The sequence below is a fragment of the Corylus avellana genome, chromosome 2 (genome assembly GCF_965113065.1).
Source record: "Corylus avellana chromosome 2, dhCorAvel1.hap1.2, whole genome shotgun sequence".
NCBI lineage: Eukaryota > Viridiplantae > Streptophyta > Magnoliopsida > Fagales > Betulaceae > Corylus > Corylus avellana.
Window position 1 is genome coordinate 33,479,641 of NC_142491.1, and position 60,948 is coordinate 33,540,588.

The 60,948-nt window shown below is 36.7% G+C and overlaps 3 protein-coding genes and 1 pseudogene across 3 annotated transcripts; 2 read left to right on the plus strand and 2 right to left on the minus strand.

Moving 5' to 3' along the window:
* Positions 1 to 35,990: 35,990 nt before the first annotated feature.
* On the plus strand, positions 35,991 to 37,920 carry LOC148587668 (endochitinase EP3-like). The gene is made up of 2 exons (XM_088513430.1): positions 35,991 to 36,405; positions 37,302 to 37,920. The coding sequence occupies exons 1-2, from the start codon at positions 35,991 to 35,993 to the stop codon at positions 37,709 to 37,711; spliced, it is 825 nt and encodes a 274-aa protein (XP_088369556.1). The 3' UTR covers positions 37,712 to 37,920.
* A 1,709-nt stretch (positions 37,921 to 39,629) lies between these two features.
* On the minus strand, positions 39,630 to 41,457 carry LOC132184059 (endochitinase EP3). The gene is made up of 2 exons (XM_059597543.2): positions 40,994 to 41,457; positions 39,630 to 40,176 (listed from the first exon to the last, which is right to left on the minus strand). The coding sequence occupies exons 1-2, from the start codon at positions 41,400 to 41,402 to the stop codon at positions 39,770 to 39,772; spliced, it is 816 nt and encodes a 271-aa protein (XP_059453526.2). The 5' UTR covers positions 41,403 to 41,457; the 3' UTR covers positions 39,630 to 39,769.
* A 5,868-nt stretch (positions 41,458 to 47,325) lies between these two features.
* LOC148587669 (uncharacterized) lies at positions 47,326 to 48,020 on the minus strand. Its single transcript, XM_088513427.1, has 2 exons — positions 47,700 to 48,020; positions 47,326 to 47,620 (listed from the first exon to the last, which is right to left on the minus strand). Exons 1-2 carry the CDS (start codon positions 48,018 to 48,020, stop codon positions 47,597 to 47,599), a joined length of 345 nt encoding a protein of 114 aa, XP_088369553.1. The 3' UTR covers positions 47,326 to 47,596.
* A 4,228-nt stretch (positions 48,021 to 52,248) lies between these two features.
* Positions 52,249 to 53,189, plus strand: LOC132177358 (endochitinase EP3-like; annotated as a pseudogene).
* The last annotated feature ends 7,759 nt before the right edge of the window (positions 53,190 to 60,948 follow it).

Genomic DNA, 60,948 nt, shown 5'->3' on the forward strand with positions numbered 1-60,948 from the left:
ATTAAAAATAAAATAAAAAACAAAAAAAAAGAAAATTAACTAAACTTAAGGAAAAAAAAAATTCTAAACAAAATTTAATGCAATCCCCGGCAACAGCGCCAAAAACTTATTGTGCCAATTACCCACCTAAATTAATAGGTGAATAATTGGTACGTTTTACTCGCTAGTGCACAAGATCAAAATGATAGTATATTTGGCAAATATGAGTTCATTCCCACAAGAATTGGTAAATTATGCTTAAAAGTAATTTCCTAATTAATTAAATGAATGTCACAAAATGAAAGATTTGAATTGGCATGATAAAAATGAAAGGTTAGGGTTTTGACATCCACCACTAATCATACTCAATTAAGATAAACAATATGCCAATGCTACAATCATACCAGTATACTTAATGCTTGCCAACCTAAGGGCATGGTTTCTACTCCTTAAGTTATTGATCTCCCTAAGTAATGAATTAGGCATGGTATCTACTCTAATTCTTTTCTTTCTCAATGGATTTAGCATGGTGTCTACTAAGTTGTTCTTCAAGAAAACATAAATCTATGGAAATCAACAAACACATGAAACCTAGGGCATGGTATCTACTCCTGGTTTTCCATGTTGATTAATCCAAAAACCCGTGATGAGGTTCTTTTGTCGCTTTATTGAGCCCAAAACTCAGTCATCCAGATTGACTTAATTAACAAATCCAAACACATGCATATGTTGATAAGGCACATTCATATTAGGAATTCAAACAAATCGAAAATAATCAAGTTAAGTATCCCAAAATATAATTCCAGCAAAGGTGTCAATATTGAAATCTTAAAGAGACATGATTAGTGCTTCAATCTAGCCCCTAACAAAGTTTTAGTTACACATAATGAAAATGTAAAGAAAAGAAGAAACTAAAAACGCTTCTTGACTTGAGCCTCCAATTTCTCTCCCAAAAGCTGTAGATCTTTTTTTCAATGCTCAAAGGTCTATTTATAGGATTAGGAGAACCCTGGAAGCCCTAGAAAATTTAAAAAACTTGGAGGTTAGCCTCCTAGTCCAATTAGGATATTGAAAACCTAATCCTAGGTGAAACAGGAGTCATTCTACATGCTAGGCACTTGAGTGTGCTCGATCCTAGAATTGGTGCGCTAGAGCACAGGACTACGCTTGATCCCGCCTCTGTTGCTCTCGAGAGCTAATGCGCTCGAGCCTTCTACTTGTGCACTCGAGTGCTCATGCGCTCAAGACTAAGTGCTTGTGCTCGATCCCACTGCTTCCAACTTTCTCCCAAATTGTCTCTACAGCTTGGAAATTTTTAGAAACACTTCCTTTTCTTCAAAAACCTAAAAACTAAAAGAAAACACAAAAACAACACAAAACATCACATAATAACAAAACTAAGACATTAACACATGTGAATCAAGGGGCTAGAATGTGTAATATTCAGCACTTATCAGCATACAAGACTGAAAAATCTCTAAAGGTAGAAAATAATTCCTTGACTACCAAATTGTTTGAGGCTAACAAAATTTGTGCAAGTTTGCGGGATGAAAATCAATTCTTGATGAACAGAATGGATGGAATCAAGGGATCAGAAGATGCTAAGAAAGAGGACTCCTTCAATGAATCTCCTTCATCTAAATTGAATACCATTCTGAGCATGTAAAAGTCGTTCGGTGATAAATTGAATTCGATATGATCAAAATGCCTCTACTTCAAGAAGTGTGGTAGCTCCGAATAAATTGATAAGCTTTGTACCTGTTTCACATGATTCACATGTTGTGTTTACTAGACTTGAGAAAAATGACAAGGATAAGGGTAGAATTTCTACCATGCCTCTAAGTTTTCCAGGAATGAGAGGGTCTATTGGACAAATCTCTCATGCTCTTATGAGGAAAATTCATTTCCAAAGGAAAGTCCCCACTGGTTATTTTTGTGGCAAAATAGGTCAATTAGACCTCACTACAACCGTCTTTCTCATAGATCTCCAATTAGGGAGAACTCTAATGTTTATGATATTGAAACACGCAATGACCCCTTTAACCAAATCATGTCCGTTATGAAAGACTTTACCTTTAGGTTGGATAAACTTGAAGCTAATCAGGGTCCTATCTACTTTGGGTTGGGCTTACATGGCTAGTTCTCCTTGCTTATTGTAATATTATGTGTTCTAGCTCATGTATTGTGTATTTCAGTGACTTCATTTTTGTGTTTATCCAGTTGTTTCTTGTTGGGGAAGATGTGTTCCATAAGTCAAGATAGCATTAATCCTCCTTTGTTTATTCATTTGTTGGTTTTTCCAAAAATTGATGGAGTGAGATGTTCCTCTTGTCTAATTGACTCAATGCGAACACTGTTTGGACCATTTTCCTTCATTTGAGATGATTTCTAGAGTGAATCTTTTGCTTGTCAATTTGTCAAAGGCATTTCACTCATATCACATGTTTCAAGAAATGAGGATATTCTTTCTATCAAGTGTCTCCTGTCTCCTCAATTTGAAACTCTGTTTTTGATCTTTTACAAATTGACCCCACATGTCTAATTTCTCAAATGTTCATGGCATCACCTCCTACAATGATAAGCAAATTGATCAAAGATCGTGTGTTCCTTCTAATTTGTGAATTTCAAATGACGTCCTGATTAAAAGTCGATGTCTATGCATTGTGGTAAAAGGTGAAACACCTAAGGGATTGATTCCTCATCTAATAAATGTCTTGGACAATTGGGGAGAAATGGGTGTATGACTTTTTGCTCAAGAATTAGAAAAGAGGAGTTTTACTTTTGTATCTAGTGATAAACAATTTCTTGTGTGACATCTTGACTTCTGAGGTTTGAATTGTGTATTCTTCATTTTTTAAATGATCACTCAGGTCACTCATTATGCCTTACTTGGATTACCTTCTCAAATGTCTTCTTGTGTGAATCTAATTTGTGAATGTGTCTATTCCAATTTGTGTGACCATAGGATTAATTGACTTTTGAATCTCTTGTTTATCTTTTAAGGAATTTTTTTTCTTGTTGTTGTTCTCCAAAACACATTTTTGTAAACAGAACAGCTGAGCAATTTCTGTTGATGCCATCTTAACGGAGGAAATTAAATAACGTCCTAATGGGATTCTTCCTCATCATGACGAGAAATGTTGTTCCTTTCGTCATAATGGGAGAAGTATTGCGTTGGAACGGGAACTTGAACGTTGGTCAGTTTTTGTTTTCTTGTCTTAACGGGAAGTATCCCCGTTTGGGCAGGAATTGGATCTAAAACTCCCACGCATGTCTCTTCATTCTTTTTGCTGCTCTCTCTTTTTTTTCTCCTCTCTTCTCTTTGAGTTTTTCTCTCCACCTATTGCAATGTCTTAGGGTATGAATCGTATTTCTCATCTTTGTTCTTGAAATTGTGTAGTGGTTTATTGTTGCCTTCATCTTGAGTTGAGAGTGGTTCTCACATATGTGTTTAGAGTTTCATGATTGATTTTTGTTATGATATCATGTCTTAAATTTACTCTTCATAATCTTGTTGACAATTGATCTCTTATTGTGGGATACATTTTTTTTGTGTTCTCCTGTTCTTTGCAAGAACTCTTATTGTGTTGGGACTTAGGCATGGTTCACTATGAGTATGAATTGTTTAGGCTTGTTTGATTATGTGTTTTGTGGAGTTGAGATTTGAGTGTTCTTTCTGTCTGTCTCTGTGTAAATATGTATCCAAACACTACTCTCGCAAAAGGAAATCGTACGAAGACAAAAGCTAGCAGAACAGATGAAATAGGGTCTAGCTCTGCTCGAAGAGTTCGAACTACCACTGGATGTGCCCCACCTCTAAATCCCTCCTTGCTTTCTACTGGTGAAGCCGGATTTGAAAAGTAGTTTCAAAATTCTGCTAACCAAAACTACTTTTTCAACATGTGCTTCAACCAACGGAAGGTAATAGTTGAACGTCCTATAGCTCTTCTTGATTTCACCTATGGGGATTTTGCTTTCATTCCCCAAATTTTTGAATCCAGAGGTTGTCTGTATTTATCTCAACCTGAGCCTGTCATGTATTTGGATTTAGTTTGCAAATTTTACTCCAATATTCGCGGCTACTATGCACTCACCTCTTCTCTCACAACCCTTGTTCGAGGGAAAGGCATTTCATTAACTCCTGAGTCTTTTTCTTTTCAAATTTTGGATATTCCTCATATGCCTGGCAGCCAATTTCCCTACCCCCCTAACACTGCTTCCACTAGAGAAGAATTAGGTGAACTTTTTGGCAAAACTCCCTGGCCTTTTGCTTTGGCTTCCTTTCCTGCGAAATCCATTAAGTTGCCTGAACGTATGCTTGCTCTTTTGATTATGAGCAATCTTTTGTCTGTGCTTAGAAAGACTAATTTTACACTTGATAGGGCTCAATTTCTATATGCACTGCTAAAATATAATCGCATTAATTTAGATGCATGCATAATTGACCTCTTGGCCATTATCAAGACTTCAAGGTCTAAAAAGTTGTCTCTTCCCTATGGTGGTACCATCAGTAAAGTCTTGACCCATTTTTCTGTTGTTCCTTGGTCATCTGATCACATAGCCCCATAGTCTCATCCTTGTGATCAAACTACTGTTCTTAAATCATATTCTACAAAAAGAAAAAGGCCAAGTGATCTTGTTTCTGCTCCTTCCTCTTCCAGTTCTATCCCTGCTCTTCCCTCTTCTCTTTCTTCTGAGGACACTAGTCGCCTTGAAAATATGTTTTTAAGGAAAAGAGAGATGGTTCAAAAAATGATAACAGGCCTATACAAGGAAATAACTGCTCTCAAAGGTTCGCTCACGAAGGAAGTAGCTACACTCAAAGGATCATTCACGAAGGTAGAGGTAGCTTTGTCATCTATTCTTACGACAACACATGGGTCAAGCTAGCCAAGAGATGAGCCTGAGGCATAGATTGGTGAGCCGGTCTTGGAGGAAGAGGTTGATGATGCAGAAGGTGAGGATACAAAACCAGTTGAGAAACCTGGCTCTCTTGGGAATTTTGACACAAAATTCATGGATCTAGTGAATGATCAGTTTTTCATTGACCTTTCAAAGATGGTCAAAACCCTCTTCTGGCTTCTACTAATGCCACAACTCAAGCTCCTTCTACTGCTCCTATTGCTCTTTCTACTGCTTCGGGTGTTGTAGTTAACCCTATGCAGCTTGTTGATGAAGAATCTGAGGAATCTTAGTAATCCTTTCTTGTTATGATCTTTCCCTTTGTCCATGTGCGATAATAAGGGGGAGAATGGTTTAAACTTTTCAAATGATATTTCTTTTAGTTTGGGTTAGTTTGGTTTTTTATGTATTATGTGATATTATTTGTGACAATGTGGTTGTTTAAATTTGTTTTAAGACTTGTTATATTCTAAATGACTACTTTTTCATTAGTATTGAATATGGTGCAATAATGCATTTTGTGTGAGATGTTTCAGAATCAGGACAATGTGTGGTCTTGATTGTTTTTGATTAATTCAACGATGGTCTTTTGGTGAAGTGTCCCATGACCTAGCACTTTGGTTTGGAAGGGCTGCACATGGTGTGTTGTTTGTGTTTAGTTGGTTTTGTTGTTTATGTTAAGTTTTAAACCTTGTTTAGGGTTTTGTCATTGAATGGCCAAATGGGGAGATTATTAGGTTTTAGTTTGGCCTTATTCAATGATATTTCTTGTATTCCTTTTTGTTTAAAACTTTGGGGAATAGCACTTAGGCTTTCAAGGGTTGTTTGAAGAACTTTCTGTTTTCCTATCATGAACCCTGTCAAAACGGGACATGTAACAGGACTATATGAAGAGCTTACTGTTTCCTCGTCAGAAGTGCCATCAGGACGAGACACGTAACGAGTTACTGTTTCCTCGTCAGGAGTCGCGTCAAGACAAGGATGTAACGGAATTGAAGCTGAAGCTATTGTTTCCTTATCAGGAACCTCATTAGGCGGGACATGTAACAGGACCAATGTTGGGCTTTCTGTTTTCTCGTCAGATGGTGCATTAAGCCGGGATGTGACGAAGATGAAACATTTGTTCTTCCCATCATAACGGAAGTACTTTCTCATTAGGACGTGGAGTTCTCATATCTATGAATTTGTTCATCCCATCATATCGAGAAAGGTATCCCATTAGGACGTGAAGAGTAAAATGCTTCTCCTATAAAAGGATTTTCTTGTCACTATTCATTGTAAACTTTTGGAAAATATTTTCTTTGTGCACTATTCATTGAAGTCTCAATAGTTCTCTATGAGCACTGTGCCTCGAGAGTTGTTTGTTCAAGAGAGGATGTGATAAAGTTTCGAGCTGTCCTTTGTTCTTGTTTGGTGTGTTGCCTATTCATTCACCTACACAAAGATTTTTGGCTTGGGTACTTGAAGAAAGAAGTCTATCGAAGGGTCGGTGAAGAAATGCACTTGGTGAAGATAGTCAAGATGGAGACAAGTTAGGAAGCTTGTTGTTCTTACCAAGTCTAGTGGTCCTCAAGGTTGTGAGTAGCATCTACTCTATAAGTCTGAATCTTCATATAGTGATTTTTCAGGTTTGGCTGCCCCCGTGTGGTTTTTATCTTTGATGTGTTCAAAGGGTTTTTCAGTTCATAAACAAACTTTGTGTTGTGTCTATGATGTTGCTTTAATTTTGCTGTATATTTTTTATGTTTGTTGTATGGCTTAGTTCCATTTTTTATTTATTTATTTGGCAACTATAGATAGAACTCGATCCTTGTAATTTTACATAACTGATTTGATAAAATGCATCGTATGACGTGGTACACCGGTACGTGCGGTATAATGGCCATAAGCTTACTATATATACTTGATTCTATGGTCAAAAGTGTAGGTGTGTTATATAGGCTTTGGATCCAATGGTTATTTCGTAACTGGCGCAGCCACGATTGGCAGGTAACTATAGGACATACATTATTCGTAATGTGGGCCACCCAAGGTCAAACTTGGTCGGGCTGCTAGTATATGAATGGTAGTGTACAATGGCCAAGGCACCAGAATTCTATTATAAGTCCTTCGGGATAGCGCCAACCTTATTGAGAATGAGTAATATCTCAGGTATGTCATATATGATAGTTATGACCTATTAAAGCATTAGTTTTTTTGCATTAAAACCTATAAGCAAATGCCCCTGGAATTAGACATCTTCTTTTCAAATAAGACTATACTTTTATGGTGTATTAATAGGGACAACACATTCTTTAAATTCTTATCGAAATTGCACGTTTACTTCCGTTCATCATTAATTGGCTAATTTTATACTCATTTCTGAGGTTTACTTACTAAGTCCTTTGTCTTACGCATTTATTACAACTTGTATGGAACCCCTTCCTAAGAAAAGGATAGTGGTGAGATTGCTACTCCAGGTTATTAAGACGAGTCGGAGACCTACCTTGTGTAATCAGGTTTGATTAGATTATCTATATTTCAATTAGTAGCTACTTGTCCTTGCTTGATGATGATACTTATTTATGTGATGATTTTAGATTCCTCAAATTTATTTTACCTTCCTGTGCATTTACTTTGATTACGAGAGAGAGGGGTAGTTCTCCAATTTGCTACCAGTTAGCTGGATTTTAGGTAATTGCCAGTAATCCTACCTGACTAGTCAAGGTCAGATTTGGAGACGTTGCACCTAGCCCAAAATAACATCTCCATGCTGAATAAAACAATAAAGAAATATCGAAAAGCTATCCCTAAGCTTAAATTAAGATTAAGACCTAAAATGACAACATAGGTCCAAAACTACAACCAACTTATGAAAAGAATGCTTAACCAGAGTAATAACTAAGTAAATCACAAGCTAAATCAAGAAAGTTACCTATCTAGAGCAAGAACCTTCAAGAAAACCTTCCTTATTCTCTCATAACTCACCAAACACTCATGCAGAGTTTCTCTAGGGCTCAGAGGGTAGAATGAGGCTTAGAAGGGCATGGGAATGGATATTTATATGATTGAAAAAGCTGAGTGCACTGATGTGACAGTCTTGCAAGGCATCAAACGTTTGGTAGTCCATTACTAAATATTCGGTGTACTGCTCGTATAGTGTTTCAAAGTTGCAGGTGTATCGACGTAGCGGAAGACTAAGGTAACTAATCAAAGAGCAACGTCTTTAATTCTGCAAGGAGAAGCATCTTCGTCTTCTACCCAAAAAGATAAAAACAAGCCCGCAGGCTAAAAGAAAGATAAAACTCCGCAGAGTATTTGAGAAAAAATTCTCTGATTTTATAATAATTCAATGAGTGAATTTTACATAATAAGCTAGCATATTCATAGAAGAGAAATCCTTGTAATAAAGTAAACCAACTTCTAGTAGAGAAAGTAAATATAATCCTAGTATGGAAAGTAAACAAAAACGTAGTAAGGAAAGTAAATATACTCCTAGTGGGGAAATGATTATAAAATAAAAATAAACTAAATTAAACTATTTATTCTTGGGGTGGGACACACACGTCCTACACTAATCTCCCCTTCTTGAAAAGAACTCGTACTCAAGTTAAGTTCTGACTCCTCTAGTGAAAAATATTCAAAAATGTCTGCCATGTTGAATGTTGAGAATATCGCTATTTCTTCTGGAAGATCGATGACATATGCATTGTTATTAATCCTTTTTAGTACCTTGCATGGACCATATTTCTTATTCCTCAGATTTCTAGAAGTACTAGTCGGCAGTCGCCCCTTGCATAAATACACCATCACAAGATCTCCTTCTCGATAAATCTTCGACTGCCGATCCTTGTCTGCTGCCATCTTGTACTTGGCATAGGATTCTTCTAGATGCTGACGAACTCCTTCTTGGGTGGCTTTCACCCATTCTCCTAAATGCTCCGCTGCAACACTAGCTCCCGGTAACATAGGTAAAGCTTATTAAGGCATACAAGGCAAGAAGACAAAGTAAGGAAAGGAAACAAAGCAACAAAAGGAAAGATAAGGAGACAAAGCAAGAAAAGGAAACAAAGCCGAAAAAGGAAACAAGGCAACAGAAGGAAACATAGCAACGGCAACATTATAACGGCTAGTAAATCACTTGTATAAATAAGCCATCAGTGAAATGAAATGTATTAAGGAAAAAATGTAGTCCCTATTATTTCTATTATTTCTCGGTGTTTCTTCCTCTCTCCTTTCTTACTCTCTCAATAATCAATAAACTTCCATATGGTATTAGAGCGTACTCGCTCACACCTTCGTTTTTTTAACTGATCCTGATTTTTCAATTTTTTCTCTTCATTTGGTTTCTCATGGGCAGTGTTTTTAATCTTTGCCTCTATTTTTCAGCACTTCAATAAACAGCACTCATCAACACAAATCACTCTCTTCAGTTAGGCATTTCTTCAAACACCACTGCCACAACCATGGCTTCTCAATCTTCATGTTTATTCCGCTGCATGCCTCACGCAGCTCATAGATCCGACCTCCCACAAAAAAACAAAAAAAAATCAGTCATTCTCTGTTCCTGATCGTGTGGTCGAAAAATCAGTCATTCCCTCTATCTGCCTCGCTCTCCCACGAAGGGGACTAGGTAAAAGTACAAAAGAAAAAATGCAAAAAAAATGAGGACGAAACCCATTTTGCTGCAATTGGTCCATACCCAGAAAATTCGCTGACTCTCTCTCGCCCAGTCTCTCTTCCTCAAATCTGCCCTCTGTTTGTCTCTCGCTTGCGGTAGAAAGGAAGTGGAAAAAGAAAAGAAAAGAGGCTTGGGAAAGAAGAAAAAAAAAAAATAAAATAAATAAATAAAAGAGAGAGGGTGCTGGTGGAGTTTGTCGGCAAGTTGGAGAAAGAAAGAAGCGATGAATCGATGATGGGTGTCTTGAAAAAAAAAAAAATCAGTCGTGGAGGTGCTGGCTACTTGTTTCACTTTTACTAGTCTTGCCTTTCTTTTTATTGATTTTGATATTTGCAGTGAAAGTCCCTTGCGAGATTTACATTATGGGCAATCAGCTAAAATTGTTTGAGTTGAAATTAAATTTTTTGAAGGTCAAAATTCAAATTACGGGCTATCGGCTAAAATTGTAGTAGTCAAGTTAAATTTGAAGGCCACAATTGTAAAGCAATAGAATTTTTGAAGGCCAAAGTTTAAATATGGGCTATCACTAAAATTGCTGAAGTCAAAGTAAATTCAAAGGCCACAATTGTCAAGCCTCGAGATTCAAGCATATTGATCAAGAAGTCCAAGATCAACACTCCTATCAGACTGTTCATCTTGTGGGGGAGTATTAAGGCATACAAGGCAAGAAGACAAAGTTAGGAAATGAAACAAAGCAACGAAAGGAAAGACAATGAGACAAAGTAAGAAGAGAAAACAGAGCAACAAAATGAAACAAGGCAACAAAAGGAAACATAGCAATGACTAGTAAATTACTTGTATAAATAAGTCATCAGTGAAATGAAATGTATTAAGGGAAAAATGTAGTCCCTAATATTTCTCAGTGTTTCTTCCTCTCTCCTTTCTTACTTTCTCAATAATCAATAAACTTCCATAAAGCTGCGAGATCTACTACCTATCTAGAAGTTCTCCCATAAATGACTTCAAATGGTGCCTTCCCAGTAGAGCGATTCACCATGCTGTTGTAGGCAAACTCAGCCTCAGCTAAAGCCAGGTCTCACTCCTTTGGTTTGTTACCTGCAATACACCGAAGTAAATTGCTTAGAGTTCTATTAACAACTTCAGTTTTACCATTCGTTTGCGGATGGCTCGTGCTACTGAAGTTCAATGCTGTGTTGAATCGCCTCCATAATATTCGCCAAAAATGAGACAAGAACTTGGTGTCTCAGTCATAAGTGATGGAATTTAGGACTCCATGCAATCGAACCACCTCTTAGAAGAATAGATTAGCCACGTGAACAACATCAAATGTTATCTTTCCTTTGAATATAGGAAATATATTCTCTAACACCTATTACATGCACAACATATATAACCATAATAAGCATTTAGAGATGCTATATCTTCATGCTATATGTCATATGCTCAAATAATTTAATTAGTGAATAAAAACTTATATTCATTACTAACATTGAATGTCAAAAAACAGATTATAAAATCTTTGGGATTTAGGCATTATCCCCAACAAACTCCAACTTGCCCTCAATTCTAATTAGGCACACATTTGACTCCCATTCCTTCTAGGTGAGATTCAAAAATCCCTTTTAGCAAGGTCTTAGTGAGTGGGTCTACCAAGTTCTTAGCCAATGGAATCTTAACCACAACTATATCTCCTCGAGATACCATTTCTCTTATGAGATAATACTTGCGTTCGTTGTGATTCCCTCTCCTATGGTTCCTTAGTTTCTTGGATTGTGCAATTGCTCTATTGTTGTCACAAAACAACGTAATAGGATACTACTCTATCCTCATTACACGAAGTTCCACTCGGAACTTCTTGAGCCATAATGAATTCCTTCGTAATCTTTGAAGCCGCAATACATTCAGCTTCTGTAGTAGAGTTAGCAATACAAAACTGCTTAACACTTTTCGAACAAATGACTCCTCCACTTAGGATAAAGACATACCCTAAAGTAGAGTTTTGAGAATCACAATTTGACTAGAAGTCAGAATTTGTGTAACCAATAGAACAAGCATATAATCCCTCGTACTCTGAAGATACTTGAGTATATTAACTATTTGAATTAGAACAATCATTTTTCCTTAATATATATGTGTGCTCCAATTTGCATAATTTCCTTCTCAAATCTCAACCGAATTAGGAAATTCTCAATAATACAAGACAATGAATGCTTTGATATGTGAATTGAGTAGTAAAATTGGCATTTTGAAGAACGTGTATATATATATATATTGACATATTCATACAAGAGAGGGAATGAGGATTCAAACTAATGACCTCCACTTCATAAGGCCTGATCCCCAGCCAATTGAGCTACCACTTGGAGACGTAAATAACTGATATATAATTTAACATAAAATTCTTAATAGAGGGTTTGATTGGTCATAAATCAACTATGCAAGTGATAAATTGTTCAAATTGAAATTGCATGAATTAATTGATAGGGGAAAGTCCACATAACAATCACCTAATTAACAATATTCTCCCAAACTTTCAATTGTGATAATGTCATCCCCAAACTACCAAACAATTGTCAATGTCCCCCACCAATGACGAAACTACCCTTAGTTAAAAAAAAAAAAAAAAAAAACATACTAAAACTTCTATAAAAAAACACCTAAAACTAAAAAATAATAACAATAATAATAATTCCAAGGGGTGGCCAAATTTAAAAATAAAATAAAATTTCCTTTTTATAAAAAAAATAAAAAATAAAAAAAATCGTTTTTTTTAAAAAGAAAAAATGAAAGTTTTAGTTTTTATTTTTATTTTATAAATTTTTAAAATAAAAATTCATGTTTAAAAAAATAAATTTTTTCATTTTTTAAAACAAAATTTTTTTAAAAAAATTAAATTAAATTTTTGTTTTCAAAAACTAAAATAAAAATTTTCATTTAAAAAAAATTGTTTTTGAATAAAAAATTTTTGTTTTAAAAAAAATTATTATTATTATTATTTTGAATTTATAGTTTATTTTTGTTTTAGTGAGAAATATATAAGAGCATTTTTATCTTTTTGCTAACCCTTGGGTGACAATGAGAATATTTTGGTAATTTAAAAGGAACACTGTCACAATTGAAAGTTTACAATCGACATTATCAATTAAGTGGTAGTTTGAGAGACATATGTGAACTTTACCCTAATTAATATTTGTTATGGATAGAAATTTTCTCCAAACCAGTCTAAAGGAAATATCCTACAAACCATTTAAAATAGTGCATTTTAATGTGTCTTTTAAATATTTATAGAAGCTTTGCACTATTTTAAATGAATTTGTGTATATTTCCTTCAAACTGCTTTGGAGGAAATTTCTATCTTATATCCTATTTTTAGATGAAATATGAATATTTCCTTTCATAAATTGAATCTATATTTCATGTTGGTAGTTTTTTTTTTTTTTTTTTTTTGACATATCTGTATAAGAAGGGGAGGTGGGGGATTCTAATTAGTTACCTCAACTTTATTAGGCGTGATCCACAGTCGATTGAGTTACCCCTTAATGACAGTTCATGTTGATTATTAATTTTGTATAGAGATACCCTTTCAATGAAAAGTTAACATATATGCTACTAATACTAATAATAGCTTCCTTTGGATTTTTTTTTTTTTCTTTCTAAATTTGGGAACAAAACTACCTTTTTCTTCACTAAATAAATACAATTCACAGTAGTTTTCTTCCCAAAATAATTTTTTTAAAAAAACAAAACAAAAACACACAAATGGTTTTTTAAATATATATATATATTTCGTTTCATACTCAAAATGACAAAAAAAAAAAAAAATGGACAATTTTTTTTCCCTCCTGAAACAAAACAACTCACGATACTTCTTCTTCCTCGTGTCAAAGTGCCAAAAAAAAAAAATCTTTTGCAGCCTCTTCTAAAAAAGTTGAATACATACATTTGAAGATCATTCTGAAAAGGAAAAAGAAAAATAAATAAAAAGGTCGTGAAATACTTGTTTCCATATTTTTTTTTTCCCAATATTTCTTCTACAGAAAAGGTTGGGCGTTCTTGAGAATGCTTTCCAAACGTAAGGATGTAATGCTCTTTCCAAGAAGATAATTGCGCAATAATCTGTTCTAGGTTGTTTTTTTTTTTTTTTTCAAAATTTATTGTGGAGAATGATCACCAAACGTATATATTCAACTTTTTCCAGATGAAGTTGGAAAAGCTAAGATTTTTTTTTTTTTGGGTAATTACCTTTTCCTTCATAAACTATAACGCATTGTCACTTTACTCCCATAAATTGACAACCTTACTGCCCGACCTTATCAAACTATCATTTTGTGCCCAAAACCCCACTTCCGTCAGTCAAAGGCATTAACTCAGGCGGTCAACCGGTCACGTACCCCACATATGTCATCCCGAAATAACAATGTGTTGTAGTTGATGGGGCAAAGTGACAATGCGTTGTAGTTGATGGGGCAAAGTTACAATGCGTTGTAGTTGATTGGGGGAAAAGGTGGGATAGAAAATTTTAAGATGGCATGTGGGGCACACGTGACTGGTTGATCGTCTGAGTTAACGTCTTTGACTAACAAAAGGGGGGTTTTGGGCACAAAATGGTAGTTTGATAGAGTCGGGCAGTAGGTTTGTCAGTGCATGGGGCAAAAGTGACAATGCATTGTAGTTGATGGGGTGAAAAGTTAATTACCCACCCCCCCCCCCCCCCCCCCCCTTTTTTCACTTTGACATGAGGTAGAAGAAACATCATGAGTTGTTTTGTTTTAGGAGGGAAAACAATTGTGCCTTTTTTCGTTTTGAAAGGGAAACAAAATAAATAAATCACTTAAAAAAAATAAAAATAAAATAAAAAAAGACCATTTGTGTGTTGTTTTATTTATTTATTTATTTTTGGAAGAAAACAATTTATTTAGTCTCCTTAATAAGACCAAAAAACATGGCATTATTTTTAACCCTCCCTTACATATAATGGACGACCATATTTAACAATTTGAGAAACTTAAATTTTCTAGAATGCGAGAGGATTCGGATCCTAAATCTACAATGCAAGTGATAAATTGGTCAAATTGAAATTGCATGAATTAATTGATTTTTGTTATTTATCCTATTTTTAGATGAAATATAAATATTTCCTTTCATAAATTGATTTTTGTTATATAGTTCATGTTGGTAATTAATTCCATATAGATATTTCCTTTCAATGAAAAGTTTAAATCTTTAAATGCTACTCACAAAGTTAAGATATAACGTAACATATATGCTACTAATACCAGTTTTCTTTCGATTTTTTTTTTTTGTTTTTTTTGTTTTTGCTCTTACATTAGAGAGCATAAAGTTTCGTTAAATCATAGCCAAAGTTATGATGTTACAACATCGTAGAGACAAACATAAAAATCTTACAATCAAGTCCTATCTATGACTTCAATATTCACTAACCCATGTCCAAATTTCTGTTATAGAACAGATCTACTCCGAGTAGACTCAATCTAATACATAGGTAGCCCATATTCTCAACTTTTATTTTCTCGGCCATGGGAGTAAGGTCTAGCACCGAAACTAATCCTCTTCGACCTAAAGGCTAGGATAAAGACTTTCGCCACAAAGATCACTCATAAAAGTAGATCTAAGGAGAAGTTAAACCCTTATTCAAAAAAAAATAAAAAACAACAACAACAACAAAAACACAGTAAAAAAGCGGGGAAACAGCTACAATAGCCGAGGTGAGGGAGGTCAAGCGCACTGGCCGACACATGGTGGACAAGATGGAGCCATTTTGCGCCGATGGGCGACTAAGGAGCCGGGAAGCGCAGTGGGCCGATGCATGTCTCAGCAAAACTAGTTGAGTAGGCTAGATCTAGATTTAAAAAACGGATTCTAGGGAGCCAAAGAGTATCGTAGCACGGTGGATACTCTTTTTTTTTTTTTTTTTTTAAGGTGTGGGGAGAAAGTGAAGAGAGAAAAAGCTTTTTTTACCTGAATAAACAAATGCATTGGGTATGCACTATAGCTATCTAATGGTTTAGAAAATGCAAAAGACATGTTTTATATATATATAGAAATTATCCTTTCCCCCCATGAACTACCGCACGATGACTATTCCCCCTATCAACTACCAACTTTATATTACAACCCCATCAAACTACCATTTTGTTACCAAAACTCCACTTCCGTCAGTCAACGCCATTAAGTCGGATGGTCAACTGTATTGTTCACAACATTGTTTCGTCAATCAATGGCACTGTTCACGCACGTGATGGGTTGACCGTCCAACTTAACGGCATTGACTGACGGAGAGGGGTTTTTGGTAACTAAATGGTAGTTTGATGGGGTCATAAGGTAAAGTTCGTAGTTGATGAGAGAAAATGGTCATCGCGTGATAGTTCATAGGGGAAATGATAATTTCCCCTATATATATATAAGAAAAGAAAGGAATTATTGGGCATATGTTGCTAGCCATAACACAGTTGCTAGCTCTTTCTTTCTTCTTTTGATATTTTTTTAGCATTAGTCCACATATCCCCTCAAACTACCACCTAATTAACAATTTCTCCTCCAAACTTTCAATTCGAATAATGCACACCCCAAACTACCACGCTATTGACAATTTACCCCCAATGACAAAAATACCCTTAATAAAATAAAACAAAAAATTCAAAAAAAAAAAAAAAGAAAAGAAAACCCTTGGCCAAACCACCTCATGGCCATGGGGTGGTTCGGCCACCTACATGAATTGCGTTGATCATGAAGGTCACTAGGTTTGCTACAACTTTTTTTAGATATTTGAGAGTGATGAGCTTTATCAGAAGACCTTTGGAACCAATGAGATACTTTGGTAGTTCCTGAGATGGGGGTGCCAGTTGATGGAGAAGGGCATTCAAAAGCTTGATTTGAAGCTTGGCGATGTCTCTTCATTTATCCAAATCAATGACTTTTAAGTTTAGGAACACCATTTTTCCTAGTTTCTATTTGGTTTTCTTTTGGACTGCATTTTTTAGAGAGAATTGTGCATGTTTTGTGTATAGTACTTGATAATTTTGGATACAGATCTTCATAAACAGTTTGTTCTACTACTATGTGAAAAAAAACCCAATATAAGAAAATACTTGTATATTTACTTGATGATAATCGATTTACATGAGGATGTATTTATACAGAAAATTTGGTTTACGTAGCCGTTAAGAATTGATGTTGTGATCTTTTATACAAGGAAATCGTTCACGTAGATGGAATGTTAAAGTTGCAGATTTGAGATTTTATTTTCTCAATTAATTTATGATGGTTGCTGATATTTCCTTCCTCAACACTCCCCCTCAAGTTGGAGTGGATATTCATAACACCCAACTTGCTAAGTAGGTGATGGAATTGTTTTGAACCTACCGCCTTAGTAAATAGATCAATGGGTTGTTGAGTGGTAGGTGTGTGGAAAGTCTGAATTATGCCATCCTACAGCTTTTCCTGAATGAGGTGACAATCAATCACTATATGTTTTGTGCTTTCATGAAAGATGAGATTTGAGGCGATGCGGATGGTCGCCTTGTTGTCGCAATACAATTTTGCTGGTTGTGGATGTGGGATATGGAGGTTTGCAAACAATTGTTTCAACTAGGTAAATTCACAGCAGGTTGAGGCCATAGCTTTGTATTCTGCTTCAACTGAAGAACGGGATACTGTTATTTGCTTCTTTGTTTTCCAAGATATTGGTGAGCTTCCAAGAAGTATACAATATCCAGTGATTGAACTTCGAGTGTCTCTGCATCGTGCCCAATCTGCATCACAAAGTGCATGTAATTGAATGTTGCTTGTGGTTGATAAGAGAATGCCTTGTCCTAGAGACTGCTTGATGTAGCATAATACTCTATGTGCTGCATCTAAATGAGATGTCCGTGGCTTGTCCATAAACTGACTCAACACCTGAACTGCATATGCCAAATCTGGTCTGGTGATGGTTAAATAAATCAACTTACCAACTAGTCGACGATATGACGAAGAATTCGCAATGAGGTCTCCATAATGTTTACTGAGTGCCAGATTTTGCTCCATGGGAAAAGTGCTAGGTTTGGCACTGAGGAAGCCTGTGTCTTCAAGTACTTCAAGTGCATACTTTCTTTGTGATAGAAAGATGCCTTTCTTTGAACGAGCCACTTCGATACCCAAAAAATACTTTAGGTTGCCTAAATCTTTGAGTTTGAAATGATCACCCAAATGTTTCTTAAGCTTCTGAATCTGTTCCATGTTATTGCTTGCCAATATAATATCATCTATATATACGAGAATAGCCGTGAAGTTACCTTCATGGGATCGGATGAATAGTGAGTAGTCGGCCTTGGATTGTTTATATCTTGCATTAATGAGGGTGGAAGAGAGTTTTGCATACCATTGTCTCGAAGCTTGTTTAAGCTTATACAAGGATATATTGAGTTTGCAAAATCTAGTCTCCCCCTTTCGTCCAGAACCAGAAGGAAGGTGCATGTAGACTTCTTCGTGAAGGTCACCATGAAGGAAGGCATTGTTTACATCAAGTTGATGCAAGTGCCATCCGCATGAGGCAGCAAGTGCAAGGAGAAAGTGGACAGTTACCATCTTAGCGACAGGAGCAAAGGTCTCTGTATAATTAAGGCCTGCCTGTTGGTTGTAACCCTTAGCTAAGCGAGCTTTATAGTGTTCCACTAAACCATCTAGGTGATATTTGATTTTGTATACCTATTTGCAGCCAATGGGTTTCTTTTCGAGTGGAAGAGGAGTTAGAGTCCATGTCTGAGTTGGCTCAAGAGCATCCACTTCAGCACGCATAACATCACGCCATTTGGAATCTTGTATGGCCTACAAAAACGACTTTGGCTCTTGTGCAAGGGAAATAGCAGTGGTAAAGGCACGATGTTGGTTAGAGAGAAATGTGTAAGATAAAAAGGCATCAAGGGAGTAAGGGTTACCTGACGAACTTACCAACACTGATTTAGATGATTGAGTGGGACGAGACGGCAAAGCCTGTGCAAGATGAAAATCAAGTAAGTATGTAGGTGGCTGGGTCGACCGAGTGGATTGCCGAGTGATCGGACAAGGAGAAGGGGCAGTTTAGATGGTGGAAGGGGCAACTTGAGCATCAACAGCAGGTGACAAAGGGGTAGAGACATTATCAGGAATGTCAAAAGGGATAGGTAAGACCTGTAGAGATTGTTTAGGGGAAGTTTTGGTAAAAGGGAAATGATCTTCCTAAAAAAGGACATCACGAGATATGAAGGTTTTGTGATGATCAAGATCATATAGACGGTATCCTTTCTGACCATAAGGATAACCGGGGAAGACACATCGTATGGCAAGGGGGTCAATTTTGATGGATTTTGTGAATGAGTGAAAGCAAAGCATAAACAACCAAAAACTCGCAAGTGATTGTATTGAGGTTTGGAATTGTGTAACTTCTCATATGGAGATTTTCTAGATATGAGGGGGGTAGGAATTCTATTGATCAAATAGGTAGCGGTGAGGATAGCGTCTCCCTAGATACGTGTGGGTAAGTGGGCTTGAAAGAGTAAGGTTTGGGACATATTGTGAAGATGACAATGCTTGCGTTCAAGAACTCCATTTTGTTGGGGAGTAGAGACACGACTGGTCTGATGGATGATTCCTTTGCCATAATAAAAGGATGGAATAGTGAATTCATGGCCATTGTCACTACAAATAACTTTGATGGTAGTCTAGAATTGGTTCTCGACAAGGTTAATGAAGGATTGCAAAAGAGATCGAGCCTCAGATAAATGTTGCATCAAACATACCCATGTACATTGGGTGTAGTCATCAACAATGGTCAGTGTGTGTGCAAAAATATACCAAAATTAATAGGTAAATAATTGTACGTTTTACCTGCAAGTGCACAAGGTCAACAGAGTAGTATATGGTGCAAGTACAGGATCATTCCCACGAGGATTGCTAAATTTATATTTAAAAATAAATTCCTTAAGCAAAAGTAAACTAAGATTGAGTATTGATGAGATGATAATAAAGGGTAGGGCTTTGATATCCACTACTAATTATGCTCAATTAATATAACAATATGTCAATGCTTTGATCAAGTTATGCATATTTAATGTTTGCCAACCTAAGGGTTAAACTCTAACTCCTTAAGCTATTGACTTCCCTAAGCAACGAATTAGCCACTTGGTCCATGCTCTAATTCTTTTCTTTCCTAAAGGATTTAGCATATCTATACTAAGTTGTTCTTTAGAAAAGCATATGCTCTACGTAAATCGACAAACACACAAGGCCTAGGGCATGAACACATACTCCTAGTTCCCTATGTTGATTAACCCAAGAATCGCGGTGTGGATTTTTTTGTTATTTAAGTTAAACCCAGGACTCGGCCATCCAAATTAATCTAACTAACAAGTCCATACCACATGCACATGTTGACCAGGCATACACATATGAGGAATTCATGCAAGCAGGTATTAATCAAGTTAAATAGCACAACATGATCATCACAAGGCGCCAATATTGAAATATTAATTTAACATAACTAGGGCTTCACTCTAGCCCTACTAAATAAGTTAGCTACACATAGAGTTGATATTAAACATCTTCATAAAATAAAATAAAAGAAAGAATAAACCCGAGATTTAACTTGAGAGCTCCTATTCTTCTCCCTCCTCCAAGCCTGCCTATTCTAAAGGCTTAGGAGTCTATTTATAGGCTTTAGAAGTCCTTGGAAAAGTAGTAAACCCTAGGGTTTTCACAGGGTTTCAGTCCTATTACAATTTGGAGTTTGAAAAACCCTAATATGGAAATAGGGACATTGTAGCCGCCACTTGAAATGCCTCCTGTGCACGGGTGCGCTCGATCGCAGCCCATGTGTGCTCGATCGCACGTCTGCGACCGATGCCTCTTTTGCCTATGTTTGATTGCTCCTGGCCTGGCTCGTGCAGCATCTCCTCTGGTATTGCGCTCGATCACAGGTACCTTGCGATTGATCTCAGTACCAGGGAGCTCCAATTTTCCCAGATTCTCTTTTTGAGCCTAAATCACCCAGTTTTACTTCACTTTCTTCCAAAAGCCTGTAAAAACATCAAAAACACAAAAAAGGAAGTAAAATGACCTAATTAACCAAAACCAAAGGATTAAAACATGTAAGATAAGGGCTGAAAATATGAATATTTTGGCGCTTATCACACCCCCAAACTTACATATTGCTAGTCCCTTAGCAATACAAAACAAAAACAGGAATGAAAAAATAGAAAACAATAGATAAATCCATCTTTCGTGGGATGTGCGATTGCATTTAACGTATGCAACAAGCCTTTTAAACCACTAGGAATTCCCTAGTGGACGAGTGAAGTCTCGTGAGGGTTTTCCAGAAATGTTACCCACAAACATCATGCATAGTTCATGTCATCCCAAGAATTAAAGCATCACTTCAAGATCATGATTTTTATTCATTAGCAAGCTTAAAAAGATGAACTCCATCTTCATAATGAATTGGAATCTCAAAGTGCAATTACTTATAAAGGACATGCTAAAATATCACAAGTTTGAAAACAGTGTAAAGTGAATTAGCACAAAATTATGAGGCTTCCAAATCTTTCCAATATGTAAATGTTTCCAAATCTCAAAATTTACTGAAATTCCTATTAGAATGACACAAGGCATATTTCTTCTCTTTTTTTTTTTTTTTTTGGTCAGGTTGTGCAATGTTGGTTCTCTTAAGCTTTCTAATTGACCCTTGTAGCGAGTGTTAAGTCAATGGCTCCCAAACTAGGGGGTTTTAGTGCATTAGATGTAGAGACACCCCTAAGGACCTACTAACTCGAGTCAAAAAGGCTACAAAACCAACTAACCATGACAATGATCAAATCCAAATTTTTCACCTTTTGACCTGAACACTCAGTGCTTCGAAACAAGAGGTCCAGTTACTCAGTGAAAAGCCATCAATGATCATTTATTTCACTTTTTTTTTTCTTTTTTTTTTTTTCAATATATATGCCAAGCGTCGTCTAATAAGTCATCCAATTTCATCCAAGATGCAAAAACACACACATTAGACCTTATGTCATTCCTCACAAATTATGTGCTAATGTGCCTGTATGATTAGATCAAACATGTGATTTTTTAACTGGCCTAAGCAAATAACCAAACTAACAGATTTACTCATCAGATCATGTGTTCAAAATTTTAAGCTTACTGATGAATTCAAGCCACAATTCTTTCTAGATCAACCTAAAATTTTTGAGCAACAAGAACATGCATAAATATTTTATTTATTTATTTATTTATTTATTTTAAATTGTTTTTTTCAAACAACACACAAAACAACCAACATGAAATTGGGACAAAGTGTGTGTGAACATGTGTGCCCATACCCCCAAACTTAAATGACACATTGTCCCCAATGTGTTTAAATTAAGGAAAGAGTGTACCCGGGAGATGGTCGAAAGAGTCTTGAAAAGCATGGCTCGTAGCATACCCCCAAACTTGGATTGAAGCACACTTGCCCCTGCAAAATAATCAAACACACAAACAAGTGAAAAGCATCAACACTAAAATGAAGTTAAAATGAAAACAAAAATAACTAGGAGATGCTGCCAGGTGTGCTCGATCGCACATATTGTGAGTTCAATCGCACTATCAGAGTGCGGCAGCCTCACAGATGGAGACCTGCGCTTGATCGCATGTGTGGTGCAATTGATCGCAGTAACAAAATGGAAAAGAAATGACAAAATACCAAAAACACCTAAAATACTAAACACAAATGAAAACACAACAAAATATAACTCAAACAACAAAATAAAAGGATATGCTATGGGGTGCCTCCCATGAGCGCTAAGTTTTACGTCTTCAGCCAGACTGTGGTCCTTTCTCAATGTGGTCCAGAAGTAGATGCTCCGTTTTGGATGGAGTGGAGTGCCAAATCTTCATCTCTTGGTACTAAATTTACTTCATGATATGGTTGACTCTGTATCCATTGACCTTGAATGATCGGTCGGTTTGAGGGTCGTGAATTTTCAAGGCTCCATGAGGGAATACTTGGGTAACAATGCAGGGCCCAGACCATCTTGGTTTAAGCTTTCCAGGGAAGAGTTTCAATCTTGAATTATAGATCAAAACCTTCTGTCCTACTTGAAACTCCTTCCTGATCAATTGTTTGTCATGGTATGCTTTGGTTCTGTCCTTGTAGAGTTTGGCATTCCCATACGCATCACGCCTTAATTCCTCCAATTCATTTAGTTGGAGCTTCCTTGTTTCGCCAGCTTGCTTCATATCGAAGTTAAACTTCTTGATAGCCCAATATGCTTTGTGTTCCAATTCCACTGGTAGATGGCATGCTTTCCCAAAAACCAATCAATATGGAAACATACCAATAGGTGTCTTGTAAGCAGTCCTGTAAGCCCATAGTGCATCGTTCAAGCGTAGTGACCAATCCTTCCTATTGGGGTTGATTGTCCTTTCAAGGATGCCTTTGATTTCTCTGTTGCTGATCCCTACTTGGCCACTAATTTGAGGATGATATGGAGTGCCAACCTTATGAGTGATACCATATTTCTTCATCACAGAAGTAAAAGCATAGTTGTTAAAGTGACTTCCCCCTTCACTAATGATTGCCCTGGGTGTTCCAAATCCAGCAAAAATGTTTTCCTGCAAAAACTTCACAACCCCTTTGTGATCATTAGTCCTTGAGGGGATAGCCTCGACCCATTTAGACACATAATCCACTCCCACAAGAATATATGAATAGCCAAATGAATGAGGGAATGCTCCCATGACGTCAATACCCCACACATCAAAGAGTTCTACAACCTGAATATTTTGTAATGGCATTTGATTTCTAGAAGAGATGTTACCTGTCCGTTGACATTTATCACAAGGGCTGCAAAACAAGAAAGTGTCTTTAAACATATTGGGCCAATAAAAACCAAATTGTAATACCTTAAGCACTGTTCTTTTTGCCCCAAAGTGTCCACCACAAGCAAACTAGTGACAATGCTGCAAAATACTCAAGTGCTCATCTTCTGGGACACATCTTCTAATGATTTGATCAGGGCAGAATTTGAATAAATAGGGGTCATCCCAATGGTATTGTCGGGATGTTGATATCAATCTCTTCCTTTCTTGGCTAGACATATCTGGGGGAAAGACCTTGGTAGTGATATAATTCACTATATCTGCATACCATGGGAGTTGGATATCAACTACGAACAACTGCTCATCTGGGAAATTTTCATTTAGTGGGAGCTCATCTCCTTCCTCCTCATGGAGTAATCTGGATAAGTGATCTGCCACCACATTTTCACTACCTTTCTTATCTCTAATCTCAAGGTCAAATTCTTGTAGTAGTAATACCCACCTATCAGTCTTGGTTTGGCATCTTTCTTGGTAAACAAATATCTCAACGCAGCATGATCAGTGAATACAATAATCTTAGAACCAATTAGGTATGACCTGAACTTCTCCAAAGCAAATATGACGGCTAATAATTCTTTCTCAGTAGTAGAATAATTCAGCTGGGCATCATTTAATGTTCTAGAGGCATAATAAATGGCATGAGGTACCTTATTGATCCTTTGACCCAAAACGGCTCCTACGGTGAAGTCACTGGCGTCACACATGAGCTCAAAGGGTAAGCTCCAATCAGGTGCTCTCATAATTGGTGCAGAAGTGAGCAGCATTTTAGCGTGTTGAAGGCCATCATGCATTCTTTGGTCCAGTCAAACTTGGCTTCCTTCCCAAGCAATGTACAGAGGGGACTAGAGATCTTGGAGAAATCCTTGATAAACCTTCTATAGAATCCGGCATGTCCAAGAAAACTCCTTACCCCCTTGACTATCAAAGGTGGGGGAACTTTGGAGATGATTTCTGTCTTGGCCTTATCCACTTCTATGCCTTTGCTTGAAATAGCATGACCCAATACAATGCCTTGTTGAACCATGAAGTGGCATTTTTTCCAATTGAGCACTAGGTTGCATTCTTCACACTGCTTTAGAACGTTTTTCAAATGGTGTAGACATTCATCAAAACTAGACCCAAAAACACTAAAGTCATCCATAAAGACCTCAATGGTTTTCTCTACCATGTCTGAAAAGATACTCATTATGCATCTCTGGAATGTAGCTGGGGCATTACATAAACCAAATGGCATCCTTCTGTAGGCGAATGTGCCAAAAGGACACGTGAAGGTGGTCTTCTCCTAATCCTCTAGTGCTATTGCAATCTGATTATAACCATTATATCCATCCAAAAAACAGTAGTGGCTATGGCCAGCTAATCTCTCTAGCATTTGGTTGGTGAACGGTCATGAAAAGTGGTCTTTTCTTGTTACCTTGTTCAGTCTTCTATAATCAATGCATACCCTCCACCCAGTGGTTACTCTTGTTGGTATCAGTTCATCATCGCCATTTTTCACCACTGTGATCCCACTTTTTTATTTTTTTGGCACTACTTGAACTGGGTTGACCCATTTGCTGTCTGAGATGGGATAGATGATGCCCACATCTAGTAGTTTTAATACCTCTGCCTTGACTACCTCCTTCATGTGTGGGTTGAGTCTTCTTTGTGCATCCCTGGTTGGCTTTGCTTCGTCTTCAAGGAAGATTTGGTGCATGCACTTAGCTGGATTTATTCCTTTGATGTCAGCAATGGTCCATCCCAAGGCGGTTTTATGTTCTCTCAGAATTCTCAACAACTTTTCTTCTTCCCCACAACTCAGATTTGCAGCAATGATGACTGGTAGTGTCATGTTTTCTCCCAAGTATGCATATTTTAAGTGCTCTGGTAATTGCTTCAAATCCAGTCTAGGTGCCTATACAATAGAGGGAACAAGAGAGGTGTTAGTGGGCTCAAGAATTTCAAAGGGATGAGTATACTTGCCTGAGTATTTAGGAGAGGCCTCAAGGTGATGCACTGTTTCCATAACATCACTAGTGATCTCTTCCAGTTCTGACTCAATATCCTGCCTTGTGAGACTTTGGGAAAGGGTAGGTTCCAATGGATCCTTATGATGGTCCTGCAAAACTGTCTCACTAACATTTTGGATTACACAAACATCAACACATTCCAAATCTTCTTGAGGTACTTTCAATGCATCAAATATTTTTAATTCGATTGTCTCACCATTTACCTTCATACTCACAATACCCTTTTTCACCCCTATTGTAGTATCGGCAATTCTCATAAAGGGTCTTCCTAACATAATAGGTAATGGTGATGGCATAGGGGATTCTTCCACATCTAATACAATAAAATCAGCAGGTAAAATAAATGTTCCTACCTTTACCAACACATCCTCCAGTATACCTCTTGGTCGTTTGATGCTTCTGTCTGCCAATTGCAAGGTGATAGAAGTTGGTTGGAGCTCCCCAAATCCCAGCTTTTCATATACAGTGTAAGGCAGCAAATTCACCCCTGCTCCTAGATCCAGTAGCGCCTTTTCAAAGGAATGGTCTCCTATCCTGCAAGGAATGGTAAAGCTACCTGGATCTATAAGCTTTGGTGGTAATTTCCTTAACAAGACTACACTTACCTCTTCTGTTAAGGCCACTGTCTCATACTCCTTAAACTTCCTTTTATTAGTGCAACAGTCCTTTAAAAATTTGGCATATGAAGGAATTTGTTTAATTGCATCTAATAAAGGAATGTTGATTTCTACTTTCCTCAAAGTTTCAAAGATATCCTTGAGTTGCTCTTCTTTCTTTGGTTTGACTAGCCTTTGAGGAAAGGGTGGTGCATTTACCTTCTCCATTTTGTTTACCTTGGAAGTTGATGGTCCTTCTGGAGTTTCTTGAGGTGGCTCTTCAGTTCCAATGACCTTGCCATTTCTGAGATCTGTGACTGCTTCCAGTTGTTGATGACCTCCTGGATTGGGACATTCTCCCTGCTTTCTTTCATTCAGCTCCTTTGCCAATTGCCCCATTTGCACTTTTAGTCTTTGAATGACTTGATCAGTCCTTGTGTTGAATTGTTTTTGATCAGCCGTTGATTGCTGTTGTGAAGCCACAAATTGTCGTAAAAGACTCTTCAAGTCCTCCTCTTCTAGGTCTTGGGCTGGTTGAACTTTTTGTTGGGAGTTGCTTTGCTGTCCTTGAGGATTCCGAATGTTCCTTGTAGCACCCCAGATTTTTAAAGTCTTATTTTAGAGATATTAAATTGATGCTATGATTATATCAATATTCATATTAGGTAATGGCATTTACCTTGAGGTTGAGATATTTATTGATGATATTAGGTAATAATATTTATTCTTGAGGAACTTATTAGATCTTATGAATATTATTGGAATGAATATTGATTTGAGGTTATTATATCATGATGATGATTTTATATTGATTATTTTATTGGAAGATTTAAGAGATATGATAATTGATGATTGATTGGTATAATTTGGAGTATGATTGTAATAATTGGTGAAATAATAGGATAGTAAATGGAAGGTAGAAATAGTATAGGGTTGGTGGAATAGTGTAGGGTTGGTGGAATAGTATAGGGTTGGTGAAATAGTAAAGGGTTGGTGGAATAGTGTAGGGTTGGTGGAATAGTATTTGATTTTCTCCTATAAATAGAGCTCTTCTCCTTCAGTATTTTCACCACTCATCTTCTCTCCCATCTCTTGCATATATTCTTCCTTCTTCCGCTTTTTACTCGGTCTTTCTTCTTTCTAAGAGTGTTTACTCAGAACAGAGAGAGAAAGGGCGAGACCAAGCGCTACAAGAAAGAAAGAACACAAGAGAAACCGAGAGTGAGATGGGAAATTTAAGACAGAGAGCTGAAGAGGAAGAAAGAGAGTTTAGGCGAGAGAGAGAGAGAGAGAGAGAGAAAGTCAGTGAAGGGATTGTTATGGGTATGGACCAACTGCAGCAGAACGGGTTTCAAGTAATTACCTTTGATGATCCATTCATGTAATCCACTGTAAGTATTCTTACTTACTGAGTATGATATTGATATCCAATAATACGGATTTTTGTGGTTTTATAACTTGTCTAGCATTTTACTATATATGATTCAACAATGATTTATATTATCGGAAATCAATTGACTCACTACTTCACAGTTTTTGTAGTGCTTGCAGGAATGGAAAATCAAGGTAATTATGCAGTTGTGATTAGAGATTCATATTGAGATGTACAGAGATTCCAAGTTGGTTAAGTTTTGTCTAGAGTTTAGACTGTCAGATAGATTTGTATAAATGCCTTGTACGACATAGCTTTGGGTATTTTTGTATAAAGAAAAGTATTTTAACAGTATACTTTTGTATTGATAATTACAGTTTTTCCGCTATATGAGATGAGGTTGTTACATTCCTACTGTTACTCCATGATGAATTGGGGTGGTTGTGCCACTCTGAATTATAAGTGTTGGAGTAAGGATTGTTCTTGGGATGATAAGTGTGCTGTTCCACATAATTGGCTTGCTCCTGATCTGCAGATGAGTACAAAGGGCAGTTCTCAGTAACATGATCTAAATGAGAACATATGGCACATACCTTGACTTGTGTAACAAGAGCACTGCTATGATTAGTCATAGCCTTCATGAACATGTCCAGCTTTTTCTCCATGGTAGCCATTTGAGCCTGAATTCCTCCATTGGTGCTCTCTTCGTATATGCCTTTTCCTTTGAGTCCTTCTCTCCTTTTAGATGGAAATTGTTGGGTGTGTTCACTCAACATCTCAAAAAGCTTTATGGCTTCTTCACTACTCTTTTTCATCAGCACACCTCCACAAGCTATATCAACAACACCCTTGTTACAACCATCTAACCCTTCATAAAAGATTTGTACCTGGTCATCTTGAGATATGTTGTGATTTGGACACTTAAGGAGCATCGTATTGAAGTGATCCCATGCTTCAAAGAAAGGGTCTCCATCTCTTTGTTGGAACGATTGCAGCTCCCTTCTAAGTTGCCTTGTCCTTTGAGCTGGGAAAAACTTCTTCAGGAACTTGGTGGTCAATTCTTCCCAAGTATGAATGGATTCTGCAGGCAAGGAATTATACCACAGTTTAACATTATCTTTCAAGGAAAAAGGAAAGAGAACTAACCTGAGTCTCTTGGGAGTTAGGCCTTGAACATTCTGCAACTTGCAAAAGTCAAAGAATTCTTTTAGATGAAAGTTGGGATCCTCAGTAGCTGTGCCTCTGAAGTGGGTTACTGCATTGAGAATTTGGGGAGAAATATAATAACTGCCATCCACCTCTGGTTGATATGCTATGCATGAGGGTTGATGGAGGTTTGTTGGCACGTACGCTTACTTCAGTGGTCTCCTCACTCGTGGTGGATTTGCTTCTAGGGGTCTTGGCCCAATTGGATTTTCTGGCATGTCTTCCATTTCAACTTCTTCTTCTCCTTCTTTGTCTCTAGGTCGTTGTCGAATTGTCCGCTCAATTTCAGGATCGAGGGGAAAAACGGTTGAGGCTTGAGATCGACGACCTTGCATGAACTTGGCAGCTTCAGCACTGCCTGGTCTGGATGCTCTTTGGAACTACGCTCGATCGCAGGTTGGTGCGTTCGATCGTAGTGCGCTCGATTGCACTTGGCTGATGATTGATCGTAATCACAGAATGCCACTCCGCAACCTGTAGCAGAAACAAAAAAGTGAAGGGAAACAAAAATTCTTTTTGATTTTTTGCTAATACTAAATTAAAAATTGAAAATTTAAACTATCAAAACTAAAGGAAGATAAATTTAAACAAAATTCGCCGTAATCCTTGGCAATAGCGCCAAAAACTTGTTGTGCAAAAATATAACTAATTTAATAGGTAAATAATTGTACGTTTTACCTGCAAGTGTACAAGGTAAACAAAGTAGTATATGGTGCAAGTACAGGATCATTCCCACGAGGATTGCTGAATTTATATTTAAAAATAAATTCCTTAAGCAAAAGTAAACTAAGATTGATTATTGATGAGATGATAATAAAGGGTAGGGCTTTGATATCCACCACTAATTATGCTCAATTAATATAAAAATATGCCAATGCTTTGATCAAGTTATGCATATTTAATGTTTGCCAACCTAAAGGTTAAACTCTAACTCCTTAAGCTATTGACTTCCCCAAGCAACGAATTAGCCACTTGGTCCATGCTCTAATTCTTTTCTTTCCTAAAGGATTTAGCATATCTATATTAAGTTGTTCTTTAGAAAAGCATATGTTCTGCGTAAATCGACAAACATACAAGGCCTAGGGCATGAACACATACTCCTAGTTCCCTATGTTGATTAACCCAAGAATCGCGGTGTGGATTCTTTTGTTACTTAAGTTAAACCTAGGACTCGGCCATCCAAATTGATCTAACTAACAAGTCCATGCCACATACACATGTTGATCAGGCATACACATATGAGGAATTCATGCAAGCAGGTATTAATCAAGTTAAATAGCACAACATGATTATCACAAGGCACCAATATTGAAATATTAATTTAACATAACTAGGGCTTCAATTTAGCCCTACTAAATAATTTAGCTACACATAGAGTTAATATTAAACATCTTCATAAAATAAAAGAAAAGAAAAGAAAAGAAAGAATAAACCCGAGATTTAACTTGAGAGCTCCTATTCTTCTCCCTCCTCCAAGCCTGCCTATTCTAAAGGCTTAGGAGTCTATTTATAGGCTTTAGAAGTCCTTGGAAAAGTAGTAAACCCTAGGGTTTTCGCAGGGTTTCAGTCCTATTACAATTTGGAGTTTGAAAAACCCAAATATGGAAATAGGAACATTGTAGCCGCCACTTGGAATGCCTCCTACGCATGGGTGCGCTCGATCGCAGCCCATGTGCGCTCGATCGCACGTCTGCGACCGATGCCTCTTTTGCCTGCGCTCGATCGCTCCTAGCCTGGCTCGTGCAGCATCTCCTCTAGTATTGCGCTCGATCGCAGGTACCTTGCGATTGATCGTAGTACCAGGGAGCTCCAATTTTTCCAAATTCTTTTTTTCAGCCTAAATCACCCAGTTTTACTTCACTTTCTTCCAAAAGCCTATAAAAACATCAAAAACACAAAAATGAAGTAAAATGACCTAATTAACCAAAACCAAAGGATTAAAACATGTAAGATAAGGGCTGAAAATATGAATATTTTGGCACTTATCAGTCAAAAAATAATATGCCCCATTAATGGAAGATGTGCGGTAACCACCCCAAATATCAACATGTATTAATGCAAAAGGTGCAACAGAAGAAATATGACTAGTTGGAAACAGAATACGTGTTTGCTTTGCTAGAGGACAAACAAAACATTGTTCTGAATTTGAATTACAAATTTCAGATACATTATTGGAAAGATATAACAAAACTTTATTGGAGAGGTGACCTAATTGGCGATACCAAAGCTGTGAGGTTGACTTTGCCACCTGACACTGTGAGGGTCTCGTGTTAGTGAAGTAATATAGGCCATCCCGCTCAGTGCCCAGACCAATCATCTTCATCGAGCAAAGGACTTGGATGAAACAAAAATCAGAAGAAAAATAATGAGACAATGCAATGTTCGAGATAGTGTACGCATAGAGATCAGGTTAAAATGAAAAGTAGGAATATAAAGGACATTATGAAGAATGAGTGATGGGGAGAAAGTCACAGATTCAATGTGAGTTACAGAAGCATATGAGCCGTCAGGTAATCGAACAGTACTATCATGAACAAGATATGACTGGGTCAAGGCAGTGGGAGAACAGACCATATGATCAGTAGCACCACTATCAAGAATCCATAATGAATCATTAGATAAAACATAAGACATATCTGAGAGAGATGGTTCGGTACTACCTACTTGGTGGGCCATGGACTGTTATGGAGTGACGTTATTCAAAATTGCAAGGAGCTGTTGGCATTGATCAAGTGTAAAAGTAAAACTGCTGGTAGTGGAAACCTGATGAGCACAGGGCTTAAGGCTAGAGCCTGAGTCAAAGTCAATCTTGCGACGAGTAGGAGGGAATCCGTTAAGTTGGTAGCACCACTTGGTAGTATGACCATCACGACCACAATAAGTGCACTTCGGTCTTTCCTTCTTCTGAAAACCAGATCGATTGTCTTTCCGTGGTGGTAGATTGCCTTTTGCAGCCAGGGCAATGCCCTCAATGGTGGGTGGGATGATGATACTACGTTGGCGTTCCTCTTGAAGGACCAAGGCATATGCATGACTCACTGAAGGCAATGGTTCTATCAAGAGGATATGTCCCCTAACAAATGCATATGACTCATTGAGACCCATGAGGAACTTAATAGTATACTGACATTGCTGTAGTTTGAGGCCCTCTTTTAGCGCGCCACAGGTGCAAGGGGAGTTGGGTTGAACTGTTGATAGTTCAGCCCATAACCCTTTGAGTTTTGTGAAGTATGTGGCAATAGGCATGGTTCCTTGAACGAGGGTCTAAATATCTTGCTCGAGTTGAAACATGCGAGGACCATTCACTTGAGAAAATCGCTCTTTAATATCTGACCAAATGTCGCTCGCAAGGTTGCAATAAATAAGACTAGTCCAAATGTCTTTAGAAATGGAATTTAATAACCAAGATTTTACCATATTGTTGAAACGGCTCCATTGTAGAAAATCGTCGGAGGAGGCTACTTGTGGAGAGATGGTCCCGTCAATAAATCCGAGCTTGTTCTTGGCAGTGAGAGCCATAATGATTGCCCGACTCCAAGTTTGACAATTGTCTCCATTAAGAGATTGAGATGCAAATACCACACCAGGGTGATCAGAATGGTGGAGGTATAGATGATGATTGGGATCTTGGCAAGGAGGTGTAGACACTGTAGAGCCTATGTGAGTTGTAGTTTCAACCATGACTTTCTTTCTTTCTTTTTTGTGACACTAAACTACTTGTAGCTTAGGGTGATGTGTAACTAGCCTAAACTACTTGTAGTATAATACGGAGACAAATTGGATTGTGGGCTTCTATAGATAATAAATGGGCTTAGACAAAAAAGGGAAAAAAACAAAAAACAAAAAACAAAACAAAATAAGAAGCTACTAGTTTTGGGCTTAGTAAATAAATGGGTAAATGGTTCCACTTACGAGATTGGTCTGATCCAACCAAAAGAAAGCTAAAAAAAAAAAAAAAAAAAAGATAAAGCAAGAATTTACCTAAAAGCTGAAAGAAAGGGATCTGCTTCCTCTTTGGTGCGGTTACAGAATGCACGAAGAAGTCAACAAAACGTGCTCAAGCGGAGGTGAAATCCGGGTGAATTTGAACTGGCAGACCAGAACAGGCCAAGAAAAATACGAAGAGAAATTCTGATTGTGGGTCGGTGGCTACGACGTGGGTGTGCGACGGGAGTGGGAGGACCAACTACCGCAACACCAATAAGCATGGGTTGAGCACGGGTTGGAGCGGGGAGGACCTCTGAGCAAGGATCAGAATAGGAAAAACCTTGGGGCGTGGATTGGTGACCTTTGACCAAATGACCACCATTGGGTCGTTATCGTGACGTTGAAAATGGTGGCCTCTGAGCAACAAGGACTACTGAGGAGTGGAGGATAGCCCAAATGTTTTCTAACTGGCGAAAACGAGTGAGACTAGTACCCAAAGTAATTGGGCAAGATATTTTCGAGACATTGCAACAGAGAAAATAAATAAGTACGGCAAGTAAGAAAAAAAATCGAGACTTTGTTTTTCAATTACAGAAATAGAGTTTTTGCATTCTCTCAGAATCAACACTATTCTCTGATACCATGAAAAAAAACCCAATATAAGAAAATAGTTTTATATTTACTTGATGATAATCGATTTACATGAGAATGTATTTACACAGAAAATTTGGTTCACATAGCCGTTAAGAATTGATGTTGTGATCTTCTATACAAGGAAATCGTTCACGTAGATGGAATGTTAACGATGCAAATTTGAGATTTTATTTTCTCAATTAATTTATGACCGTTGCTGATATTTCATTCCTCAACACTATGCTCTCAATGTCCTTATATCTCCTTTCTTAACACACAGAACTATGAGCAAATTCGTTGTTGCTCGCCTAGCCAGGGTCATAAAGACCCTGCTATATATCAATGGAACCTAGCAAAAATTAAGCTTGAAAGAAATCCCTGTTAAGCTTGAAGAGGGAGAACAATTTGCAGGTATTTTCATTTTTCATTTTTAATTCTTTTTTTTTTTTTTTCAGTTTCAGTTTTTGTTTTGGGTTTTTAAATTTAAATGGATATTTTTGTCTTATTAGAAAAAAAAAAAAAAATTAGGGTTATTTTTGTCTTTTTGCTGGCATTGAGAGCCGCATTGTCAATTAAGTCGAAATTTGAGAAGTACATTATCCTAATTAAAAGTTTGAGGAGAACATTATCAATTGAATGGTAGTTTAAAGAGGTATATTTATATGTGGAATTTAACCTAGCATTTACTTTTTTTTTTTTTTTTTTTTCAGTAAAATAAAGTATTATCGGTAGAAGCAAAACCAAGCACAAGTTGTCAGTTGGTTGTCGAACCCACACCTAGCATATTAAAATGGGGTAGAGTTTTTCTGCAACCTAGGTTGGAAGAATTTATTTCAACCAAATCTATAATATCAATTTTTTTAATAATATGATGCACATAAATTTTTTAATAAAATTTATTTTAAATTTATTCTCGCTATTAAAAAAATATATACATATCATATCTTTGAATAACACATATTATTTTTATAAACTAGATTGAAGAAAATTCTTTTCGCTCAATTTAAAGAAAATTTTGTTCATTAAAATCTATGTCCCGGTCTTCACGTGTTTAAGTTTACAATCAGAAAGTTGTTGGGGCAGGTACGGGACAATTATTCAAGATGTTAAGCACCAGCTAGAAAATATCAGAGAGTGGAGAATGGAGCACATTTCTCGGAATGCCAGTGGGGTGGCCCATAGAATTGCAAAACTAGCTTTATCATTACAAGGAGAGCATTTGTGGGAGGCTGATTATCCTCCGTGTATCCATCCTTTTGTTTTCGCTGAGCAAAGTTTCAATTAATACATGAAGTTTCATTTCAAAAAGAAAAAGACAAAAGGTTGATGACGGGGAGTTTTCAAAGTCGTGCCGCCCAAAATACGATCGAGTGTCTTGCCGCGTCGGTTACGTAGTATTGGCATGGAAAGGTGCAGGATTGTGACAAGTAATTAATTTGATTTAATCAATTTTGATCTTTTTTTATGTGATTTAATCTTTCAGTTGCACCTAGCTAATGTTACGTGGTGTGGTTTTTTTTAAGTGTTACTATTTAATTTTTATTTTTTATGGAAAAAAAAGTGAAATAAAATTTAAACCATTATCAAAAATCACAACACATATTTTATAATTCTTTTAATGGCACTTAACCCAAATCCTATTAACAATACACCAAGTGCTCCCCTTTAGGATTCGATTAAATTTTTGGGTTAAATACTATTCTAATATATGTGGTTAGTACAAAAACTAAATTGCCACCTGAGGTTTTAAAGATATCACAAATGGTACCTGTGGTAAGCCAATAAACCTACTTGGTACATTTGTCAAGATTCTGTTAAGTTTTTTAACGGAACACCACATCACCCTTATACGTGCGCACCACGTGGCGTGGTACCTGAGTTTTTGGGTGCCACATCATTTTTTTTTTAATTACAAACCCAAAAAAAAAAAAAAAAAAAAAAAAAAAAAACAGAAGACGCACGCTGGGTGGCCTGGCTTGTGTCTTCTTTTCTTTTTTTTCTTTTTTTTTGGTTGTTTTTTTTTTTAATTTTTTTTTTTTAAAAAAAAAAATGACCCACCACCAAAAAACTTAGGTACCACGCCACGTGGCGCGCACGTGTAAGGGTGACGTAGCGTTCCATTAAAAAATTTAACGGAATCTGTACAGAGGTACCAAGTAGATTTATTTGCTTACCACAGATACCATTTATGATATTTTGAAAACTCATGTGGCTATTTGATTTTGGTGTAAACTACAAGTATTAGAATAGTATTTAACCCTAAATTTTTTACTTTCTCCGGCTTAGCAATGTAATTAATTACCGTTGGTGGGACAATGCAATTTCCAAGTTTTGATTGCAAAAGCCTTACACATTGGTCTGGTGAATAATGACCCAATGTAGAAATAACAATATGCAGCGAACACAAGAGTCACACCACCAAATTAACGTTTAAAAATTTATAATATGATCCGTTTAGTAACCAACTTAACTCAACTTTACTCATTTTTTCCGCAACAAAATTCTTTACTAAACGAGATGTGTTGTAAAGAATAGGAGAGATTGGGGAAAAAATGAAGCATTTTTCTTATTAATTAAACACACTAATATGACCCAACGTACAAGTTACCCTATTCAACAACAAAACAGAAAGACAGTTGTTCTATTTGTCAATAGTCAAATCTATGACCCAATATACAAGTTAAGAGAACAAAAAGCCAGACACGTACTAGACGCGCCCTCAAGAAGTCATCATCTAGACTATAGACTATTGGGTTTGTTTTCTCACCTTATGTTGTATTATAAATATGAGAGGCTCGATCAACTTTGCTTTCCATCACACAATCATCTTCTTCATTGACCCATATCCCAAGATGGAAGTTGCACTTTGTGTGAAAAAAAATCTCATAACACTTGTTGTAGTCTCATTAATCTTAGCAGGATATGTGAAGGCTCAAAATTGTGGATGTGCCGCAAACGAATGCTGCAGCCAATACGGGTATTGTGGCAACACCAGTGAACACTGTGGGGTGGGGTGCAAAGAAGGCCCTTGTTCTGCACCTGCTTCAAGTGGTGTTTCGGTGGGTGATGTTGTGACAGAGGATTTCTTTAATGGGATACTTAATCAGCCCACTGGAGATCAGTACTGTCCAGGGAAAAGCTTCTACACCAGGGCTGCTTTCCTTAATGCTCTTAATTCCTATTCTCAGTTTGGCACAACTGGTGCTGCTGATGATTCTAAGCGTGAGATTGCAGCTTTCTTTGCCCATGTCACGCATGAGACTGGATGTAAGATCTTAATTACTCCCTCTCTCTAACCTGTTCAATTCTGTTTTTACTTGATCGTAATTATATCTCACCAATAATGCTATTAGTAGACTACTCTACTTTTGTCATATTACTGTGATGATGTGGCTCGCCCTTGTTTTTTTGTTTTACAAGTTCGGATTCAATGACTGATTTTAACGGTTGTATAAGCTAGTAATGCTATTTAGTAGATTGTCGTACTACTATCATACAATTTGATGTTATGGTACTGAAAATCAGCCATTGAATCCACACTTGTAAAAAGAACAAAAAAAATTAAGGACTTATTTTCATTGAGACGTCATCCTAGTTATATGGAACTGTATAAATGTCTACTAAATATCATTACTCATCTCATAACTGTTTACTAACCTCACTTTAAAAATTACCCTAAATTTTGTTCAACAAAATCTATAAAAATACTTCAACAAATTAGAAGAAACCAAAAAGGGAAAAAATTTAAATTTTCACACCCTATTTTTTAAAAATAATTTTTATTTTAATTTAAAGGTATTTTAGTCATTAGGAGGGCATAGTCAATTTTTTGGTAGTTTGAAAGGACATTGTGGCAATTGATATAGGGACATTATGAATTGAGTAGTATTTTGAGGAGCATATGTGAACTTTTCCCTTTATAATAATATACCTAATTCATAGAAACATAGAAACATACAAATACATGAGGTTATTTCGTTATGATCAGAAAAAAACATATAAAGTATATGATTCCACATATAGGCGATTACTGTAAAAAAAACACTGATGTACATAACTTATAACCAAGAAATTCGGAAAAGATTTAAATGGGATGTGCATCTTGAGCTATATATCACACTGTAAAAAGGACATATTGACGCAAATTGTTTGTGTTTGGGCAGTTCTCTGCCACATAGAAGAGATAGATGGTGCTTCTGCTTCCAAGAACTACTGTGACACGTCATACACACAGTATCCATGCAACCCAGAAAAAAAATACTTTGGCCGTGGACCACTTCAACTATCCTGGAATTACAATTACGGGCCAGCCGGAAATGCCATTAATTTCGACGGATTAAAATCTCCTGAAACTGTGGCCACAGACCCCGATGTTTCGTTTAAGACGGCCTTGTGGTTCTGGATGAACATTGTTCAACCAGTCCTACGCCAAGGATTTGGGGCAACAATTCAGAAGATTAACGGAAATGAGTGCAATGGTGGAGACCGTGGTGCTGTCCAAGCCCGTATCAGCTATTACAATCAATACTGTAACCAATTCAGTGTCTCTCCTGGTAGTAATCTCAGTTGCTAGGATAAACCTGGATCTGTTTTCTTGGATACTTGCTTACTATTAATGTATGGATCCTACAAAGAAATGCCAACAGAGAGCAGCCAGAGCGTCCGGTTCGGAGCCCCGTCCGGACGTTATGTTATTTTTCTCGCATTTTATGATTTCAGTTTAGTCCCCGTCCGGACGTTATGTTACTTTTCTCGCATTTTATGATTTCAGTTTAGTCCCCGTCCGGACAGCTACTTGTCCCGTCCCGACGCGTAGCTTTATTTGGCTTAACCGACTTTATTTCATATTTATTAGGTTGAGGGTTTTGTGAATTTTTATTTCGTGTTTTATTAGGGTTAAGGTTTTGGGGTCTATAAATATATGCTTATAACCTCCAGAAAAGTCAGTTGTTGTTTATGAATCAGTTTTGATGAATAAGAATACTCAGAGTTTAGTTTCTTTTGTGTTTTTTTCCTTAAACCTTAGATAGCATCTATTGTTTTTAAAAAAAATTTTAGATCTTTGATAGTCTCAAGATCTAAAAGTATTTATCCCGTTCTTTATTGTTTTTATTCGCTGCAGCCCATTAAGTCACGCTGCATCAAGCTTTATGGGCATTCGATGGCCTAATAATTAATGAAGGAAATAAAGAGGAATATAATTAATTTGCTTTATTCCCCAGTGTTTGCTTTTTATGGTCCTCGACTTAATTTAATTGGTTCCCTAAACTCTTTGCTTGTTTTAATTTTTTTTCTGGACATGCAATTTTTTGCTTTATATATATATATATATATATTAGCAAAGAAAAGAGAAAGCAGCATCTCAAAAGTTTCAACAAACAAGAACATATGCTTAACTTGGACGGGATAAAAATTAAATTCATTACCACATTTCTTCACCACACAATTGTATAGCTATATCCTCTTCGACAAAGGGCTTGTCGATGGAGTTGGAATAAGTTTTCTTTGTTATTAAGTTGTTTGAATTTTACAAAAAAAATAAAATAAAATAATTAAATAAATTGAATTTGTAATTGAGGGGTGTTAAAATTTTCAAAATACCCCCATTTATTTTAGGAAAAAAAATTAAAAAAAAAAATTGCAAAGATTAAGGTGTTGGTGAAAATTTAATTGTAGTTTTCTTTCCGGATTTTTTTATTTTATTTTATTAAGGGTATTTTCGTTATTAGGGGGACATTGACAATTTTTGGTAGTTTTTTTATTTTTTTGAGGGGGTGGTGGGGACATTGTCTTAATTGAAAGTTTAAGAGTGACATTGTCAATTGGGTTCTTGTTTGAGGGGGGTATATAAACTTTTCTAAAAAAAAAAAAAATCAAATATGAAGGCATGCAGTGCATATCGAACTTCTTTTTTAGTTATTAATTATTAATTATCCCCCTTTCCTAATAATTAAGAGTGTATAAATTTAGCAAGAAAGGAATTTAACTGTTAGCTTGGAAGCACTTACATATTTTAAGATGTTAATATAACATTCCAATTAATTTCCAAATGCAACCATAAACTCAATATATATACTTTTAACACTGATTTAATTGGCTCTAACGATTCACGCTATCATAATCTGTTAAGTCAGTTCAAGGAATTTAACTGTAGGGAGTAAATTATTTTTTTGGCATACCTCAGGGACATTTGAGTTTATTTTGATATCACAAAGAGTTAATTACAAATCAGGTAAACCACATGGACTTATTGTGCATTTTTCCCAAAAAATAAACTACATATATATGTTGAGACATGCTTTTTAATTGGAGGAATGCTAGGCTCACAAACAAATTTTACAAAAAAACTTTTACAACATGATGTGGCACAACATGATTGAAAATATGATAAATTTAAGTTTTGAGAAACACAATCATATCTAGCTAGAAAGACTTTATAGAGCCAAAATTGATGGATGACCATAGAAAGCAAACAGCAAATTAGAATACTCTTTATTTCCTTTATTTATGAGGCCATCAAATGCCCACAAAGACTTATGGGCAATACAAGAAGAGATAGTTCTCATTCACCTAATTTATTTGACATTCTTTATTTCTTTGTATCCAAGAAATTAAAGAGAGGTTAAGAATCCTAGCAACTGAGATTATCACCGGGAGCAACACCCAATTGGCTACAGTATTGATTGTAATAGTTGATACGAGCTTGGACAAGATCAGGCTTTTTACCATCACATTCAACTGCACCATTAATCGCCCGAGTTGTTGCCCCAAATCCTTGGCTTAGAACCGAGTGAACATTGTTCATCCAAAACCACAAGGCTGTCTTAAACGAAACAACAACATCTGTGGCCACTGTTTCAGGAGCGTTTAATCCGTCGAACCCAATGCTATTTCCGGCTGCTCCATAGTTGTAATTCCAGGTTAGCTGAAGTGGTCCACGACCAAAGTATTTTTTGTCGGGGTTGCATGGATACTGTGTGTTACTCTCCTCACAGTAGTCCTGGGAAGCACCATCGGTCTCTTCTATGTGGCAGAGAGCTGCCCAAACACAAACAATTTGCTTCAATATGTGCTTCTTTTTACAGTGTAATAATATAGCCACAGATGCACATCCCATTAAAATCTTTTGCAAATATATAACTTGGTTATAATTTATGTACATAAACGTTTCATTCCAATTAAATAAATCATATATGTTAGATTATATATGTAGTGCTGCAACAATATATAAACAATTAATCACCTATATATGCAGTGATATAGTTTATATGTTTCTCTGATCATAAGGAAATAACCTCATTTCTTTGTTAGTTGTTATGAAATAAGGTATATTATTATGAATTAGAGATGCAATCTAATTTCGTTTAAAGTGACATCAACGAATAAGAGATTAGTAATGCTGTTTAGCCTAACAACTCATATGACATCGCACTACAAAAAGTCTTTTGTTCTTTTTGTTTTTTTAGTGATTATTCAAAAGTTGATTTTCAGTGCTATAACATCAAGTTGTATGACAATTGTATAACAATCTATTAAACAACATTACTATCATATTAGATATGAGTAATGCTATTTCGTAAATTGTTATATGACTGTAATACAGCTAGAATGACGTGACAGTGAAAATCAATCATTCGATCAGCACTATTTGTAAAAAAGAAAAAAGAAAAAAAGAAAAAAAATAAGGGTTGACACGTCATCCCATGTAGTTGTATAAAAGTCGTATAAGAGTCTTTACTAAATAGTATTACTTGTAAGATATTCGAATGTTGCGGGTGCATGAAGAATAATTTCATGAAGTGAAAACATGCAGAATTGAATAAGTTATATATAGAGAGAGGGAGTAAGATCTTACATCCAGTCTCATGGGTGACATGGGCGAAGAAAGCTGCAATCTCGCGCTTAGAATCATCAGCAGTCCCAGTTGTGCCAAACTGAGTGTAGGAATTAAGAGCATCAAGGAATGCAGCCCTGGTGTAGAAGCTCTTCCCTGCACAATCTGATCCACTGGCCTGATTAAGTATCCCGTTAAAGAAATCATCCGTCACAATATCACCCACGGAAACACCACTTGAAGGTGTAGTAGTACAAGGGCCTTCTTTGCACCCCTGGCCGCAGTATTCACTCGTGGTGCCACAGTACCCATATTGGCTGCAGCATTCGTTTGCAGCACATCCACAACTTTGAGCCTTCACATATCCTGCTAAGATTAATGCGACTGCAACAAGTGTTAGAAGATTTTGTTTCACGCAAAGTGCAGCCATCTTGGGATATTGTTGCTGTGAACAATGAATGAATGAAGAAGATAACTGTGTGATGAAAAACAAAGTTGAGCACGCATCGGATATTTATAATGCAACATAGCTTGGACTATTTCAACATCTAGAGGGCGTGTCTTGTACGCGTCTTGACGGTGTTCCAATTTGACGTTTCAGTATATGGGAGAATTGAATTGGGTGTTTGTTTACATGTGCATTTGGTCATATATATAATTTTCAAACGTTAATTATTTGGTGGTTCCATTCGCTGCATACTGGGTTCCTTCCTTAATTCAGACCGTGTTCCTTACCTTTAAATTGTGATGCGACGTAAGTCAAAATATTTTCGAGTGTCGGATTATTTGTTAATCGTTTTTTTTTTTGTTAAAAAGGTGTTTGGCAAACTATTTTGTGATTTTTCTAAAAAAATCAACATAAAATATTCTTTCTCTTTTTTTTTTTCACTTTTTATGTCACATTATTTAATTTTTATTACTATTTAAATAAAAAAAAATTACAAAAACAAAATTTTTTCACTTTTCAATAGTTTCAAAATGGAGCATATGGTGAGAAAACGAACCCTACACTACATTTCTTCATGGCTTCTAGAGAGCGTGTATAGTACTGGTCTTGTTCTTACAATTTGACTTTCTAATATATAGGACCACTGCCTTTTTGTCCTCTTCATATAATTTTCAAACGTTAATTTGGCGGTCTCTGTCTTGTGTTCGCTGCATATATATTTGTATTTCGATATCCATCATTCTTCAACAGACCCATGTGGACGGTAATTTCCGTATAAAAGCTTTGCATTAATTCTTGCTAAGGAAAAAGCAAAGCTATGCATTCTTGTCATTTGTCAACATTAATGTTAGTCCAAAAACACGTTAACAAAACTCCGGTCCAACAACGTTAATGCAGTGCCGGCTACATCTCTTGACTCTTGGTGAGTTAGGTGATCGTCTTCGGACCTCTTAAGAAACAAGTCCCCTAAAAGAAAAAAAAATATATCATTAACGCTATATTTGTTTGGCTTAAAATGAATTTGAAAAATGTTTTTTTTTTGTATTTTTGAGTGTTTGGTGCGATAAAAATAATAGTCAATAAAAAATATTTTCGATTTAACCCAAAAAACCTTTTTAATTTTCGAAAAAAGGTTTTCATTTTTTAAAAACCGTAAAACATTTTTCAAAGTTGAGCATTTCATTTTCAAATCCACAAATCCAGCTAGGACGCAATTGGGACCCTTTAGGACTTCAACGAGCCACTGATGGGACTCTGCCAAGACCCAATTTCGACACTGCCAAGACCCACCGGGACTCAACCAAGAATTCTCCAGCACCTGATTGGGACCTCAACAGGATCCACCAAGGACCTAACTAGGACATTGTCGGGACCCAATAGGGACTCCGATGAGACCCGAAGACCGGGACCCAACCGAGAGTTTGTCAAGACTCGAGAGACTCAGTCAGGTCACCGCCAGGACCTAGTCAAGACATATGCGTAATATAAAATTTAATATGACTGAATGAATATATATATATATAATTGTGATTTTTCATATGCATCATTGTTTCATTTTATTATTAAAAATATAGGTGTTAGAAATAATTAATATACACAGCGGAATGAAACAGTACCTTATTTGCACTGCAATCAAATTCTCCAATGAATTTCTTCCTTTTCCCAGAGATGGAATACACTACCAGAAATTACTGGAGTAATATTCACAAAATCCACAGTCTAAGAGCACCAATAAAAATATGTTGAAAGAGAGAGTTGATTTCTGTTTTTCTATTTTCATACGTACGTCTCTCAAACTATTCTTTTTGGAGAGTATTTATACTATCACTCATTTAAATGAAGATAACAGTTTTTTCTTTTTAGAATAACTGACCATGTCAGTTTCCTACTTACAAGCCAAGTGTTGTATCACTTGGCTTTGTACACGTAGAGGCGTGCCTTTTGTGGACGCCTTATCATTATTTTCAACATCTCCCACTCGCACACAATGGGCACGACCCAGTCATGCATCTCTCAATGTATTTTTCATTATTCATACTTGCAAATAGACTGTTCGACCACCGAGTACACCTGCATAAGAAGGTTGGGAGCACTATACCAAATCTTTATCAAAAAGACCAGCATAGCAACATCCCTAAAAAATGTCTCGTTATGCCCTAGACCCATTCGAACACATCAGATCAAACATCTTTAATCCCTCTTGAGTTAACTCAGAACAATGTTTGACCTACCCATAAAATACCATGATGTATTCACGATTATGTCGCTATTATCATATAGATCCTTAACCTGTCGACAGTGAATACACTCAGAAATGTGTTATCGAATGGTCTTCCCTTCGCACTCATGCCACTCAACTTTGGTCCAATCGCTTTCCCAGTTATGTCCCTTTAGACTGCATCAATCATAGCCATAGGCAACATACTAGAGCAACAGACATAAAGACCTCCGTCTTATGACATAGTCAAAAAAGTCAACAAGGGCACAAAATATATATAGTCATGGAAAAATGACTTGTGGAACTCACATGGTGAGGAAATAGGGATTGATTCACTCACCTTCTCAATTTGGTCACATGAGCACATGTAGTATGAAATACATGTTACAGTTAAGTTCTCTTAAAAAAAATGTATGTCTAAACTCAATAAACTGTACAGATCTTAGTCTAGTCGCTACACAAGCGCCTAACCCGAGCCCTTCATTTGCTCACCATCTTAGGCGCCAAATTAAGGTCTCACATCCGGCTAATCATAGGTTACATGAATTGTGGGTTATTCATGCATGGTCTAAACAACACTATAGACCTCGTCTTAGCACCAACTAAGGCAACATTTGTTTGTGTCAACTACCTTTACTTGCTACACAAGTATCAAAGGGCACAATGTCTCATCTCAACTCGCTACCCAAGCGCCAGAGGCGATTGCTCATGTGAGTGAGCCAATCTAACCCTATTGACATACCTTTTCATACCATGGAACCAATCATTTGGTAAGTGTGTGTATTAAACAATATGCCATATGATAATTCAAAAAACAAAAAATGAATAACATCATATGCATTAATAAGTAAATATCCCAAAAGAGTACAACAATCGTCAACTGAATAACAAATGATTACATTCTACGCAATCCCAAACTCCTAACATGAGTCTGAAAAGCATCTCTACCGATAGGCTTTGTCAAGGGATCTGCAATCATTTGACTAGTAGAAATGTGTTTCAGGACCACCTCTTTTTGCGCAACCATTTCTCTAATGTAGTGATATCTTATGTCGATGTGTTTGGTTTTCCCATGATACTTAGGGTCCTTAGCATAAGCAAGAGCTGCTGTACTATCACAATGAATTGTCACAGGATTTGGAGCATCCGCGACAATCTCAAGATGCTTAAGGAATCTCCTCAACCAAACAGCTTCTTGAACCGCTGCAGAACAAGCTACATACTCGGCCTCCATAGTCGATAACGCTATGCAGGGTTGTTTCTTGCTACTCCAAGTAATGGCACCATTATTAAGCAAGAAAGCATATCCAGATGTTGATTTGCGCTCGTCTAGGTCTACCCCAGTCAGCGTCACTATATCCGACAAGACGCAAATTCAAACCCTGATAGCAAAGTACATAATCTGCGGTTCCTTTGAGATATCTTAATATCCGCTTGACTGCTTTCCAATGAATCTGTCCAGGGTTAGATTGGAATCTACTAACCAGGCCAACTGCATAGCATATATCCGGCCGAGTACACATCATAGCATACATCAGGCTACCTATGGCATTAGCATAAGGAACACGGGTCATCTTTTCTTTTCCATCTTGAGTCTTAGGACACATCTCTTGGCACAAGTTTTCACCTTTAGCAATAGGATTGTCAATGGGTTTACAATCATACATTTGAAAGCGTTCAAGAGCCTTCTTTATATAGGTTTGTTGCGACAAACCTAGAAGTTTCTTTGATCGATCCCTGAAAATCTTAACTCCCAGAATGTAGTCTACCTCACCCATGTCCTTCATCTCAAAGTTGGAGGACAGCCACCCTTTAGCGGCGACTATCATATCCTTATCATTTCCGGCCAACAAAATATCATCAACATACAATGACAAAATGATGAAACTCCCCTTGGACCGTTTGACATAAACACAATGGTCTTCTTCAATCATCGTAAACCCATTCAAAAGAATAGCTCAATGAAATCTTAGATACCACTGTCTAGATGATTGCTTCAGGCCATAGATGGACCGTTTTAGCTTGCATACTTTGCGCTCTTGTCCATTGGCCACAAAACCAATTGGTTGATCCATATAGATCTCCTCATCTAGTTCTCCATTGAGAAAAGCTGTTTTAACGTCCATTTGATAGAGTTCCAAATTCATAGAAGCAACTATGGCCAGAATCAGACGAATTGAGGCAAACCTTACTACTGGTGAAAAGGTTTCTTCATAATCTATACCCTCTTGTTGGGTATAACCTTTTGCCACAAGGCGAGCTTTGTACCTTTCTATTGAACCGTTGGCCTTGCGTTTGACCTTAAGAACCCATTTGTTCCCAATAGTCTTTCGCCCTGGCGGTAGGTTCACCAAATCCCAGACCTGGTTAATCTTCATTGACTCAATCTCATCATTCATTGCTTTAATCCACTCATCTTTTGCAGAAGATGAGAGAGCCTCTTGAATTGTCCTAGGCTCATCATCATCATGCGGAGCAATCATGAAAGCTTCCCCTTCAATCTCAAAACGACGACGGGGAAGATTTCCACGTTTGCTCCTACGCGGTTGAGGTTGTTGTGAATCCTCCAGTAGTGGTATGCTCCCACTAGGCGGCAAGTCGCTCCCACTATCCCTAGGAGTTTGAGGAATTTCTTCCTCATTGTCAACTAGGCCACTTAAAGCGCCTTCCTCTTGATCCAAAGCCTCATAAAGCTCTAAATTTCTTTCAACCTCACCTCTGGTTGGAAACTCATCTTCGATGAAATCCACATCTCGTGACACTATCTCAGTCACCCTTCCTTCTGTTTGTTCTCCTATCAACACATAGCCCTTAGAATGCTCTGAATATCTTAAAAAGATACATTTTTTTCCTCTAGGGCCTAATTTCCCATACTTATGAGAAGTGTCATGAACAAATCCCGCTGAGCCCCATGGCCGCAAGTAACTCAAATTGGGTTTCTTGCCGGTCCATAACTCATAAGGAGTAGAAGGTACTGATTTGGAGGGCACTCGGTTGAGAATGTAGGCAGCAGTCAAAAGTGCATCCCCCCAATATGATATTGGTAAGTTTGCTTGCGCCATCATTGATCTAACCATCTCTAGTAGAGTTCGATTTCTCCTTTCCGCCACGCCATTTTGCTGCGGCGTACTTGGCATCGTAAGTTGCCTTTTGATTCCCTTTTCATCACAAAGCCTTTTAAATTGCTCAGAAAGATATTTGCGTCCACGATCAGTTCTTAGAATTTTAATACTCTTGTCTAATTGATTCTCAACCATATTCATATATCGTCTAAAACAATCCAATGCTTCAGATTTATGGGAAATCAAATAAACATGACCGTATCGCGAAAAATCATCTATAAATGTGATGAAATAGAACCCCCCATGTCTAGCCCTTACATTCATTGGGCCACAGATGTCTGAATGGATTAATTGCAATGGAAAAGATGCCCTAGTGGCTTTTCCAAACGGTTTTCTAATTGACTTTCCCATAAGACAATGTTCACATGTGGACATGGACACTTTAGCGAGATTGCCTAATAGGTTTTCTCTAGCTAATCTAGTCATCCTTTCTTGTCCAATATGGCCAAGCCTAGCATGCCATCTAATTGAATCAACATTATCCGAAGAAGTCAATAAAGCAAATGATTTATCATAACTAGAATAATCCAAATCCAATATTAAAAAACTATCTGAAATAAAACCACATCCATAATATGTTGTTCCCAAATATATGTAAACACCATTATCAAATACAAACCGAAAACCAAATTTAAGCAATGTAACTACAGAAAGCAAGTTTCGTCGAATCTCGGGAGCATATAACACATCATGGAGTAATAGAGTGCGTCCACCTCGCAAGTCCAGCTTGTAGGTACCAATACCAAGTACCTCCACGCTAGCTCCATTCCCCACTTTTATATCTCGACTCCCAACAGGAATTCGACGGTACTCCACAAATCCGACCCGATCTCGAGCTACATGTTCGGTTGCTGCCGAATCTACAGTCCACATAGGAGAGGAATGAGCAACCAAAACATGGCTAGATACATAAACATAGTGAGAAAAGTCAGAGAGTACCTTCTTCGGCTCAGTGCACTCACGAGCGAAGTGGCCTTCCTTACCGCAGTTAAAGCAAAGCAGCTTAGACTTGTCTTTTTTACCAGCGCGTTTACCTCTCTTGCGCTTGTAAGTCTTTGCCTTCTTGGGCCCTGGTCCAGTAGCTCCATGTTTGTCATTGTTCTTGCGCTTAGGCCTATATGCCCTGCGCGAACTTGACTCAGCCAAATATGCAGAACTATTGGGCTTAGCAGCCTCTAGGCGCTCAGCTTCAAGTTCCAAATGACGCGAAACATCATCAAAAGTTTTAATGTTCTCATTGTGCGTCAGATTTTGGCTCATAGCTTCCCAAGAGCTTGGTAGTGAACGAATCACCGCTTGAACCTGCTGCTCATCAGTAAGTTGGTTTCCAGCTGCTTTGAGCTCGCGGATCATTGATGACATCACCCTAAGATGCAGCTTCATTGTATGATCTGTGCGCATCTTGTAGGAGTCAAATCTCATGGTCAATCCGCGCAGTCTAGTGGCAAAAGTGCCACCAAACTTTATCTTCAGTGCTTCCCACATATCTTGAGCTGTTGGATATACCTCGAACTCACCAATTAGATCATTGTGCATGCTGCTTAACATAGTAAAGCGCGCAGATTGATCCTTTTTGCGCCAATTTTCATAAGCAGCAAAATCTCTTATGCTTTGTTCGGTATCCCCTTGCATTGGCTCAGTCAGTGAATGGGACAAGGTCTCCAAGACCTCTTGTTCATTTAAAACATATCGAATCTTTCGATGCAATATGTCATAATTTTCCCCATCCAATTTTTCCCCTTTATTCAAATCAGCAACAATACTTTTTGAAGCCATATTACTACAAAGAAATTGCGCAAAGGGATATTATACACACATAAAAAATTTGCAGCGATAATCTAAGTTAAATAAAATAATTATTAACACGTCGCGAGATCGAGAAATCGCTAAGCTTCATAATCATCTCCCGCGCCACAAGTGTCATAAATATTAATATTTAACTTAATTTTCGCACAAAATTATGTATGGGAAAAAAAAAAATTTTACTCAACCATAACTCCCACTATTTAAATTAATTCTAGGCAACAAACATAAATAGCATGCCAAGAATAAATTCAATGTCATCATTTTAGGGGCTACACATGCTCTTAAAAAAAAATTATCTCAACAAATTTTAAAAGAATAAGCATGCGTTACATTTCTCCAAAGAAATAATTATGGATTTTGATATACAATACTTATATAAAAAGTAAATCCATAAAAAATTACTACAACCCCTAACAATTTTACATACATGCCACTAGACTGTACAAAAAAATATTTAACTAGAAATCTTTTCAACAAATGAATTTTCATTCATTTATGCATATGTGTTATTATATTATAAATAACAAAGGGAACTTTAATTTCCAAAGAATTCAGTAGCCCACCCTTTAGGGTATCCACTACCCTAGTCACACGGCATGGGTTCAAACCCTCATGCCTTTATGTTTTTTTAACTAAAGGCACACGTGGAGCATGATTTCAGTAAAAAAAAATTTACCAAACCAAAAAACTGCGGGTGAGGGGAATCGAAACAGGGCCACGGTAATTATAGAAGCACCGTAGACCATTAGGCCAAAGCAGATTCTTGAAAAGGTGCAACGGTTCAAATATAAAAACGGTTGTTTGAACCAGGCCTTCTTCTACCTCTGAACACCCGATTGTCGCCCTTATTTCCAAATTCGCCTTGAAACTTAAATCCTTCAGATCTCCCTCATTATAGATCCGTTTTTCGCATTCCATATGTCAAATTAAACCTTATGACAAGTGTAATCTAACCATATGAAAAAATTAACGCATTTGATGATAAACAATTATCAGAAAAATGAAAACAAAGTTTCCTGTTTTTCAACTAAAAATGTTATATCTCTCAACATACATGTCCAATCATCACCAAATTTTGTAGGCATATTCATATGAATGTTCTCTACAACATGTATAAATTTGGTGGTCTAATTCATTCATTTTCGAAATTTGCCATTAAAGGCCATATATTAACGAAAATGGTATATAAATCAGAAACTTGGTTTTATTGCAATTTCTCATGTATAGAAAAAACATTTACGCAAGCATACATACAATGAGAAACACTCAACCTGGCTCTGATACCAATGTTAGAAATAATTAATATACACAGCGGAATGAAACAGTACCTTATTTGCACTGCAATCAAATTCTCCAACAAATTTCTTCCTTTTCCCAGAGATGGAATACACTACCAGAAATTACTGGAGTAATATTCACAAAATCCACAGTCTAAGAGCACCAATGAAAATATGTTGAAAGAGAGAGTTGATTTCTGTTTTTCTATTTTCATACGTACGTCTCTCAAACTATTCTTTTTGGAGAGTATTTATACTATCACTCATTTAAATGAAGATAGCAGTTTTTTCTTTTTAGAATAACTGACCATGTCAGTTTCCTACTTACAAGCCAAGTGTTGTATCACTTGGATTTGTACACGTAGAGGCGTGCCTTTTGTGGACGCCTTATCATTATTTTCAACAATAGATATTAATTATGCAGGGAATTACAGGCTGAAAACGAAAAGCTTTTTAAGACTGGAAAGTTTATATGGCCTAGCTAAGATCTTGTATGATAATCTTATTACTTACACCATACACCATATGCATGACTTACATTCTAAAGCAAGAAAAGACATTTCTAAAATTTCCTTGTTGCCTAGCCCACGTGTTAACAAGAGAGGTAGGGGTTGAATTTGTGAAAAATTCATATAATGCCCTTGTGCCATGGCGAAGTTAGAAGACAGATGAGGTGCCAAAAAAATTTCTGTTTTATCACTTCAATTTATGTCCCTCCAATCATTGAATACGAAGATCAAACAATTTGATACTCGAGAATTATGTGCATTAATAGCAACATTATTTTGGTTAGCTAGCGATGATGTTTAAATGGGAGTAAAATGAGGTGCATCCGACTAAATTTATACAAATATTTGGTGAATTGAAACAATGCTCACCAAATTTAGCCAGTAGTATTCATTCACCAAATATAGAAACAAAGTATGTTTTAATTTATAGGGAATTTAGATATAAACTTTTTAGGTCAACGTGCCTTCATTAAAAACTCCCTAGGTGTTTTTTTTGGAAATTGACTCCCTGGGTCAATCGAAACTACAATAAACTCCCTACCGTCAAAAATTTTTAACAGACGTTAGTCCACTTAAAACTCTCTGTTTTATATGATTAAAGTATTAATTTTTTATTAATTTAATTTAAAAAATTAAATCTTAAAAAAAAAAAAAAAAAGAACAAATTGAAGGGTAACCAAGGGTGACACCCAACCCCTATAGCCACCCCAAGACCACCTCAGGGGTGGCTCGAGCCACCCCAAACCACCCTTGGGCTGGCTCGAGCCACCCCATTTGTGGAAAGGGGTGGCCGCGAGCCACCCCAAACCACCTGGGCGTGGCCGCAAGCCACCCCAAGGGTGGGCAAACCACCCCTGGGCTGGCTTACGGCCACCCATAAGGGTTGGGTGGGGGGGGGGGGGCCAGGGGTGGCGGGACACCCTTCAATTTTTTTTAGATTTAACTTTTAAAATTAATTTAATAAAAAATTAATATTTTAATCAGGTAAAACGGGAAGTTTTGAGTGGCCTTAACGGGTGTTAAAAAATTTTAACGGTAGGAAGTTTCTTGAGTTTCGATTGACCCAGGAACTAAATTTCCGAAGAAAAAAAATACTTAGGAAGTTTTTAATGAAGAAGCGTTAACTTAAGGAGTTTATATCTAAATTCTCTAATTTATAACATTTTCTTTTCTCCCAATAAAAAAATAAAGAAATCCTTAAGAAAAAAAAATAATTAAATAAAATAGTGAAGGTGAATAGCTAAAATAGAAAGGTGGATGTAGGTGATTTGAAAAAGTGGATATATAACTAAAAAAATAAAAATAAAAACAAAATTTTTGTTTATTCTTCATTCATACAAAAAAAAAAAAAAAAAAAAAAAAAACTTGTAAATATGGAGAGAAACATTTCTCTGTTAAAAAATATTTTGCTGCCTTTTCATTTGAGTGTTTAGTGTATCTGTCATTGAACCCTACGAAAGGCTTAAAAATGCTTGTAGTTTCATATGGTTATTCCAAATCCTTTTTTTCTTTTCTTTTTTTCTTCTCTCTCTCTCTCTCTCTTTCTGGTTGATTAATGGACGGTAAACCACCAACTGAAGAAACATAATTAACATGCTTTTAATTTAGTGAAAATTTCTTAACACCTGAAGGGGTTAAATATTGGAGTACCGCATTTCAAATGATGTAGAGACGATAAAAGAACATTTTATACTCATTAATTAACTAGTTCATCTTTGGTAATGTTGGCATTGATATTTTATTTCAGATTGAAACTCAAATCTCACCTGAAAAAAAAAAAAAAAAACAAAAAACAAAAAACAAAAACAAAAAACAAAAAACAGAAAAAAAAATCGCTCCATAAATATCCAATTTCCTAACTTCAATATTGTCCATTACACATTTTCTCCTCGCAAAATGGTAGTAATTATTAAGATGAAAATGAATTTACCGACCCTTATCTTAGTTGGAATTATAGTTGGAGCCTTGCCAAGAAACATTGTGGCTTCAGGGTGTGGTTGCGGCATAGATCAATGTTGCAATCAAAGGGGTCAATGTGGCACTAGCTATGACTTTTGTGGCGTGGGCTGCCAAGATGGCCCTTGTTACGGCCCCCTTCAGACCAATGATGTTTTGGTGGCTGATATTGTGACAGCAGAATTCTTCAATGGGATACTTGATAAGGCCGATGCAAGTTGTCCTGGAAAGAAATTTTACACACGAGCAGCGTTTATTGAAGCTCTCAATTCATTTAATGATTTTGGAAGGATTGGTTCGATTGATGACTCTAAGCGTGAGATTGCAGCCTTCTTTGTTACACATGAAATTGGACGTAAGATCTCTCTCTCTCTCCAATCTATATATTGAGTTTCAGAGTGATGCTAGTGCTTCTTAATATGTTTACCTTTTCCTTTTCTATGCAGATTTTTGCTATATAGAGGAGATACATGGTCACTCCAAGAAGTACTGTAGCAAGGCATACACAAAATACTATCCCTGCAATCCCAACAAAGGTTATTATGGCCGTGGACCAATTCAGTTGACATGGAATTTCAATTATGAATCGGCGGGAAAGAGCATTGGGTTTGACGGATTAAACTCTCCTGAAACTGCTTATAAAAAAAAACTCTCCTGAAACTGTTGCAAATGACCCTGTTATTTCATTCAAGACAGCCTTGTGGTATTGGATGAAGAAGGTTCACCCAATCATTCACCAAGGATTCGGAGCAACAATTCAAGCAATTAATTATTTTGAATGTCATGGTGCATACCTTGCAATAGTAAAAGGACGTGTTGCTCATTACACTGAATATTGTCACCAACTTGGTGTTGCTCCCGGCAACAATCTCACTTGCTAGTGTAACACAGTTCATTAGCACCATGTTCTTTCTTTTTTCTCCAAAGTTAAGTTTAGTATTTTGTTGGGACTGGTATCCTAGACTCTAATAAGTTGAATGATAGTTTGATTGTAATTAAACGATACTGTTTACATAATGTTTACATGTATATTTGTGATTTTGTATTGTCCTATTATATACATGCAAGGTCCCGAAATTATATTGCATTTAAATATAATGTGAATAAAGAGATTATCACACATAAAATCATAGTCATAGGTTCTTATAACTTATAAATCGTTGTTCATAGTCGGAGCTGGCAATTCCAATTAGACTATAACATGTCAACTTTAACCATTTGTCCTAATCAAGTGAAGCATGTGGGCATCAGGTTGATATGTTAGTTCAAGAGTTGATGGGGATACATTTGAAAAACTAAAGTTTGTGCTGTGGAATAACAAAAAATTAAAATATTCTTATGCTAGGAACGACTTCAAGAAAAACATGTGAAGAACGCTACTATTTAAAATTAAACTGCAAAACATAGAACACTAACTTGCTCTGTATGGCCACTCCTTGGCTTTGGGAAAAAAGGTTCTTCCTCTTGCTTCCTTAAGAACACAGTTGATCTCAGAGATTATAAAACATCTAAATCTTTTTACCAATATCTTAAAATAACCAAGTAAGTGTGGACTCTAGCTTGACATCTGAAAACTTTTAACTTATTTTTGAGAAGTAATTTGAAAAATATTTGTTCTCAGAAAATTTACTAAACAACATTTATAATGATTATTGAGTAAAGAGAGCATCAGGTTCTTCTCTATTTATAGGCTTGTATGCTAGGAGAGGTGAGAGATTTAACCAGTGTGGGACAAATTGGTAGTACCAATCCTAATAGGATTTGTAAGAGGGAAAAGAAAATCCCTGTAAGTTATTTTATATTAGCGAATTTGGTGCTCATTCAAGGTAAACTCTGGTCCATTCACCCAGCATTCATGTTATTTTGTTGTTGTTCTTGTTTATCTTCAAGTTTTAAAGATGCCATGTTAGGCTTGACTCTGTCGAAACATTCTTTACTTATTCCAGATGAAAGTTTGCCCTCGAGCCCGAACGTTCGCTTCTTGGACAGAACATTCGACTAGAGTTCAGAATGCATAGAAATAGGGTTTTGTGACATTTTAGCTAGACGCATTCGGTTAGGACTTTTGTATATTTAGTAAACCCTCTAGCACTGCGTATAACGATAGTCATGTTTCGTTATAGTAGGGATTCGGAATGTCGGAGGACTCAAGTGAGTGTACAAGGTAATTAAACACTTACGATTCCTTTCCTTAAAAACGTGCGATATGTCAGTTGACTGAGCACACGTGTGATATAAGCATATTTACCTTTTACGCAACTTTGTAATTGTCCTAATAACTTGTTAGGTTTAGTTTGGCCTTATTCAATGATATTTCTTGTATTTCTTTTTGTTTAAAAGTTTGGAAAATAGCACTTAGGCTTTTAGATGTTGTTTAAAGAACTTTCTTTTTTCCCGTCATGAACCCCGTCAGAACGGGACATGTAATGAGACTGTATGAAAAGCCTATTGTTTCCTTGTCAGGAGTGCCGTCAGGACGAGACATGTAATGGGGAGTTATTGTTTTCTTGTCAGGAGTTCCATTAGGACGGAACATGTAATGGGGAGTTATTATTTTCTCGTCAGGAGTCACGTCAAGACGAGCATGTAACGGGGATTGAAGTTGAAGCTACTGTTTCCTCGTCAGGACGGGACATGTAATGGAACCAATGTTGGGCTTCTTGTTTTCTCGTTAGATGGTGCGTTAAGACAGGACATATGATGAAGAGAGACATTTGTTCTTCCCGTCATAACGGAACTACTTTCTCATTAGGATGTAGAATTTTCAGATCTATGAATTTCTTCTTCCCGTCATAACGAGAAATGTCTCTTGATAGGACGTGAAGAGTAAAATACTTCTCTTATAAAAGGGATTTTCTTGCCACTGTTCATTCTAGACTTCTGAAAAATATTTTCTTTGTGCACTGTTCACTAAGGTCTCAATAGTTCTCTATGAGCACTATGTCTCGAAAGTTATTTGTTCAAGAGAGGACATGATAAAGCTTCAGGCTATCATTTGTTCTTGTTTTGCGTGTTGCCTATTCAATCACCTACACAAAGATTGTTGCCATGGGTACTTGAAGAAAGAAGTCTACCGAAGGGTCGATGAGGAAATGCACTATGTGAAGATGATCAGGATGGAGACAAGCTGGGAAGCTTGTTCTTACTAAGTCTAGAGGTCCTCAAGGTTGTGAGTATCGTCGAATCTGTAACTTTGAATCTTCATATATTGATTTACCGGGTTTGGCTGCCCCATAGTGGTTTTTACCATTTATGCATTTAAAGGGTTTTCCACTTCATAAACAAACTTTGTGTTGTGTTTGAGATGTTTCTTTAATTCCCCTGTGCATGTTTTATGTTTGTTGTATGGCTCAGTTCCATATTTTGTTTATTAGGAAATTAGAGGTAGAACTAAATCCTAGTAATCATTGGTATTAGAGCGGGTTTGCTCGATTTTTGACTCATGTCTTTAGTGTGTTCATTGACCTCTTTGGTATGGAACCAAATACTTCATTTTCTAATGCTCCTCCCATTTTCAGTGAGAATGACTATGCTCATTGGAAGGTCCGTATAAGAGCCTACTTGAAAGGGCTTAATGAAAATATATGGATTGCTGTTGAAAATTGGTTTGATAAACTAGATGGTGATTTTGACAAGTGGAGTAAAGAAGATACGGTGAAGAGAAACTAGAATAACCGAGGGTTAAGCTATATCTTCAACTGTGTGTCTCCAGATGAGTTTCGAAGGATCACTTTGTGTGAGACCTCGAAGGAAGCTTGGGTATTCTCGAGAAGACCCATAAAGGTTCAAAAGGGACGAGGAAGGCTAAACTTCAAATTTTGACATCTCGGTTTAAGACTATGAACATGAAGGAAGATAAAACATTCGGAGAATTTTACCCTAAATTGATTGAGATAGTGAACTCCATGTGAGGGCTTGGTGAGAGAGTTACTGAAGTTAAAGTGGTAGAAAAAATTGTTTGGTCATTTCCTTCTCGTTTTTATCCTAAGATAACTGTTATTGAAGAAAGCAAGGATGTTGAGTTGTTGGATGTTGATGAATTGGTAGGTTCTTTAATAACCTATGAGAGTAGGAGATTCTCTTCCAAAGCAAATAACATTGCTTTGAAAACCTCCAAGAAGGAAAAGGAAGTGGTTCATGAAGAATCTAGTGACGATGAGTCCTTTGATTTTGAACCAATAGCTCTGCTAAACAAGAACTTTCAAAAGTATCTAAAGAATGCTAAAAGGAATGGAAGAAGATCTTCGGAGCTACTATGTAAAAGAGAATCTGAGAGGGATTTAAGAGACAAATCTTTCAGAGACAAGACAATGCTATGAGTGTCAAGGATTTAATCACATCAGGGCTGACTGTGGAAACCTGAAGAATGCTAAGGAAAACGCCATGAATGCATCTTTGAGTGATGAATCAGAGTCAAATAACTCCAATGACCCAAAGGGGAAGAAGGTTGTTTATATGGCATTTCAAGCCACTATTCAAGGTTCTAGTGATTCTACATCAGCAAGTGTTGGTGGTGAGTCATATGAAGAGGACTCTTATGAAGGATCAATGAAAAGCAACAGTCATCTTATGCCCCATGACAACCTTGTCAGATATTGCACAGATGCTAGGAAGAAGTGCAAGGAACGCCTCAAGCAATTGATTGCAGTTGAAGAGGAAACATTTCTCTTCAAAATCTGTTGAACGCAGCATATGTTGTGCCAATTACCCACCTAAATTAATAGGCAAATAATTGGTACATTTTACTCACAAGTGCACAAGATCAAAACGATAGTATAGTAGGAAAATACGAGATCATTCCCACGAGAATTGGTAAATTATACTTAAAAGTAATTTCTTAATTAATTAAATGAATGTCATGAATTGAAAGATTTGAAGCGAAATAATAAAAACGAAAGGTTAAGGTTTTGACATCCACAACTAATCATACTCAATTAAGATAAACAATATGTCAATGCTACAATCATACCAGTATACTTAATGCTTGCCAACCTAAGAGCATGGTATCGACTCCTTAAGCTATTGATTTCCCTAAGCAACAAATTAGGCATGGTATCGAATCTAATTCTTTTATTTCTCAAAGGATTTAGCATGGTATCTACTAAGTTGATCTAAAAAAAAGTATAAATCTATGGAAATCGACAAACACATGAAACCTAAAGGCTGTTAAGTGCCAAAATATCCATATTTTAGCCCTTAAACTTATGTGTGTTAATTCCTTAAGTGTTGTTAATTTGTGTTATTTTAGTTCTTTTATGTGTTTTCCATGCTTTTGTAGGCTTTTTGAAGAGAAGGAAGTAAATCTGGAAGATTTGGGCTCAAAGAGAGAATTTGGGAAAAATTGGAGTTCCTGACAGTGCGATCGATCACAAGTTCCCTACAATCGAGCGCACTACCAGAGAAGACAAGCAGCGGTGCGGCCATGTACGATTGTGTGCACAACAAAAGAGTCTCGATTACAGATGTGTGATCGAGCGCACACGGGTTGCGATCGATCGCACCCGTGTGCAAGTGACACATCAGAAGCAACCAGATTGTTGTTCTTTCCATATTAGGGTTTTGCAAGTCCCACTTGTAATAGGAGTAAAACCGTACGAATTTTTTAGGTTTACTCGTGTCTCAAGGACTTCTAAAACCTATAAATAGACCTCTTAGCTTCTAGGAAGGGGTGTAAAGAATAAGGTACAAGCTCCGGAAATGAACTGAAAGCTAGATCAAGAGGAGTTTGGGTTTTTCTTCTCTTCCACCTTTTAATTTTGTTATGTAGTTTGTATTTTAATTAGGGCTAGATTGAAGCCCTAATCATGTCTATTTATGATATCAATATTGGTGCCTTCGCTACAATTATATTTTGGTGTATTTAACTTGATTAATTCCTGTTATCTTGAATTCCTTATATGTGTTTGTCTGGCTAACATATGCATGTGGTATGGACTAGTTAATTAAAACAATTTGGATGATCGAGTCCTAGGTTTAATAAGAGTAACAAAAGAAATTCACACCGGGTTTTTGGGTTAATCAACATGGGGAACCGAGAGTAGACATCCATGCCCTAGGCCTCATGTGTTTGTCAATTTTCACAGATTTATGCTTTCTTAAAGAACAACTTAGTATACACCCATGCTAAATCCTTTAAGAAAGAAAAGAATTAGAGTAAACACACATGCCTAATTCGTTGCTTAGGAAAATCAATAGCTTAAGGAGTAGACACCCATACCCTTAAGTTGGCAAGCATTAAATATACTTGTATGATTGACGCATTGGCATATTGTTATCTTAAATTAGTCTGATTAGTGGTGGATATCAAAACCCTAATCCTTTTTAGTTTTAGTTTATCTTTTATTTTATTTCTTTATATTAAATTCAATCATGACAATTGAATTTTATTTGTTTAATTAAATAGGAAATTACTTCTAAACATAATTTACCAATCCTCGTGGGAATGATCTCGTATTTGCCAGCTATGCTATTGTTTGATCTTGTGCACTTGCAAGTAAAATGTACCAAGTATTTACCTATTAATTTAGGTGGGTATTTGGCACAACAAAGGCATGGTATCTACTCCCAGTTTTTCATGTTGATTAATCCATGAACCCGTGATAAAGTTCTTTTGTCACTTTATTAAGCCCAGGACTCGGTCATCTAAATTGACTTAATTAACAAATCCAAATACATGTATATGTTGATAAGGCACATTCATTTTAGGAATCCAATCAAATAGAAAATAATCAAGTTAAGTATCCCAAAATATAATTGCAGCAACGGCACCAATATTGAAATCCTAAAGAGACATGATTAGGGCTTCAATCTAGCCCTTAACAAAGGTTTAGTTACACATAATGAAAATAAAAATGAAAAGAAGAAACCAAAAACGCTTCTTGACTTGAGCCTCCAATTTCTCTCCCAAAAGCTGTAGATCTTTTTCTTAATGCTCAAAAGTCTATTTATAGGATTAGGAGAACCCTAAAAGCCATAGAAAACCTAATAAACTTGGAGGTTAGCCTCCTAGTCTAATTAGGTTATTGAAAACCTAATCCTAGGGGAAATATGAGTCATTTTGTATGCTTGGTGCTCGAGTGCGCTCTATCCTAGAGTTGGTGCGCTCAAGCGCAAGATTGTGCTCGATCCCTCCTTTGCTACACTCGAGCGCTGACGCGCTCGAGCCTTCTGCCTTTGCGCTCGAGCCTAAGTGCTTATGCTCGATCCCACTGCTTCCAACTTTCTCCCAAATTGTCCCTTTAGCTTTGAACTTTCCAGAAACGCTTCATTTTCTTTAAAAACTAAAAACTGAAAGAAAATACAAAAACAACACAAAACATCACAAAATAACAAAACTAAGAGATTAACATATGTGAATTAAGGGGCTAGAATGTGTAACATTAAGCACTTATCACACCCTCAAATTAACATATTACTAGGCTCTTAGTAATACGAAACTGAAATTAAAAAGAACGTAAAACAAAAACTATTCTAGATCCATTGTCGTGGGAAACATGATTGCATTTAGCATTTGCAACAAGCCTTTTAAATTCCTAGGCATCCTTACTAGGAGGAGTGAAGTCTCGTGAGGATTTAACAGAAATGTTATCCACAAACATTATGCAAAAATTCATGTCATCCATAAGATTGAAGTATCACTAAAAACACTGATTTTCATTCATTGGCAAGTTTAAAAGGATAAACTCCATCTTCACAATGAATTGGAATTCCAAAGTCTAACCACTTACAAAAGGCAGGCTAAGGCATCACAATTTCAATTTAGTGAAATGAACTAACACATAATTATGAGGCTTCAAAATTATTTCCAATGTGCAATGACTCAATACCTCAAAGTTCACTGGGATTCCATAGGAATGAATAACCAAGGCATAACTTTGTTTTCTTTCCTTTTGGTCAGGCTGTGCAATGCTTAGTTTCCTTAAGCTTTCTAATTGACCCATGTAACGAGTGTTAAGCCGATGACTCCCAAACCAGATGGCTTTAGGGCATTAGGTGTAAAGACACCCTTAAGGACTTACTAACTCGAGTCAAAAAGGCTACGAAACTAAACTAGCAATAACATTAACCAAATCAAGATTCTCACATTTTGATGTGAACACTCATTGCTTTATGAGGCAAGAGGTCCAGTTACTTTGAAAATCCCACAATGATCATGTTTATATATATATATATATACCAAAGTATCCATCCAACAAGTTTCCCAGCTTCACCCAAGATATTGAAAACATACACAATCAGGTTCACGTGTCATACCTCACAAACTATGTGCTAATTTGCTTATGGCAATTAAAATCAAAACAAGTGAATTCTCAAATGTCAAAAGTAAGTAACAAAACTTAGAATTCTCACCATTAGATCATGTGTTCTACATTTTAAGCTTAGCAATGAATTTCAAATCACAGTTTCTAGATCAACCAAAATCTCAAGAATAACATGAACTTGCATTTATCAAAAATTGGATAAAGTGTGTGTGTGTGTCTCCCATACCCCCAAACTAGAATTACACATTGCCCTCAATGTGTATAAATAATGGAAAGATCATACCTGGGAGATGAGAAAACTAGTTGAAATAGGTATGGCTCATAGCAAACCCCCAAACTTGAATGCAAGAACACTTGTCCTTAAAAACAATAAGTGATA

What these genes read in the sequence shown, in the direction of transcription:
- LOC148587668 (XM_088513430.1), top strand. Translation starts at nt 35,991, where the DNA reads ATGGAAGTTGCACTTTGTGTGAAAAAAAATCTCATAACACTTGTTGTA. An exon ending in TGTCACGCATGAGACTGGAT is followed by an intron (nt 36,406 to 37,301) that starts GTAAGATCTTAA and finishes GTGTTTGGGCAG; the next exon opens with TTCTCTGCCACATAGAAGAG.
- LOC132184059 (XM_059597543.2), bottom strand. Translation starts at nt 41,402, where the DNA reads ATGGCTGCACTTTGCGTGAAACAAAATCTTCTAACACTTGTTGCAGTC. An exon ending in TGTCACCCATGAGACTGGAT is followed by an intron (nt 40,177 to 40,993) that starts GTAAGATCTTAC and finishes GTGTTTGGGCAG; the next exon opens with CTCTCTGCCACATAGAAGAG.
- LOC148587669 (XM_088513427.1), bottom strand. Translation starts at nt 48,020, where the DNA reads ATGAGCCAAAATCTGACGCACAATGAGAACATTAAAACTTTTGATGAT. An exon ending in AGTGCACTGAGCCGAAGAAG is followed by an intron (nt 47,621 to 47,699) that starts GTACTCTCTGAC and finishes TGTGGACTGTAG; the next exon opens with ATTCGGCAGCAACCGAACAT.